The following is a 72,089-nucleotide window of genomic DNA, read 5'->3' as shown; positions in this document are numbered from 1 at the left end:
AACCTTGCCTTTCCATTTCCTGGATAGTCATGGTGTAGTGGGTTTCCCACTTGGTTTTTTTTATCGGTTCTCAGGTTTCCTATGGCTATGGGTTGGAACAAATTCTTTGGAGCCTTGAAACAACTTGGGTTCCATGGAGGTTGTGGGTTGAGTTACTAGTCCCTGGAGCTTGTGGGTTGGGACAAATTCTTTGGAGCCCTGAAACAACTTAGGTTCCCTGGAGGTTCTAGGTTGAGTTACTAGTTCTTCGAGCCCTAGACAATTTAGGTAGAGACCAATTTGGTTTATGTTAGTGATTTCTGGACCATATAGGTGACATAATTTTGTTTTAGGGTTGAGGTGGATTGGCCTCTGGAAGCCCTAGATGGTTATATTTTGGTTTAACCCTTATGATCCCACTTTCATGCTTGGAATATGGTGCAGGGGTGATTGGCTGAAAGAGATATTTTGTTCAACCCAATCTATGGTTAGGTGGTACGTGGAATTCCCTAACTTGGTTGGAATTTTCATATGTTAATATGAGCTATTTTCCTATTATGATATGTGAGCACTTGTACTGGTTATTATGGTGATCTTGTGGCTGATTAGTCATAGTTTCTATTATGGTTATATGATGGTTATATGCATTGTTTTATGATGTGCTATAACTATGACTCTTTTTCATGATTTGATAAGTTACTAGATGGTTGATGAATGCATGGCCTAACAAGTGTTATTGCAGCTAGCATGAGAAGGAATTGAACCTTCTTGGTGATTTTTAGATGAAGTTCAGGAGTTTATGGTCAAATATGCATTCATGACCTATTGCTTATGTGTTTATTATCTATTCTACGAGAATGTCTATCTTGTATTAGGCATGTATTGGTCAAGATCTTGCTCAAGCTTTGATTATTTAGCATTTTTATCATCTTTATCAGGATTCTAGAAAGTTACAGGCAATTCTGGGCAGTGGTCTAGAGGCTATCCTGAAAAAAGTGGCGTAGATCTCGCGATCACATGCTTTGAACTAAGGAATTTGGGTCACAACTGCATGTAGGCAGGCTTATGGGTGCAGTTGGAGCCTCATAATCACATGCATAATGTGTCAAGGGTGTGGTTGGGGTGTAAACCTAGTGAAAAGAGTTCCAACTCGGGGATTGATCACCCAAGGTGGTTGGTAGCCTCTTAAGTGATCTGTTGTCTTTGAGGGATGTTAGTTTACTTCTGGTTTGTAGGCCCCACTTCCATAACTAAAATTTGGAGATTGGGTCATATCATAGTGACACTCCACTCATGTTTACTATGGAGAACTTTTCAAAGTGGGGTAAATGTGGGAAGGAGATTGAGAATTATTTTAGGAGCAAATATCTATCTAAGAGATACTTTGACAACAAGGCGAAGGAGTTCTATGAGCTCAAATTGGGAAAAATGATAGATGATGAGAACACCAACAAATTCTTAGAGTTGTTGAGGTATGTACCCTGCATTAAGGAGGAGAAATCAAAGATTCAAAGGTATGTCAGTGGACTACCACAATATTTCAAGGATAGAATTGAATTGATGAGCCTAAGACATTAGAGGTTGCAATCCTGAATTGAAGCACTGCTATGAGAAATCTAAGTGCAAGTATGAATATAATTCAGAATGGAGATTCAAGGGCAATGCTTCTTCAAAATCAGTTGGTTTTGCTTCAATTAACTTCGTCGTATATGTTTCATATCCTGAGTATCTTTTAGGCTTCGTGCTTTCTTTGAATGTGTCCTTTGTTGCTTTGTGTCCTTTTACTTGTTCAAATGTAGTTCTCAACTAGGATGGTCTCTTCTTTGCTTCGAGAATGGTAGTAAATTGAATAGGTTAACTTCGTCCTTCTTCTTATTGATTTGTAGGTGACTTATCATGTTGATCTTCTTCTTCAAATAGTGGTGCATATTCCTCATCGGATTCAATAACTATATCCTTGGATCTTTTTTAGGCATGATTTTTGTCAAATATGACATCCCTGCTAACTTCAATTCACCTTTCTTCTTTGATGTAGATTTTATAAGCCTTTGATGAAAGGCTACAACCAACAAAGATACCTTTTATACTTGTAGACTCTAACTTCTTTCGCTTGTATTTTGGAACATGAATGTATGCAAGACATCCAAAGATTCAGAGATGATCTACACATGGCTTCTTCCCTGTGAATGCTTCTTCTAGTGTCATATTATAAAGAATTCTATGAGGACTTATATTTTGTATGTATATTGTTTCTATGGTTGCTTCTCCCTATAGGAAATTTGGTATATCTTGATCAAATATCATAGTTCTTATGCATTCCTAAATGGTTCTATTCTTGCTTTCTCCTACTCCATTTTGTTCAAGATTGTAGGGAACTATGAGTTCGCTCTTAATGCTTACTTATTTGCAAGAAGCTATCACTTCCTTAGAAGTATATTCACCCCCATTATCGAATCTAAGAGTTTTTATTCAGGGTCTCAACTTCAGATCTGAATTCTGAATACTTCATATTTTGTCTTAAGAAGATAAATCCATGTATTCCTAGAGTGATCATCAATGAAGGTCACATAGTATAGATGGCCTCCAAGAGATTTATTAGACATGGGCCCACATACATCAGAATGAATGAGGTATAGTATTTCTTTATACCTTATATCACTACTTGTAAAGGGTTTCCTAGTATTCTTTCCTAGGGAACATCTCTTGCATACTCCTTCATGGTCTTCCTTAATGTTCGGGATGCCCTTCACCATTTGAGTTAGAGAGGGTATTATCTTGTAGTTAGTGTGTCCATGTCTTCTATGCCAAAGTTCAATGGGACAAATTTTCATGTGAACATGGGCTTGAGGAGACGATGTTATGACTCTATATAATCTTCCTTCACGAATCCCAATAATCCTTGCTTTATTAAAACTAGAACCCTTTCCACAAATCAAAACTTTACCATTCAAAAAAGTAACCCTATCTCCTTTATTTTATAAACAAGAAGTGGAAAGTAAATTCTTTTTCAAACTTGAAACATAGAGAATGTTGTTGAGATGTAGATTTCCTCCACCTTCTAGCTCCAAAGATGTAGATCCAAAGCCTTTGACTTCATAGTTATTGTTGTCTCCAAGCTCCACTCAATGGGATGATTATCCTCTTGATAATGTATTTAGTTGTCCATTTTCTCCTGTCATGTGTTTTGAGTCTCCACTATTGATAATCCATGCATTTTCATCATCACGTGTACCTGTAAGTGTGTTGACAAGGTTAATCCTCTCTGCGGATAGAGACGATCCCTCTAGCCCAATGAGTGGGTCTAGGAACTGAAGTGACAATCAACTAGACATCTTCCTAGGTTACAATTCAAAAAGTAGAACAAGAGAGATGACCTACCTCACTCTGATGCTATTCCGATTTCCTTTTTTGAGATCCTCAAATCGCTTGTGTCATGGACTTGTTCCTACTTCTTTTAGTGCTTATGTACTTGCAAAAGTGATTAAGAGACAACAAAGCATGCCAAAACCAATAGCAAATCCAATAATAACCTACTTAGCTGATCAAGGAATGGCAGACCAATACATACATGAACATATATATTTTGGGAAGATGAAACAACAGTTGTATTATTATTTAAAGAATAAAGGGAAGCTTAAAACCATAGCCTTGATGTTGAAAGGCTCTCCTTGAGCGGTAATCCAGGTCCAAGCCAAGAAACTCTCCAAACACTCCTCCTAGTATAATGAATAGCCTCTAAGCACAAGCTCAACATAGGGGTGCAAATGGACATAAATCAACCATTTGGGAATGGGAGAGGAGGAATTTATATGCTAGGAGAGGGAGTTAGGACTCCTCCAAAGATAGGATTAGGCCCACATCTCAAGGAGGTAGCTCATAGGGATGAGACCAAGAGGTCAAATTAAGAGGATTCGACCTCATCTATGAGAAATCACCTCCATCTCGCCGCTCTGGAAGCTTCTAGATCTCGAAGCTTCTTATCCTCTTTGGGAAAAATTCCTTTTTGAGACCATCACGGGTATGAAAGGGAACATAGCGATGCCATCACTGGCTTAACACGGTGCAACAGGCGATCATCGCGGTTTTGAGCTTCATAAGGGCGATGACCCTCATTTTAGGGTTTTAAGAGCCATTTCTTTAGGGAAAGCTCTAGATATTTTCCAAGCAAAGTTAAAGGAGGGATCTGAGATGTATACATGGATGAGTATACTGTATAATGATCATGTTTCAGGCACTTCAGGGTATGTCACAGGGAAGTGCAGGAGGCATGACAAAATATTGTGTAATAGATGCCCCCTAAAGCATGAAGGTAGAATGAGGAGTGATGGTTGAGATGCTTTACGAGCTTTTGGCAAGGACGAGGACACGCACTGTCAGGAGACCTAAAAATCAAGGACGCATATACATATACATATCTGAGATCAAGACATGAATCCATGACATGGACGCAACCATCTGGATGATGAAGTCTATATGAAAAGATCCATGGTATGGGCGCAGCCATCCAGAGAACAAGGATCATTATAAATATTAAGTCTCACAGTATGGTCACAACCGTCCGTATAGTAGAAACATGTGTACAATCATGAATAACATATAACTCGATGCAGTTTGAGCCATAATAGACAAGACTCAGGGTCTTGTGCTCTATCCTGACCCGATCAATGTACGAATTCTAACATGTGAATAAAAGTGTTGAAGTCGAACATGCTAGAAATCAACCTGATTACCGAAAATGATGTGGACCATTAATAGGTACGAGGGAAACCACCAATAATGACAATGGCTCTCAAGGTACAACAATACAATTCGTGAATGTGATAATGAAGTTGAGGTCGAACACTCGTGGAATCACCTAATCGAAAGCCAATAATGAAGACCTGTCATCGGATGCGAAGAACCGGCCATTAAGGAATGCCAGCTCTAAGGTACTAAAAGGGAGTTCCTAAGTCATCTTCCTGGATAATGAGTTGAAGTCGACAGAAAGTGACCCATCGAAGGAGGGAAATGATGAATCCCCCATCATTGACATGGAACAAGGAACAAAGTGGAATAATATTCAGGACTATAGTAATGACTCAAATAGTGTATAGGTAAATAACTGCAGATTAGACTTCTCTTGAACATATTGGTGACACGACTCCAGAGTGTGGTAGCATTAGAATCAACATAGGACCAAGGGTCATAATGACGAGGTGGAATAGTCAAATGAGAGGAAAAATGGATCACCCAAACCCAGAAGGACAAGTGACTAAGTGAGGATATCCCAAACCCGACACGAGAAATAGATGAGTGTCATGTTCAAGAGCGACATGCTGCCTATACAAGAGATGTTTCATCTTCATTTCCCCCCGCTATTTTTAACGAGTACCTCTTTATTTTTACACAAGCTTGAAGAGGATACCATTTTCTTGTCGTATAAGTCCATCCTTCAGATGAATCCATCCTAGTAATTTTTACGAGTCCTAGGAAGGAGAAACTCGGTCTCATCAAGGTGATGAGTCTTTCGTCATTTAATTTTTAACGAGTCCGACAGAAGAAAAACTTGGTATCTTTTTCATATTTAGAGAGTTCTAAAAAGAGACAAAAAAGAAAACTCCATCATGTCCATTTTCGTAATTTGTCTCTCGAATACGAAAACATAGAAAACAATATCCGAGAGAACCTCCTAGCCATGTTCGACAAAGGTGTTCCTTTTTCGTACAATAGTATATCTTAGTCCGGAAAAGGGTTAAACATATACTGAGTAGATGTCAATTCATTTACTTTAACAAGTTCGAAATGAAAAACAGTGGTTGATCTTTTCATATTTTTGGAGTCTAAAAAGAGCTAAAAGATGACTCCACCTGGAGGAACGAGTGGTATGAAAGGATAACAACTGGTTTCGGTCGTGAGGGAACTGCTTAAAATAGGTAAAGGTTAAGAGGTTGGCTAATAATACCACTCATCACATATGTTCCTTAGGCAAGGGTAAAACAACCAAGTGAAAGTATATGATCGACCAAAGAAATGGTGACGATGGAATGAAAGAGCCAAGGCTCATCTAGCAAAAACCGACTGATAAAAACAGAAATCACGAGATGTAAAATAGGAATTGTTTCCTTCTTACACAAGATTGAAACATGGGAAACTATGCTTGAGTATACTTCAGGATAGTTTCATTTTTCACAATCTCGAAACATGAGAAAAAACTATGATTGGAATTGGTTTCATTTTTACACAAGCTTGAAACAAAGATAAACTATGCTTGGGTTTGGTTTCATTTTTACACAATCTTGAAACAAATATAAACTATGCTTGAGATAAGTTTGCATGCCCCCAGCATAATGACTCAATTCGAGGTACATGCCCCCAAAGCTTCATTTCATTCACCTAAGTGGATGGAAAGAAGGTTCAGTTACGAGATCAAGTGAAAGACTCGACAGGGATTTTACGAGATCTAATCAGAGTCTCGAATTGGAAGGGGATTTGTCTCATTTTTTAATGAGCTTGACACAAGAGCTTGAGGTTTATACCATCACTAATTAATGCCTTAGAGTGCTAAGTCTGGATTGTTTCTTGGAATCTTTTTAGTTTTTTCCCATATTCCTCGCCCATCACGGGTTTACCCTTTACAATCGCAATGGCATCGTGATTTTTACCTTTACAGTCACGATGAAAAAAAATTTCTTCATTTTTTGGTCGTGTTGAAATCATCACTACTTTTGCTACACAAAGTAGTGATGCCATCACGGGTTTGCCTATGGAAAGTAGTGATAATCGCAAGTTTGGGTATAAAAAATAGCGATGATCCTTGAACGTGAGAATTTTTGAGGTTTCTTCCTAAGAATCCAGTGTGCCTTGGCCCCTAAGGTCTTTGCCTATCTTGTATTCTTGGATTTGTCAATGTTTTGATTGATTGCCTTGATTAATTTGCAAAATTTGTCTCATTGGCTTCGAAGTGAAATCTGACTAGTTCTAGGGTTTCTAGTCAATTGGTCATCACTTGCTTCTTGTTGGTGTCGTTGAGATGCTTGTTTTTTTGATTGATTGAGTGTTGTTTTCTATGGAAATCATTGAAAACATCATTTTGCATTTGTTTTAGCTTGTATTTTGAAATTTACTTTTCGTGAAAATGCATTAGATTAGTTACATTGAAAAGTTATTTTTTGAGATTCATCATTGAAAATAGATCACATTTTTTCGATGATCGAAATCTAAAAATTGTATTAGGTGCATCAAATCATTCAAAATGAAAGGAAAAGCATAATTCATATAAGTGTATCTTTGTAACGTAAAAGCATTTTGCTTTCTAAAAGTTGCATTTATGATAGCGAAAAGTGGAAAACCATTTTTACTTTTGGCATTGCATTTGGAAGACGAAAGTGAAAGTTAGTGGAAGGAATTTTGCATGATGCATTATTGATTTAAATTTCTTCCCTTGATTAGTCTAGCTTTCATTGAAACGAAAAGTTTTCTTTTTCTCATATAGCTGCATCTTAGGTGTTCAGGTAACATCGTTAAGGCCTTGAAACCAAAACATAATTTCAAGATCAAATTTAAAATCTATCAATTAATCTAAGGATCATTTGAAACATTATCGTTCATACTTGGTGGTCTAGGTTAGAGACGTGTTCCAACGTCTTTAAAACTTAGCATTTGTCATTAGCTCTTGCATTATATAGCGCTAGCACGGACTTGTGCTCCCCGTACCATCGAGTATATTAAGGGAGACCCTCATAGGTTGCAAACATTTATCTGTAGGAAGTCAAGTCTGCCATCCTGTAAACGTGATACATCGAGCACAACATTTGGGGAGGTTGTCTGCACGTACGTCAAGTCCTTGGTAAATTTATTTACTGAGGTGTATATTGTAGTTCACGATTACTTGGTACTCCTTTTGCCTAGAGTTACCTGAGTAGTCATTTTGATCTTTTCTGACTCTTTAAATTTGAAAAGATCATCGAGCACTTGTCCTTTCAAGCTCGCTAAACCAGCAAAAGTGACTAGAGTCACCTTTTCGTCCTTTTCTCGACTCTTAAAACATGAAAAGGCAAAGTTTTTGTTTCAAATTCTAAAAATTAATTGACCGTAGAACAACATCCTTCCTGTGGAAATACTCCTTAGTAGATCTTAGGTTGATACCAATGGAAACATTTCTTGAGTCTACCAGTCAAGGAAACCCCTCTGACGGGAATCCTAGTCCTTTTCCCTCTTTCAGAAATATTGGTGCTCCCTATATGGCAACGTTATCCCTTCCTGGTTTGACCATTGGTCTGCTAGTTTGGTTGTTTTCGATCTTGGAGATTTCGAGTGTCAAAACTATTTTTCAACTGACTTCTCCTCCACCTGAACAACATCAACCTCAGGTTGATCCTAAAGTTGACCCCTCAGCTTCTTCATCTATTTATTCACCTTGTTCTTCCTCTTTGCCTGGTGAAGGTCTAGATTCTAGTAACCAGGAAGCTAAGAAGAAGAAGAACATGAAGAAGAATAAGAAGAAAAATAAGAAAGGCGGCAACCAAGCAGCCAGTGCTACGGATGCAACTAATGAAGAAAAATATTCCAACCAACCCCAAAAAGTGAATTTCCCTTGCATGTTATGTAAGAGTGACCACCTTCTTTGAAATTGTCCTAGTATTCCCAAGGTCTTAAAAGTGTGTTCTACAGGTTCACATTGACCTTTGTCATCACCCTCCGGTAATCATGCTGGTGATAAACCTTCAACTAGTGGCAGTAAAGCTCATGGGAAAAAGGGAAAAGTCAAATTTCCTTGTAAGTTGTGTGAAGGTAATCATCCCATTCACCTTTTTCCTCTTATGGATGAAGCTTCCAAAGAGTTGGAAAACCTTACAGCTTCTCAACCTCATCTTCCGACTAGGTATCGAAAGCTTTCCCCTGATCCTTCACTAGTTGATCCAGTGATTGATCAAAAGTCATCTTTGGTCAACCCCGCTCTCTTTGAAAGTGAGTCTCGTGAGTCTGTTCTCGACTAACCATTGGTTGATAAACTGGTAGCCTTGACTCCACCTTTAGTTAACCGTACCTTTTCGGTAGAGAGTGAACCCCATACTGCTTAGGTTCTTCTAGTTTCATCAGTTTCAAATGAACTAGAGGGAAATCCTCTTGTTCCTGAGGTGCATGAGAGCATTTCTCCTGTTCCCATAGAGAAGGAGGACAAATATCCCGTTCCTACAACACCCCCTCCGAGTAGTTTAATCACTTCTTTTGCTTGGAGTCGACCGGAAGGATATCGCCTTCCGTCTTATGTGCCTTTCCAGATTACAATACATGCTTACCATATGGCCGTACCTAGCATAGTCATAGATGAGGGCGCATATGTTAGCATCCTGTCCTCAACTGCTTGGAAATATCTAGGTTCTCCTCAGCTTGTCCCTGTCACCCAGAATCTGTTAGCTTTTAATAGAGGAACCAGTCAACCTTTAGGGATCCTTCCTATGTTACCTATTACTTTAGGAGGAAATATTGTCTATATAGACATGATGGTTGTCCAAGGCCCTTTAGATTTTAATCTACTCCTTGGGCGTGACTATGTTTACATCATGAGAGCTCTTGTTTCTTCCCTCTTTCGAGTGATGTGTTTCTCACATGAAGGAAACATTGTGATCATTGATCAACTTACATTCATTGGTCCTGAATCAACTCCCCATCAACCATCGTCCCTAAGTGGTTCTTATTTGCAAGCGGTATCACCCCCGCCACAGGTTAATTACGTGGCCACTTGTTCCATGCCTGCATCTACTGATGATCTAGTAGGTGATGTGGTACACCATGTAATGGGGCATTAGAGCCTGATTTTTCATTTGGATCCCTGGACATGTATCCCTTCCAGAGTGTTGTTCTCCCATCTAGTGAGAAAATCTTGGAAGCCATGGCCTCTTTTGATCTATGAACAAGGGTTGGAGCAGAGTTCCTTGTCTTGTGTCAAGCTCGTTAAAAAACGAAACAAGGGATGGAGCAGATTTCCTTGTCTTGTGTCAAGCCCCTTAAAAAATGAAACAAGGGATATAGAGGATAGTTCTTTTACTATGTCAACGTCGTTAAAAAATGAAATAGGTCCCCATGAGGATAGTTCTTTTACTATGTCAACCTCGTTAAAAAATGAAATAGGTCTTCATGATCATGGTTCTTTTCTTGTTTCAAGCTCATTAAAAAATGAGACAAATCACCTTCCAATTCGAGACTTTGATTAGATCTCGTAAAATCCCATTCGAGTCTTTCAGTTGATCTCATAAGTGAACCTTCTTTCCATCCACTTAGGCGAATGAAATGAAGCTTGGGGGGCATGTACCTCGAATTGAGTCATTATGCTGGGGGCATGCAGACTTATCTCAAGCATAGTTTATCTTTGTTTCAAGCTCGTGTAAAAATGAAACCAAACCCAAGCATAATTTATCTTTGTTTCAAGCTTGTGTAAAAATGAAACCAATTCCAAGCATAGTTTTTTCTCATGTTTTGAGCTTGTGAAAAATGAAACCATCCTCAAGTATACTAAAGCCTAGTTTCCCATGTTTCAAGCTTGTGTAAAAATGAAACCATTCCTATTTTACATCTCGTGATTGTTGTTTTTATCAGTCGATTTTTGCTAGATGTGCCTTGGTTCTTTCATTCCATCGTCAATCTCTTTGGCTGATCATATACTTTCAATTGGTTGTTTTACCCTTGCTTGAGGAACATTTGCGATGAGTGGTCTTATTAGCCAACCTCTTAACCTTTACATGTTTTGAGCAGTTCCCTCATTTTAGGGTTTTAAGAGCCATTTCTTCAGGGAAAGCTCCAAAGATTTTCCAAGCAAAGTTAAAGGAGGGATCTAAGTTGTATACATGGATGAGTATACTATATAATGATCATGTTTTGGGCACTTCAGGGTATGTCACATAGAAGTGTAGGAGGCGTGAAAATATACTGTGTAACAAATTGCAACCAAGAATCCTCCACTCTTGACTCTCCTAGATAGATTGTAGATGATCTTTCCAACAAAGCTTCCTATAATTTTCAAGTAATTGAGTCCCATATTTAAATAGATTGTCAATGAGAGAGTGATATTTTCTTCTAATATTGTTTTTTCTTCCTTCAAATGATAGCCAAAAAAGTGATCTTCAAATAATCCTTCCTTCAGCTTATCTCTGATACCATGTTGAGAAATAAATGGATGTATATATCAAGGTTTGATTCATCTTTTCTTGATAATTACTTGTGATGTGCGTTGGATTCTTTTACTTCTTAATTATATTATATTTCATCAATAAATTACCAAATCAAAAATCTATGAATATCACAAGAACAAGAAACACGAGATATAGACACTCAATCAGGGCAAAACCCCTCTTCTACGGGAAAACCTAGTCAAACTCTTCCACTAGTAGATTCAAATCAAAATGAGACAATCCATGACCCTTTTAACCTACATAAATATCTCCTCCAATCATCAAGTCAACTCTTCCTTCAAGTATATGAACTTTTCCAAAGTCTCCAAGTGTCAACTTCTCAATTGCAGCTTCAATCCAGAATTTTGGCCCCCCAGCTATAGAATTTTGGACCTACAGCTACTTGAAAATTTTTGGCCCCTACAAGTTAGCCAGAAACCCTAGAAAACTTTGTACGTGTGAGAGAGATATGTCCAAGAAATATGATTTGGTCTTCCTAAGCTTCTATACTCATTCTCCTTAACTTCGCTCTCCTTTTTCTTGCTCTTGAATTACAAATCGAACTTGTGAATGAGATGATGCCAAATAGGTCGAGCTCCACTTCTATTTATACTGCTTTTGTTGGGTCAAATAGCCCCAATATGGGTCGACTTCATCAAGATATGGTTGACTTGGTGAGAAGGTGATAAATGACATTTTCGACTCAAAAATACTTTTCTTTACCTAATACAAAAGCCCAAGAAGAGTCTAATGAATGTGAGAATGACTCTTATGACTCAAGACAAAACCTAGAAGAATTTAATGTAGGCTATGACCTAGAAAATAAATAAAGGAGCATGAAACCCATGCTTCAAAATATTTTTTTATTTTACAATATAATTTTCTTTTTACATCATGACTCAACTACACTTATGAAGACTGACACTAGTTACATTCTTCAATAGGTATTGACCCATGGTATTCACGTGGAATATGGCCTATTTAAAGCGGGAAATTAAACCATCCTAGATCCATCTAAACTCTGGATCTACCAAGCACCAAGAAGGATCAAATATCTTTTCACTCTAAAAGAGTTTTTCACCTCAAGAGATTTGATCCCTCTCAGCGGTTGGTAGCTCTAGAGTTAAGATGGATCTATGTTGGTTTTATTATTATTGAAATATTTATAATTATTTATTTTTCATTTCCTCGTTTATTTTTAATCAAGGTGTGTCACATATGTTCAACATCATTAAAAATAAATTAATATGTTTTTAAACATGTGTATCTAATACATGCACTAACATTTAATTAATTTCACGACATAATAAGGGAAGAGCCACGAATACATGGGCACATGAAAAACAACCATGTATTTATTTGTTTGCAACAACTGGTCTAGTAATACAAAAGTTGATCGAAGTAAAACAATCATAACGTCGACAAGAAAAAGATGAACACTGTGGATTATCCGAATTCTATCTCTCAAAAACCACTCCACAGAAACTTGCAATCCAAAAAAATCATAAGTTGATCGATCTATTGGTTGTCCTCATCCTCTGAGCCCTTCCTTCCCATCCTTCAAACCCACCTCATCCTCGCTTTATAAAGACATAATAATAAAAACATGATTTAAGTTAATTACATAATTCTAACATTTGCAACTATATAAGTAGTGGATATAATAATTTAAAATATGTAAATAGACTATGATTACTTAAAAATGTCCTCATTGTCAACGTGGAAGAACATGATAAAATAACAATTTAATCAATTAAATAACTCAACTAGTAATATATAATTAACAATTTATCGAGCCTCAGGGATTAGCTTAATCAATTGTTGTTGATGTTGTTGGGCATTTGACTTGTTTTATGTCAATAGTTATCTAGTTTAAATATCCTTAGGCAAGGTGCACTAATCTATGTTGATGGGTTTGTTATCAACCAAGTCTAACAAAGTGGCACCTTTGTCTTATGTCTCTATTGTATCATGAAGGCCTTAAGGTCACTTAGCAAGTGATCACTTCCCCCTTTGAAGATCCTTCCATAAGAGAGATGAATTTATCTTTCTTAGTCTAAAATATATATCTATCAATGTAAATAGAATTATGGCCCCCATAGCATAGATACCAACCTTCAATAACCAATAAGCATAAAATGTAGGCCCTTGAAGACATGGTTACATTCTCCTCTCCATGGGATGCTTAATCTCTCTTGTCTATTGTGGTGTGAGCCAATGGATGAGTGAGCAAACAAAACAATATAGAAACACCCAAATAAGATGGAAAGTGAACCTTGGTTAGGCCTATCAACTCCAACATCATGTGACATAGCCCCATGGCTAGGTACCCTCAAAAATACAATTTCTAAGTGAATTTCAACTTATGATGCCTTTCTTTTAAATCAAGAAAACAAAAATTTGATGCATGACATTAAAGAACCTGTGTAAATAACCCCGAAACACTACATACATGGAATTCAAATGCTCATAAGCATATCCATCATTAAAAGATAAATAATCATTAAAACAACATCGTAGAAAAGTAAATTTGGACCTCCTTCCAGACCTAAGATGTTCACTACAAAGCAGTAAAGAGCCAATTGTAGTGGAAGAATCAGACTCCCCCAAGACTGAATGATGGTTTATGTTTACTTTTATCTTATTCATTTTCTATGTTGGTTTTTATTTTTATTTTTAGTTTATAGTTGTAGTAGTATGTTATATGCCTCAAAACATACTTACTATAGTTTTTATGTCTTTAGACTCTCTTGATTTTTGGATGCTGAAAAAACTTTTGTTTTTTCACTAGTTTGGTTTCCCTAGTGGCAGACCAAGACAAACCAACATATGTTTTTATGGTTAGATTTAAGAAATGAAATAACCTTTACTTACAGGATATATATATATATATATATATATATATATATATATACGTTTAATAAGATTTCACCAATTGACTTCTAATGTCGGACATCTGCCCAACCATAAGCTCTGTCACACATATAATCTCTACAAATTAAGGCTATGATTCCACAAGGATGGGTGCTTACACCAAATCCATCACTCATAGATATTTAACTCATATTTTTTTCACACAATAAAAAAAACAATCATAATTGTCACAATTACTCAACAAATCCCATGGTAATATCAACTTCCATCTCTCTTTCCTCTTAAAATTATACAACATAAGGAAAGGAATCCCTTTCTCTATAATGCAGTCCTTTGAGATATTCCATTTTCCTCGAGGGATCTAGTGCTACTAGTAAAAATATATTGATCCAGGTGGATATCGATGGCCACCCACATCTTCCACAGACTCAATAATTCTTTATCTCCTTGGTATTTTTTCTATGGTTTTATGGGTCCCAAAATTTTGGGGCCATTTTAGAGCCCTAAATGAACTTTTAGGGCAATTTGGAGGGGTTAGGATTACCCTAGTCAAAATTTGTAATACTTGAATAGTTATTTCCAACGAACTATTATGCACCCGAAATGAAGATTGTATGCAAAAGTTGCATCCATGGGAAGTTGAGGTACCAACTAACCACCTTGGGGACCAAAAACCTTTTGGTGTTTCATCTTTTAGGGTTATGGTTTTAGACCTCTATGGATTTTTCTTTAAGTTTAAATACCATTCTTTCAACATCTTGTAATAGCTTTTTGCAAATGAATATAGTCAGCAACTCTCTCTCTTTAGAGATAATCTACCACCATTCTCGCCAATTTGTTTTATACAATATTGTTATTTTATTTATTAATAAATGTTGGTTTTTCACTATATTAATATGATATCTATTATATTTCTCTATTTGTGCTTAATTTCCTTTCTTACCTTTCATTTTGTTCCTAGTATAGCCAAAATCAATCTCATTGCTAGAATCTCTAGAGGCTCTTAACCATATATAGTTTCACTAGAAATGCTAATGCACACATGCACTTAAGAACATTCTCATGTTGGAATAACAAGTATTAACTCACCAACAATGGCTCTCGGTAATATAATTCTTCTCTCTCAGAAGCAAGAACCAAAAGTGAAAGAGAATAATGAATTAGGAACTCCCAAACCACCAAAAATATAAGGTTAAATATGCAAGCTCTCATAATACCACATGGCTTCCTCAAGAATCTCACATGTCCACCTTTTTCTCAATTAGTTCAAAATATGGATGTAATAAAATATAAATAAAAAGGTTTAGCCTCTCAAGCTACCCTCCTCTTGTGGTGTGATAGCCACCTATACTATTGTCCTTGTTCATCTATAGTTGGTGATGTATTTTATTAATAATAATTGGAAACATCTATATATTTGGGCTCTTCGGCTTCATCATGTACAAATACACATTATCAAACCAGGGATCAAAACCCAAGGTACTGCAAATCACATAATAATTCTCACTTCTCTAATTCATTTTACGCCAAATTTTTAAAAGGATATCTAAGGCTAGTACATTAACGACCATAACTACTTGTAGTAGACAAGGGTAATTTCATTTAGTTGGTATGATTCTATCTAATTCTCAATAATGGATGAGTCAATTAGACTTGTGGCATGCTAGTTTGAACAATACAATATTGGTTGGTTTAGGGGTTGGTTGATCAATATTATTACCATTATTGTGTACATGTAGAATCATCATTAACAAATACACATGTGATCTAAAATATGATGGAATCAAATCATTGAATAGAGCATTTACTAAAATCATTTGTGTGGACTTGATCATTTTTCCACCCAAATCAAGTCCTCCTTCATGTATGATCAAAGAAAAGAAGAACTATAGACTCAATGGCTATCAATCAATCAATTAATATTGGGCATGGAATCCCCCCCTTGACTATTTATGCCTTCTTCCACAGGCTACCATTATGGGCATCACTTCACACATATCATAAAATCCACTCACTTACTCCCTATCCTCTCATGCTAGTGAAACCTTTCTCATTGTCAAATTCAATTATGACTAATTGAGGTTCTCGAAGGGGTCGATACTACTTCGATGGATAAAGGGAGGGAGAGAGGTAGGAAATCGCTAGTTTATCTTGGTTTTGATCAATCAACCAACATGAGTTCACTTCATACTTACTCGGATTTCAATGCATTACACATTATCTTACTTACTAGCTTTAGAGACAATACACTTTATATGTACCAATACATTACCCCTTATTTGTCTAATACGTTAGTTGCTTTTGTCCTGACTCTTAATATACCTATGTCATGCTTTAGCTCTACCAATACATTACATTTTATCTCTAGAAATATGTTATTCCTAGCATGTCTAATACAATAGCCACTCTTGGCTTTCAATATACCTATGTTATGCTTTATCTGTAGCAATACATTACACCTTGTCATAGTACCTTGTTGACTTTCCCGACTTGTACTAGGTGAATCAATATCAACCTGGTGATAGCACATTCCTACCTATATTAGATGGGATGGAATGGGGGCCCTTGGTAGAGAATTAGAAACTTGCATGGGTGATTCTACTCTAAGGAAAAGTGTAAACTGGTGTTTTGTTTTTTTCTATAATGATCAATTGATCTTCCATACTAGAAGTTGGTTGGATTTTCCTTTTACAGTGTTTCATGAAATGGTTAGAGGGGCCATGATTCAATATCATATTGCACCTAAGGTCAAGACCTGACTTCATCTATATAGGTTAGGTTTTCTATTTACTCTTCAAACTATTGAATTTCTATGGCAATCAACTTATTATGGACCTATACTTTATGTGGTTGCAAACTTGTATCATTTATTTTGGTCACTAGTTAGGGCCAAGAATATAAGTAGTGCATAGTGGTGGTAGGTGTGGGGCGATTTATCACCACAGAGGGATAATAAAGACAACCTTCTCTCAGAGTCTCAGACAAGCCTACAACAACCAATTAGAGGCTTACACCTTTATCCAAGGAATCTCTATAGCACTCTCATTTCATATGGTTAATCTAATTATAATAGGGGACTCCCAAAATGCCATAAGGCATCTACATTATGGCAGTCCCTCCCTTGATCCTCAACTCCAGTCAACATTCCAACATATATGATTGGGATTGGAATCCCTCTTGAAGGTAAGTTGTTTTCATGTTCTCTAATCCACAACAAATCAATTACCTACCCAAGTAGTGAGGCACCCCATTGGAACCATTTTTTTTGTAAAGTATATGAATTCTTCCTTTGGATAAAAAAGTACATGAGAAGCATACAAAGTTTGTTCTAGTCTTCCACTAGGGAAACCAAACCACATACATAATTTCAATTGTTTTAGAACCCCAAAAGCCATATATCTAACTAAATTCATGATAATAAAAAAGTTAACCTTGACGATTGGGCCTCTAGGGCCATTTCTAAACATAAAACTATTAAACTATAACACAAAGAAGAGAAAACTAAAAGTATACAAGAACATTAGGTATACTTTCAAAATTTGTGGCTTAATCAGAATGGGCTCCTTGTTGTTGTCTATAGAACAAACAAGATCAATGGGGATGCACAATTACTTGTAAATGCGCTTAAGCCTTCAATCAATTACTATCGCATGCCTTTGCATCTAGCTTAGGTTCAAAAGCATATCTTCCTCAATATCATTTATATCAATAAGAACTACACCAAGAAGAAATTTCATGTGATAATAAAGCTCCATTGTGTACATGTATCAGTTGTAACGACCTCTAATGTGCCCTGCATCTAGAAACCCAGTTTGCCACCTTCGCTAGGATTTTAGTATCTATTAGAATGTGTCTTTCATTTGATAATGTGTGCTCTTCATGAGTGATTTGATATTGAACTATCTAAGGGGTGAGGTCCTTGTATAACTTGAACTCTCAGCCTAAACTTGCGCTTTGAAGTGAATAAGTTCCTAGTAATATGAAGTGCCTCATCGTGCCTGAACTTATTGGAAAGGCATGTTGCTTGTTAGCTGAGAGAGTGGGTTGGAAATTGATCTGAATTGTATCATTATATTTTTTATCATCCATATTGATGCATTTGGAGTGGAAAAAGTGGAGGAATCAACTTACGGGACCATTTTAACTGACGAGACCTAGTTTGGCGAAAGGGGGTCTGAAACCTTCCAGGATCTTTTTGAGGCATCAAACGACATTTTTTGGGGGTATAATTTTTTGCTCTAGTGTGCACATATCGATGTTGTTCTACACACAAAGATATTTCTAACTGTTCAAGGAGCGCATCAATCGAAGTCCATATGCAAAAGTTATGCCACTCAGAAGTTGACCTTCCTGTTTTCACACCTATAGTTTGGGAGGATGCCGCGTCAACCCCCATTATTTATGGAAAAGGTGGTAGCCACATGTTTGTGATGTAAAATACTCTAGAAGAGTCTATATTATAACTCTAGTTAAGAGTTGATGTAGTCAAAATTAACCACTAGTAGGCTATTGGGTTGTGTTATAACCGGGCCACTAGGAGGAAGAGGCATTCCATTATTTCAAGAGAATTTTGTTCCATAGCTGAACAAAGATAGCCAGGAGAGATAGGACGCAGAGCACATAGAGAGGATTTGTGCATTGTAGCAGCCCACAAGCCATAATCATTACTTATTTGTATGTGCAGCGATATTTCCAGACAGAGAAGGAGAGCAAAGCGACATCACCTTCCAGTTGGGTTTTCTCCTGAAAGTGTTTCCCAGAGAGAATATCTTGTGTCTTATGTCTGTGTGAGATTATTTTTTTGTTCTCTACTTTTATACATAATTTTCTTTCACATGCATGCACTAATTATAGTAAAATATACAGATTTAGAATTTTAATAAAACTATAATAGTGTAAAAATACAATATTTTAATATATTATTATCAGATATGTTGTGACAAACTGTCCAATGGAATATCCATGACAATTTATGGATCATTTGGTATTAGAGCAGGTTTCTTTGGGTATTTGTGGATATTTTTAGGGGATCTAGGTCGGCAGGGTCGAAAATTGTAAAACCCTAATCATGGACGATGAATATGTAAACGAAACTCGTGATCTTATAAAGGTGGGGTTTTTGAAGCTCAGACAACAAGTCACAAATATACACTGCAATGTAATCCTCCTCATAGTGTCCCTAAGCAATAAGATAGGGATATTTGGAGAAGATGGGGGTTTGAATGCAGAGGACAAATCAGAAGGGGGATTGGGAGATTAGGAAGACACTGAAAACCATCCGAAGAAAGAACTGGGAAAAGATCAACCCATTTCGAGTTCTGTGAATCAATCCTTGTTCAAAATGGAAGAAAAAGTTGATATCAAGCCATACCATGGCGAGATCGACACTTTGAAGCTGAACCACTAGTTACAACAACTAGAAGTTTATTTCAGCATCCATCATATCGAGGAAGGGAAAAAAATCTCATTCTCGCAACTGAATTTAGAGGGCCATGCACTGACTTGGTGGGAAATCCACATGGAAACCATGAGGTTGGAGGGAGAAACTCCAGTGATTAAGTGGGAGGATTTCAAAACCATCATTAAGTCACAGTTTTATCCCATTGGGTACATGGAGGACCAGTGAATCTGGTGGCATTATTTCAGGAAAAATTCGGGCCAAAGTGTGCAGGAGTACCCCACAAAATTAAGAAAGATGGCTATAATGTTAGGTATCTCTCTAAAGAACCCAGAGTGTACTCCTCAAGTGTTTGGGGGGTCAGCACTCCCATATGTGTGAGCAATTGATGTTGTTCAAGCCCAAATCAATGGACGAGGCTTGTGTATAGGCACAATACCTAGAGAACATAGGCCTAAAAAGAGCGCAATCAAGTGGATCAAAGCAAAAGGAGAAACGAGAAGCTTCTACGGAGGGGAAGAAGAAGAAAAAAGGGGGAAAAGATAAAAATATGACAACCACAACACACCAGTGCAAAGATCCTAGCAACCACTCTAACCACTGCAACATTGATGGCCATACAAAGGATAAGTGTTGGAAGTTGCATCCAGAGCTAAACTCGATGAACAAGAAGAAAGATAATAAGAAGAAGAATCTCATGGTCGCTAATTCAAAAAACCAAGTTTAAATCAACTTGGACGTGGATGAGAAGATCGTATGTACATCAGTGCACAAGGAGGTGGAGTAGCCTTCAACAACATGAAGAGAAAGAAATGACCAAACTCTTCCATATAAAGATACATGCCAAGAAGACAAATATTGATTCTCTATTTGACTCAGGATCATAGGTGAATCTCATTGCAGTAGAGTTGGTCAAGAAGTTGGTGCTCGAAGTTCGTGATTATCCAAATCCGTATCCACTAGGATGGGTAAATAAGGATGAAGAGTTAAAGGTAACAAAACGATGCAAAATTAGATTTGCTATCAATGCTAATTTTATTGGTGAAGAACCAAGTCTGACTAGAGCTGGACATGTACTTTGATGAATTGATGCGTGTAGCCACCAACGTAGACTTGGAGATCAATGCAGACACTATGCATCAATATGTCGTTGGTCTGAATGCACTCAAGACTATGATGCACATGTTATCAAACGAGTTGGAAAGAGTTTCCAAATTAGTGTGCCCGGATGCAACAAAGGCGAGAGTTTGCTTTTAGCAGGATGTCACCATTGAGCATGTAGACACCATAATGGACTACCAAGCTTGGCATCAGTTCGCCACCATCGATCATCACAAGGATGTCAAAGAGTTGGTCTTCCCATAGCTATCCGAGTCTTAGTAATGCCTTGCATGGTTTACTCAATCCTATTTTGTCTCACATGGGTACATGTGCAGATTGTAGTAACATCTTGTAAAAGTGAAAGACCAAGTGTCGATAGTAGAGTGTAACAATCATGTAGTAGTGGAAGAGTCATGAGGGTAGGTGAAGAGTCACAAATGGGAATGTCAAGGGTCAACCCACCCTTTTCTATTTATAGAACCTCATAACTCATTGTACAGGATTTTGGGAGCCAAGATTCCTATAGGTGTATCTTAGAGAAAGCTTGGAGTGTATTGTAACGAGCCTTGGCTTCTCCACAGTGCAGAGCTAGTACATCTCTTTGGAGGAGCAGGTGGAAATGATTGTAATGTTCCATTGTCAAGACTAGTGGTTGGTCATAGTTGTATGTATGATTGGATATTTCACTTTCTTAATATAACAGAGCCAACACATTTCATGCATATGTTGTTATTGTATTTCAACTAGCTTTGTTACTCTAATGATATATGTAGTTGTTTACGCATGTATGTATGGACTTTCCTATATAGGTTTGTATGAATCTTATCGAGATGTGTTATTGGTTTAACCATCACTTTGGATCGATGGATAATCTTCTTTCCAGCTTGTGATGTATCTCTCTCATGTGTTCCCTTTCAAGCTGCGTGTTGTCACAAGTTTCTAAGGGGCGCACTCATACCCACCGTTATGTGTTAGAGCCTCTCATTCACCTTCCTTGACTTGCTGCATATGTCACACACTTGCTACCAACAAGGGCATCTTACTCACCTCTATGCACAACCGTGGTCAAGGCGATATCGTACTACCCACTGCTGGGACTCCTACACCAAACGGTCTGAGGTCTAGTTGGGACTTCTTACCGGGGAGATCCCCTGACATGTTGGCGGGTCCAGCACCGTCAACAGGATGATAAGAGAACTCACGGAAGGAAATAAATGCTAAGGGGGAAACGTTAGTGCAAGAGTGGGAGCACACTGAGGAGTGTTGGGTTAAGGAAAGGCATAAGAAGTAAAGGTGGAAACATTGTGTGTTCTAGAGGCCCGTAGGGTTGAGTAGGTAGAAACATTGTGTACTCTATATTCATACTCAGCAGAGTGGAGACGTTGTGTGTGTTTGAATATTTGCAACAATTAGTGGGTTGAGAAGTTGTGAGCTTTGGAGCCATGCGTGATCTAGTTGACGGGTAATGATGTGAAATCCCTTGAGCACTTAACTCCTTAGACTCTAAATACAGCTCAAGGGTGGTCAGTTGTAAGAAATATAGTTGTGCAACTAGATTATGGTTGGGTGGAGAGTTGAATGTCGTCCCTTAGTTGCTAGTCATTCAAGTTATAAAGATAAGCATATATATATATATACACACACACACACACATAGATATGTATATTGCATTATGTAGAAATAATAATGTTGTTATGTGTTAGAACAAGGACTGTATCTGCACTGTTCATGGAGGAATGTGTTATTTCTAGTGTCCATAATGAAATGGTTATATGAATTTCTCGTGCTTTGAAGGACTTACAAATCCTTATGGTATCTTTTGAATATGTTCTTGAGTTACAGAGCTATTTGCAGGGTCTTGTATGAATGCTTAATATGCTCAATTAAGCTATTAATGTGTGTGATTTCCATTATTAATCCAAATTAGATCACTATATTTTTTTTTCATCCATCTTGATGCTTTTGGAGTGGAAAAAGTGGAGGAATTAGCTTACGGCACTGTTTTTACCGGCGGGACCCGATTTGGCAAAACGGGGTCTGAAACCTTCTGAGAGTGTTTTGAGGCATTAAACGACGTTTTTTGGGGGTAAAAATTTGTCACTTTTGCATAACATAATTCCATGCTATTTTACACAGATATATTTCCAACGGTGTAAGAAGGGTGTCAATTAGAGTTTGTATGCAAAAGTTATGCCACTCAAAAGTTGACCTTCCTATTTTCACACCTATAGCTCAGGAGGATGTTGCATCAGCCCCCATTATTCATGGAAAAGGGGATATCCATGTGATTATGATGTAAAATACTCTAGAAGAGTCTATATTGTAACTCTAGTTAAGAGTTGATGTAGTCAAAATCAACCACTAGTAGCCTATCGGGTTGTGTTATAATCATGCCACTAGGAGGAAGAGACATTCCATTCTTTCAAGAGAATTTTGTTCCATTCTTGAGCAAAGATAGCTAAGAGAGATAGGAGGTAGAGCACATAGAGAGGATTTGTGCACTGTAGCCGCCCACGGGCCACATGCGTTACTTCTTTGTACCTACAACCATATTTCTAGACAAAGAAAGAGAGCGAAGCGGCCTCACCTTCCAGTTGGGTTTTCTCCCAAAAGGGTTTCCCAGAGCATATCTTGTGTTTTGTGTGTGTGTGTGAGTTTATTTTGTCGTTCTCTACATTTATGTATAATTTCCATACGCATGCATACACTAATTGCAGCTAAATTTACAGATCTTAAAGATTAATAAAACTGTAATAGTGTAGAACCTCAGATTTTTAATATAATATTATCATATATGTTGTGACGAACTATCCAGTGGAATATCCACGACAGTTTACGGATCAATTATTGTCATGTTGTGGATCTCATGGATACTTATCTGATTAAGGTTTTTGATTATCAATATATTATAATGTGTGTTTTACCAGTGGATTCAACAATAGTGCGTGGGATCCACTTTATGGCACAATATGTTGTTGCTAGGCCTAAATTTATAAAGCAATGTTAGCCATGGTTTGGTTTGTCTTCTTTGTGCTAGATGGTAGGCATATCGTTAGCTCTGTTGTTGTATTGTACGAACAATCTTCATAATGATACAATTGGAATGAAGGGTTTGCTCCTGTAGAAGTTAGCATTCAAAGTGACACTCGACCTTCAGGGATACATGGGCATAATCCATGTAATCTTTAATTTTATGAGTTTAAGTGTCATCAAAAGTCAAGTGTGTATTCGAGGCTGGATAAGTCTTTGGTAGACTTAACACAAGAATTTGAATTTTAGTGAAGACAAGAGGATTAGCCTTAATTGTGTTTTAATTACATGATTTGACCTCTAATGATAGTACTTAGTAGTAATTATCATCGTGTGGGACATGCCAAGTGTTATGTGCAACATCTATGGAGGATGGCACTATTGATAGGAAGTGTGGGGTCACATCGGGAAATTGTTCCTGTCAGTAAACAATAAGCTGTGCATTATGGGGGACAAAGATATATCTCCGTGGGACAAGAATAGTTCGACGTTAACAAATAGTTGCATGTCCCAGGGGATAGAAAAAGGTACATATGGGGAATGGAGAAATGAATGTCACGGGGAACAAAGGTTTGTCTCTATGATAACGAAAAACCTTAATGATTGAAAACAACGATATGTTTATCCTGAGAGATGTAGAAATGTTTATCCTGAGGAACAAAGACAAAATGTTTCATGATGGGAAAGTTACACTTAGACCTAAAATTGATTATAACATCGAAACGTTGAATTATATGAAGGGGAATAACCCTATGGGACCCCCTGATTTAGGTTGAGGTGACAGGTGCCACGTAGGACAACTAAGGCTACGTGGATGCCATGTGGTATTTTTGGAGGATGTGGACATGTGACGTGGCAAAGCTACTAACATAGCATGCTAATGATGCAATATGTGGCAGCAAAAATGGCCCTTTAGAGGATCAAGTGGCTAGTTTTTGAGTGACACATGGCATCACTAATGCCACATGGTAGGGTGACATTACCCCGATGTCATAGTGACATCAATGAGATGTAGTGGATGTGGGTGACATGGAGGATTATGCTGACGTGCTACCTAGGCGACACATGGTGATGGTTTTTCAATAACACTTGGCTCAAAAGCGCCACATGGTGATGACATGGAGTTGATGTGTCCAAGAGCCACATCACCGTGGAGCTCGGGTCCTTGGAGATGTTTTTAGCATCTTTCATAATGGGCCACGGTGTTGATAGAAGTCACAGTTGATGGGAGCCGCAGTACGGGAGCATCCCTGTCACTTGACATGAATATTCATCTCAAACCATGGATGATTGGAACGTAATGTTCCTAGAAGTATGGCATGATGGAGCAATGACGCATGGTGCGATGATGTAACGGGTGATACGTTAGACCACAAGTGAGATAAAAATGTCATGTGGGTACCACATGGCAGTATCATGCTGATGTGGCACAAGTTAATTGGCTAACTTCAAATGGACATAAATTTCAATCTAGAGGTTGAATTGATGTAGAATTTATAAGCTCTTGACGAGTTGGATGCAAAGGTGTTATCGAAAGTGATTTTCGCAGACTTTCAGTGAGAGGAAATTTTTGTAACCCCATTTCCATAAGGTGACCTTGGAAGTTGGGTTAATTGAAAAATAACACCTCCCATTCATCATAGATTAAACTAAGAGGGTGAAAGGGAGCATTACACAGAGAGAAAAAAAAGGAAAAGTCACTAATTTTAATTATTGAGTAAAGAAAATTTATATACTTTGAAATATAAAAAGAAAAACACACTTCTATAAATGTTAAGGAGAACTAAATTTATGGAGGTGAAAATATTTTGGAAGAAGCAAAAATTGAAAAAAATTTACACACTCATGTCATTGCTGAATAAAATTAGAATTAAGATGAATCTATCTTATATATATATATTACCTTTCAACTTAATTACAACTAAATTTATTTTATTTATAAAATTTGATTTATATGGTTAAAAATATATGTATAATAGATAATTAACTTGAATGAGTATCATCCATGTATTTGATTAGTTGTGTGCCAATACACCCTTAAATTTACTAAGGACCGATATTTGGAGAAATGTCTCTTGTGTATTTCGTTATTTCCACGCTAATGGCACATGTTTACTCATGTGAAAGAGCATATCCTGAATTCCCAATGGAGTTTTTCATTAGATATATATCCAAAGAGAGAAAAAATCGAACCATGTTCTGATGGAGTTTTTCATTGGATAATGCTTATTGTTTCATGAATACATACATTATTATAACATAATAAAACATTATGAAAAGATTTAAAATTGTCCGCAATAGGGATATTATTCAATAATAAATAATGTTGTTTTGTATTATAGGTATGTTATGGGTTAACTAGTGTGATATGTGGAGTAATAGTATAATCATTTAAATTAAATGATTCGTAAAAATAGATAGGCATTAATCACATTAATCTATAATAAATATAAAAAAACATACACTTTATCATATATATTTTATATTTTTAAAATTTTAAAAATAATAATAATTAATTAAATTATTATTGTATTTTAAATTATCTTATTATTATTATTTATAAAAAATTACTACATAAGTTAAATATATAATCATGAAGATTTATAATTTATAAATAGACTTTATTACAATGCTATAGATCAATACCATGGTTTATTAATACCATCTGCTTAAAAAACCATAATTTATTTCTTATAACACTTGTCCATATGACATTCTTTTTTAACTAATTAATTAAATTAAAAAGACAAAGATGAGATAGCTACTTTTAGGATAAATATCAACCATTGATCTATTATTGCTGCTAATAATATTATAAAATATTTCATGGAAGTTAAATCCCTACCATCAATCTAATAATTATTAATAATTAAATTAAAATTTTAAAAACTTATTCCAAAATAAATTAAATTTATTTTTACGCTAATATATCATGAAAAAAATAAAATTAAAAAAAAACTAAAAGTAATATGAAATCCATAAAATTTTGATAAAAAACTTATAATTATATAAAAAATCATAAACTAACACATTTAGATCCCTGATCTTATTGTTATAATGTACCGCAAATTACGTTGTGCCTTACATTGGAATACATCATCAAAGAATTATTCTAGTATAAATAATGCTCTTTCTTAAAGGGTGCCTTACATTGGAATACATCATCAAAGAATTATTCTAGTATAAATAATGCTCTTTCTTAAAGGAAATTTATCTTCGAAAATTTATTTAATTAAAAACAAAATAAAAAGCTACAAATATATGGGACACATTTTTTATCGCCACATTTTACTAATTTGTATAGTGATAACCAATTAGAAAAAATTAATATATATACTTAGAAATTTATCTTCGAAAATTTCTTTAATTAAAAACAAAATAAAAAGCTATAAATATATGGGACACATTTTTTTATCACCACATTTTACTAATTTGTATAGTGATAACCAATTAGAAATATATATACTTAGAGAATCATACTCTAGTAAGACTCACTATTTTTCCACCTCGCCCTACTAACCAACCAAAACACATAAAAATAGTAAATAGTTTATGACAAATGAATTTTTGTTTCTTTCTTCACTAATATCAAGGACATTGTCATGGAATACCTATAAAGGGATTCAGCGTAACCTTAACATTTTATCATAATGTAAGACAATTAAGTTAAATGAATTATTATTTTAATCTCAAATTCAATTGATATAAAAGTGATTGTTGGGAACATTGATCTATCGTCTAGGGTTATCTCAAAATAACCTTTATACAAAAAGTTTTCAAAGTCATTTTTTCTTGACTTTTTAAAAGTTTCCAATGTATTTTTGTGCTATTTATGTTCCCAGTTTTGGAGCCAATTCATTTTGCTATTTTTTCAAAAAAAAACTTTAGAAAAATACAAATAGTAATATTTAAGCAAAAAAATTATGATCTCAACAAAAAGGCTTCCGTTTTCTTAAACAATTCAAATTCTTTTAATTTTTCTAATCCACTTTTTTAGCTAAACCTTGAGCGTTAGAATTTTTTCATTTTTTCATTTTAGGGTTTTACTTCAGTCATATTGACATTATACAAAAAAAATTTTAATCCACTATTTTTGCTAAACCCCGAGTATTAGAAATTTTGTATTTTAGGGTTTTTACTTCAGTTATATTGACATTATATAAAATAAATTTCAACTTTTTAATTTGAACTTTTAGTAAATAAGCATCATCATATATTTTATCATAAATAAGTTATTAATTATTTTGTATTGCTATTTTGTTTGTAAATTAATTCATAAATCTAAAACAAAATACAATATTAAGAGGAATGTTATGGAGACCAAACCTATTTTAATGTATAAGTTTTCACATCTTAAATCGTCAATTTAATCAGAGCTTTTGGTATCATCTTTTCAATTCAAGTATATATATATTTTTAATAAAAAGGTCATTGTTTATTTTTCACAACCATTATTAAAAGTTAATAATAATCAAATACATGTATTAAATATGTTAATAATAAAATAATGATATGTAAATAGAAATTTTACAAATTATCTTCTTGTAATAAAATTAAATTATAATTAGAGTTACTATCTAGTTTTATATATCTACGAGTTCAGATGCTATTTGTAAGCATATAATTCCCTCATTTTATTAGTGTTGATGATGATTTACTAAGGATATTGATTTACTTGAAAATATTATCTAAGATTAATATTATTACTTTTGAAATTATTTATATAAGATAAATCATTTATCTTAAAAATGACATTTCATATATTAAATTGCTAAAATCTTCTAATAATTAATAATCAATAAACATCAAATTTAAACAAACATATACTATAAATGCTTTATTTAAAATTACAAACAAAATCTTATTAGTCCCTGCTTGGGACTCTTAGTGATCGATTGTGCGTTGACGGCCTATTAATCTCTTGTTTGACCAAAAAATATTGTTGTACATCACAACTTTAACCAAAGTTTTCATATTACAAAATAATATAAAATTTATTATGTAATTTTTGATTGGACAACAAAGTTGGGGGTCTTATTGCGCACTTCGCAGTTTTCAAGACATTATGTTCGGGGTAAAAATAAGATACCCAAAGTTTTCAGAGATGAAAAGTTTTTGTTACCCAAAGTTTTCAGAAGTGAAAAGTTTTTGTTATCCAAAGTTTTCAGAGATAAACATACATTATACATTAGTGAAAGAAAAAATGTTTTCCATGAAAATCATATACGGGTACAGACTTATTGAGGCAATGTACATCAGAGCCGGAATACCCGGTGGAATGTGAAAATTGGAGTCTGGGTCGGGGAAATTTGACGTTTTGTGGAACAATTTTTTATTCTCAAACGTATTTGAGGGTGAACAAAAATTACTTTAAATTTGAGGTCCAATTATTTAGGGTGCGCGTCATAAATGAGTAGTTTACCAATAAGTAATTTATAGATAAAGATTGAGTAATTTATATAAGTAGTTTGCTAATAAGTAATTTATAGACGAAGATAATGGAAATTATATAAACGTAAGAAAATTCGTAGTGTCAGGTTCTAGTTTTACATTGTTGTTATATATTTGTTAAACTATGTCTTTAATAATTATAAAATTTTGAAAATGTGTTTTATTCATTTTTATTAAAAATGAGAATTTATTGAATATAAGTATATTTGATGATAATAGTTGAATTTTTCTTATTCATTATTTCTTTAGTAATAAACTTTCCCATTAGTAAGCAAAAGAAGTATGGTTGATGGTAGATTGCATTCTTAAGGTTTAGAATTTTTTTTCTTATTTAATATTGATGTGTATATGTGAAATAAACAATTATAAATAACCAAACATGCTTTAAATGGCATGTAAAGATACAAAAATTAAATTCTATAATAATTACATATATTTTAAGATAGTGTGATTTAACATATACGCCATGTTATTCTATAGTGTTTAATTGCAAATCAAGTCTTGAAGTAAATTAAAATACCATTTATTATTATTTTATTTTTAGGTGTTGTCCTTCTCTAATTGACATAACTTTATGTTTGGAGCATCACTTTTATAAATTGTGGTGATTTTCAAGAATCACTTAAATCTCAATATATTTATTTTTGGTGCTATAGGATCAACTAAAAAATTATTATGCTTTCTTTTTTAAAAAATTACTTCTTTTAATATATCTCTCAATTATTATGCAAAATGAGAATTTATTGTATATGTATACATTTGATAATAATAGTTGATATTTTTCTATCCATTATTTTTACCATTAGTAAGCGGAAGAAATATGGTTGATCCTTAAGGTTTAGGAAATTTATTTCCTATTTTAACATCAATGTGAATATGTGAAATAAATAATTATAAATAACCAAGCATATTTTAAATGGCATACAAGGATGCAAAAATTAAATTTCATAATTACATATATTTATATTGTAAGATAGCCTAGTTTAACATATATGTCATGTTATTATATAATGTTTCATTGCAAATCAAGTCTTAAAATAAATTAAAATATCATTCATTATTAGTTTGTCCTAAGTTTTTGCTACCTATTCTCCGTGTCATGCATGCAGTGTCCTGCATCCTGCCAGCTGTTTGCATATGCAGAGGCGTCCATGGTGGTCTACAAATGCCTTGTCAGGAGTGCGGAGTAAGTTCAGAGCAGAGAGTGTCGAGCATCGAGCAGCTAATTCTCCGGAGTAAGTTCAGAGCAGAGAGTGTGGAGCAGCTAGTTTGAGGAGCAGAGGAGCAGAGAGCAGAGCTTCACCTTTACAACTTGAGGAGCAGAGGAGCAGAGAGCGTCGAGCGGAGCTTCACCTTTACAACTTGCAAGTTCCCAGACCGAACGAAGCATTCCCCATCTAATGTAATATTCACCATAAAAAATTGTGGAATTTCTACAAACGTTTAACATGGTTATTTGATGGCATGTAACTCTTTGCACTGTTCCCTTAGTCTATTCATGGTAATAGTTTTGCTTCTATCACTCAAGCTTTCACTATATAAAGTGTTTTCTTAATTCATCAGGAATTAATTTCACTCTCATTTCATTATTATTTCTTTGCTATATGCTTCGGAGGTGGTTTTTCCGATTTCATATTTAAGGTTTGTCCATATGCTTCTGTTTCTAACCTTCTATCATAGCAGACAATGTGTCAAACATTCCAAAATCCCGAGCCTTTTGCGGTAAATAGTATCATCTTTCTATTTTGAAAAGAGTTATTATTGAAAATATGCATTATTAACCTTTGCAAGCCTGACTATGAATGGAAAATCTCTTTTATTCTGAAATTTGGTGGTTTTATTTGAAGTTTTATGTCTTTCCAAGTATTTTTTAGTGTCATAATCTGCATTGTTGAATCCAGATTTAATTTTCCACTCTAGGATTGCAGACCTAAGTGCATGATTTGGAATGAGGAACTTATTGTCTAGGGTCTGGTTATTAGTCATTGGGGACGTATTGATCTTGTTTTCAAGCCAAGTGTTAATGGTGCTGTACTCATATGTGAAACCATCAGCCGCGATATGGGGATCGTCCATGCAAGGGGACGTATTGATCTTGTTTTCAAGCCAAGTGTTGATGGTGCTGTACTCATATGTGAAACCATCAGCCGCGATATGGGGATCGTCCATGCAAGTGGCCGCATACTCCCACACGACAAGCAGAGCCCGACCTTTCCTTTGGAGGATAGTTTGACATGGCCAGTATTTAAAAGGCAGAGACTGGTCCGAATGGCCAAATAACCATTCAAAATATTTCATCTCCAACCACGTCTGACCGCAGGTAGAATTCACTTGAATCTGTAATTTTCATATTTTTATCATGAAAAAATACTGAAATGCTTTTGTTAAAATTTTTAGTATTGATTAAAATATTTTATAAAACATGAAATTTGGAAGAGTAACTTACTCGTACGCATGTGTACATGAGCACTCATTCTGGTTTTTCCCCTGCGAAAGTTCTGCACTTTGCAAGTAATTCTTCAGATTATGGTCTTACTGTAATAGAACTATTTAACTTGCAATTTCCACTCATTTACCAAGAAAATGTACTTTCAATATTTTAAATTCCATTGCTACTTCAAACCAATTTTTACAAATTTATTTCAGTTTTCTACCTTGTTCACGTTCAAATAGATACATGTATTTATGTTTTCAGTGTTTTACCTCGTTCACGTTGAAGAGGAAATATTTATTTATGCATTTCAATGTTTAACTTGCTTCACCTTGAAGCTGAAATATTTATTTATTATTGATATTTTTTATTTTCCTAAATATCACATATTAATGTATTTTTAATATATTAAGCTGAAATGTTTATGGAAATTGAATTTATATTAGTTATTAAGCTGAAATATTTATTTATTATTGTTATATATTAATGTATTATTAATATATTAAGCTGAAATGTTTATGGAAATTGAAATTTCTATTGTCGCTTCAAATTTTAGTCATAATGAGCTTGTTGTAAGCCATCTTGTTTTGTTAGTTTTTGTTTTTTGGATAATGTGGGTAAGGGTTCAGGAAAGAAGGCTGGAAAGTCTTTATCATATAAAACCTATGGTTCAAGATTGTAATCTCCATCTTTCGAAGTGAAAATCTCCATCTTTCAAATTCACTTCGGGTTAAAACATTGAAATTCCCTACCTCAGTGAAAATGGGATAGAGCTTATGGTGCCGGGTGTTGTATATATAACTGTGCCAATGGGGCAAGTATATATAATATAATATATGCAAGTATATAATAATATCATGAGAGTTCTGTCTCAAGTTGGCAACGCAATTATGTTACTGATTACTTATTAGTTAGTTTGTCTTAAAGTAAGTGTCATAGGTATATAAAGTTATAAAGTTAATGAATGAATAGAAAAGTAGATGAGAAAAGTAAGACCATGTTTTAGTATTTTCACTTTAGTAATATTTGTTGTTTGGATTGGAGTGAAAATGTCTATTTAATTCTACCACATAATTGTCTTAACCAGTTTATTTTTATTATTATAAATTTTTAATAAATTTTATTATTTTTTTATGAATTAATTAAATTTCCAAGTGAAAATGTGTATTTAATTTTACCAAATAATTGTCTTAACTAGTTTATTTTTATTTTTTTATTATAAATTGTCAATAAATTTTAGTATTTATGTTTTTTTTTTTTTCAATGTGGTTCACGGGCACTCAATGAGTGGCCGCTACGTCCACGTAGAGAAGCGGGGCAGTTCCACCCGAAGGGATCTGGCGGTCGGCCATATCAGGCCTAACCCCGAGGGCATCGAGGAGATTTGACCCCGTGACCTCCCAGCTGGGAAAGTGCTTAGCAACGGGAACTCGACCATTTGAGCTATCCCTTGGGGCTTATTTTAGTATTTATGTTATGCATCATTACATAATTATATTTGAAATTTGATATTACTTATCTATATATATATATATATATATATATATATATATATATATATATATATATTCAATTATTCTACTAATATGTTATAAGAAATAATAATGTAACACTTAAAGTCTACACTACTTGTGGATGCTATGTTACATCTTTTTTTTTTCAACATTTACAATAAAAGAATTTTTAGTTTTTTACATGGCTTGAACTGTTTCTGTTTCTGTCCTGTATTTAATTTAATTCAGAATAAATTAATATTGGATGATTGGAAGATGATAGCAATCAGTTTTAGCAAAATATTTTTACATTTTAACATGTTCTTTGTGTTTTTTTACATTGCATATTACTGTAATACAACAATTTACATGACAATAGACAAACAATTTACATGACAATAGGTTTGTATTGTATTTGGTATTATTTTACCTATGTTTTCGTCTTTTCAATAAGCAACCCTACGCTAACACCATGTAAATAAGTTAATGGAAATACAATCTGTGACTGCAAAAGCAAAAGGAAAAGGAAAAATTGCACCCTTCATAAGCTCTGTTTCAGCTAATCAGTAGGTCTAACTAAAACAAAATCCATAGGTTTCGAATAAAACCCAATTGCATATCAAATTCCGCACATCACCGTGGATTTGACAGCTCTAGGTGAACTATTTCAGTTCCATTTCAAATCCCATTTCAAATCAGATAGTATACAATCCATTTGTGTTGTCCTTGCAGACCTCGGCAGGGACTACCGCCACCACAGTGGCTCCTTGTTTATTTAAATGAATCATTTTTTAAAATGTTAAATAAATAAAATCTAATCAAATAAAAAAATTAATTATTTAAAAAAAATCAAATCAATAATATCATGTTTAAAAAATGAGTTTTTAAATCAAATTAATATATATTTATCTTAGACAGGGATCTAATATGAGCCAAGAGTAATTCAATTTCTTCATGTGTAAATTTTTTTATGAGCTGATATTATTTAAATGTTTTGTATAGTTATTTAATTTTTAAATTTTTAAAACTTTTTAAAATTTTTATTTGGGCGGAGGTTAGCAAAATTTAAATTTTGATAATGGACCGACAATGTTACACATCATATTGTGCTGTATAATGGGCCAAAATTTGATTTTAAATTTTGATAATGGACGGACAATGTTATACATCATACTGTTTGTATAATGAGCCAAATTTTGATAACGGATGGACAATGTTACACATTATATTGTGCTGTATAATGAGCCTCTAGGCTTAATGAATTTTTTTAAGAATTTCAAACAAACAATATCACATGGAAGAAATATCACATAGGAGAATTGATTCTTGAGAATTTTTCATTCATACAATTAAAATATATTTCTTTTGAAATATTTATGTAATATAATACTCAAATACTAAATTAAAAACTCTATAATTTAATTTAAAATGTTAAATATTAGATTCATTTTAAATATATATGTATTTTAATATAAAAGTAGTCCTGAGGGTTATCTAAATTGATTGAGGTCCCGTTGCTAAAGCACCTTGCCATCAGGAGGTCACAGGTTCAATTCTCATTGACATGATTAGACTTGAATTAGTATGGTCGGGAGGTGAGGTGTCCCATGAAACATCAAAATGAAACTAGGCATGGTTAATGCTTTGTTTCTATAATCAATGAAAATATAGCGTGAGTGAGAAAGCAATGATAAATATATTTCACTCTTTAATTATTAGTCTCTCACCAAAATTCTAGTAATCGATTTGTCTGTTGACCACTATTAGTTTTGCATTGACCATAGAAAATTATAATGTTTAACTTTATAAATAATTAAGTTATTTTTTATTTTAATTAAAAAATAATAGTTTGTTAGCATATCTTTGCCTTAAAAATTTGTGTGTCTTATTTCAGGGTTTCTAATAGGTGTCCCATGTTGCCCATGAAATTTGTTCACCTGAGAACTACTAGTTATCACCAATTTTCATAGGGATCTTGTAATATGATTAAACAAATTGATGGAAGCTAATACATATACGAGTGTCTATTATTAACCTGATAGTTACAATTTTCTCGATTTTTGAACCAAATTGTACCAAAAGTCGTTACTTCGTTCATGTCGCTGAAAGTCAATTTCTTTCATGTCAATCATGAGGCCAAGGGCTTTAATCGACACTCTGAGGTATCAAATAACGTGGAAATGGTGGAATTATGGATTCAGAGTTTCTATGTGTTTAGAACGCCTCCAAAGAAAAAAGAACGATCATGAATAACAATACTAGTTTGATATTTGTCCCTGAAAAACAACTAACTAAGCCAAGATGTATTCTTTATTTTCCAAATGCTTTGAATTTGTATTACAACTTTATTTTCAAATCATCCAATGCAATGTGTCATCTTTACTTTAATTTTCCTTCCGTTCTTTTTCTAATAGATAATTTTGGCTAATTTTGTACCTTTTTTTTATGAATGCAACTGTCATACAATATCTTTCACGGATAAAACCAGAGATGATGCAAAAGGAGCTTTCATCGATCAGACTTTCAGAGGAAAAAAAGGTTGGCTTTTCTCCTATCAATCGTAAGGAAGAGGACTTTGATGGACAATTTGAGGCATCGAGTCACAAGAAAATAGAAAATAAAATAACTTGCCTTTTTCTATCATCCAAATTGATCCAGATTTGAGGTATTATCATGTCCAGATATTTGTCATTTTATTTTTTTGGAATTCTTCCTAGTTGTTCGAGCTTTCTTTTTTCTGATTTGTTTTGCAGATCTATTCCAGCAAAAGGTCAGGAGCAACAGTGCATAACTCCATTCACTCTTTTTTATAATGGAGTGATGAATGATTATGATGTATTGGATGAGAAGGTGTTATTCGATTCTAGTAATAAATTTAATGCATTAACAACAAATTTATGTAAATTTGCACAAAATGTTTGAATCTTTAGTCCTTTTTGCTTTATTTTATTTCTCAGGGAGTACTTTTTCCATTTTTCTTGCCAGGATCAAGGCATTATGAGGCTTGCTAACGCTAATAGCTTGAGGAACACAAGAACATCTACAATGTCCAGCAGAAAAAATGAACAAATATCGAAAACACTACCTTCCAAACCTACATCGAACATTATTAATGAAAATCAATCTCCAACACCTCCAGTAGGTAAGACATGTAAGGCCTATCTTTTTGGAAATCTGAGATGGCAAGCAACGATGCTAAGATCCTAATTGAGTTGGATGTGGTCAAGGGTCTGAATGGAGACCATGTCCTCTCTCCTCAAACCATATTTTCATTGCACCAGATGGGAATTTGACATTTACTTGACTTGAAGAATTGGCTCCCCAAGGAATGCCCTTTTCCTTCTTGGCCTCATTCTTGGGAATTGGGACTTAATTCCGAGCTTGAATTTGAATGGGAGCCATATAGACACAAAATCATTAAGACAGGGGTTGTATTAAATGACAGGCCCGATTCTTTTGCATGGGGAGGTGGAGTTGCAGGAGGCAACATTGCTGTCAAATAAATCTATTCTTACATTTCTTGTTCTCCAATTCCTAGTCCTTTTGACGAATGGATTGTGCCCATGTGGATGGGAAGCCCCCTTGAGGTTGTATTAAATGACAGGCCCGATTCTTTTGCATGGGGAGGTGGAGTTGCAGGAGGCAACATTACTGCCAAATAAATCTATTCTTACATTTCTTGTTCTCCAATTCCTAGTGCTTTTGATGAATGGATTGTGCCCATGTGGATGGGAAGCCCCCTTGAAGATTAAATACTTCACCTGGCTGGCCCTTTTTAACCGTATCCTAACTTGGGATAATTTGATGAAAAGGGTCTTCAAGGCCTGAGTTGATGCCATTTTTGTCATTCTGCTTTTGAAGATATTGGTCTCTTGTTCCTAGCTTGTCCTTTCGCTAAGGGCATCTAGGACTATTTGGCAGATTTGTTGAATATCAGGATTGATAGGGATCGGTCCTCCATCTTAGAGTGCCTATTGTATTGGTCCTCGAATCAAAGACTCTATAGAACATTCACCTTATATGTTCTATGGGGATCCAGCGTTCGAAGAACGCCTCTGTCTTTGACAACTAGACCCCTGATTTCCTTTCTACCAGTGTCAAAATTGTTGGTTATTTCCTTGAGATTAGCCCCTGGACCCCTACTCCTCGACATTTTGTTGACTTTCAGGATTTGGGGTCACATTTTCCTTTTGACTTCTTTGATGAAGCCTCTGCTTATGGTCACTGGAGTTGCGGAGCTCTTATAACTCGATCCAAGCAGGGAAATTTGCTTCTATTGGAATATAGGAGGTGGCACAAATTGTCAAGTAGAGAGCATGACACTATGGGGTTTACTTCATAACATTGTCTAGCTTGCGATCGATTCCATTAGGATTGTCAGAGATTCCAAAATTGTCATTGATGGGTTGTAGGGGCGGAACTTTTTTGAGGTTCCTTTGCTTAACCAATGAATGGAAAGGTTCCTTTGCTCTCCACTCTTCCTTCATTGACATATCTTTCATCCATGTGTACAGAGAACAAAATATAAAAGTGGATGCTCTGTCCAAATGTCAGATTCTTTTTTTCCTTGTAGAATGTTTTTTGAACTCCTGATTAATGGGTCTATTCATAATTCAAGCTCCTTTGAGCTTTGAATGCCCTAGTGATTTTCCTCTAGACACTTTGGGTTCACGGATATTTTTACTTGAGCCTCAGAAAGAGATTGCCCATGTTTTTGTTTTTTCATTCCTATGATGTACTTCGGTGTTTCTCTGTTCCACTAAGTTTCTTTCTGTTCTATTTTGGTTTGTCTCAATTTCGATCCCCTTTTATAAGCAACATCCGACTTGTTTCTAAAATATGTAACTTCTCATGTATTAAAGAAAAATGTATGTTTTTTTCTTCTTAAAAAAAGAAGACGACGACATGTAAAGTGCATTATTTTACACTGAAAAATAAGGACTCGAGAGAATGTGAAAAGATAGAAAGGCTTTTAAAATATAAAATTGTTTCTAACAAGGTTTTTCGTTTTCCACATGTAGGCCTGCAAATAGCTAAGAAATTATCTCTGCAAAGCTTCCTCCGAAAGTGAAATGAGAGGTACCAAAACATTTCTCTAAAGCATCAACAATTTATTGGGCCTGTATTTAGAATTCAAATAGTTTATCAAACTAGTAAAAAATTTACCAATAAATTTAAATGATTGAATAAAGAAACGTGTATTAACTTGGTTTTTGTTGTGAATACAAATTCAACAGCGTGGCTCCTTACACCACGAAGAAGCGGACGACATTGCCTTGCAGGATTGGAATTTCAAAATAAATTCACTCATCAAATTTGTCGGTTTTCACACTTTTCTCACTTATTTTCACAATTTCAATAAAGATTGACTGTATTTAACAAGAAATCATCCCGCCACAAATAATTTGCCCATCAAATTCCATCCCTATTACCATATAAAACAGAAAAAAAATAAGACAACGAAATTATCTTCTCTTTGGCTTCTTAATCACAAAATTAAGAAAGGTCTATCAAAGCAGTTATCTTTTAAATCTATGCTGCATCACACCATAATTCTTTTACATCTAACCAGATTCTTTTTATCGACTTCCTTTCTCAAAGACGAAACCCATGCGTTTTCTATGTCACCGATTCCCATCACACGCGCTTAGCTCAACTAATGGTCAGCAGTTTTGTCTCTAATAAACAAGACGTGATGAGATTGCGAACGAACTTTTTAAAACAATATGGTTATCATTTATGCTTATAAGACACAAAGTGACCTCATGAGATTGATTGTAATAAACAAGAGTAAGCATAAATGAGATTGGTTGTAATAAACAAGAGTAAGCATAAACAATATTTAGTATATTAGACACAAAGTGACTTCATGAGATTGGTAATAAATAAGAGTAAGCATAAATTATATTCTTTAAGGTATAGTTAGTATATTATTAGTTTTTATTTAGGTAGGATTTTAGCAATTGATTTGTGTATGTGTAGTGATTATTATTAATTTTGTATTGATTATGACAAGTTATAATGTTTAATTTTGTAATAAAAATATGGTTTTTTCCTTATACACCATGATAGGTAAAGTTCGTGGGTTGTAGTAGAAACTATTTTTTGAATTTGGACTGGTAGTTTTGTCTCCATCGTCACATGATTGGGTATAGTTAGTATATTATTAGTTTTTGTTTAGATAGGATTTTAGCAATTGATTTGTATAATGACTATTATTAGTTTTGTATTGATTATGGCAAGTTATAATGTTTAACTTTGTAATAAAAATATGTTTCTTTTCCCTATAGACCATGACAAGTAAAGCTCGTGGGTTGCACTAGAAACTACTTCTTAAACTTGGACTGGTTTTTTGTCTTAAGATTTAAGTTAATAATTAAGCAATTATTTTTACATATTTATGTGGTAGAGACTACCCTACCATACAACACTTGTTTTAATCTTTAATTATTAAAATAAAATAATAATTTATAACAAACAAAAACTTAAATTTTAAATCTTAATTACTTAAAATCTCATTATTCATTAATATAAATTATTATAAATCACGTAATTTATTAATACATAATTTTACCAAATCTTTTTTTTTTTTTTTTTATTTAATCTCTCTAAAAAATAAGGTAAAACAATTTGTGTATAGCCATAGCTTTTGTTAGATATATCTGTTTATTTCTAATACCCCTGCTATATTGTTGTTTAGCTTAGACATTTTTTTTTTCGCTTTATACTCCTATCTTTTTTACTATATTTGTTTCTTCGATAATACTCATAAATATTATCTTTATTTTCTATGATATAATAATTATATATTATTTGATTTTTATTTGGAATAACAAAATATTTTTTTCCTTAGTGAAAAAGGAAGGTGTACTCTATTCCACCCTATACAAAAGCCAAGAAAGTAGAGTCGAATACATAGGTGAAATCAAAGGGGAAGGGGCCCATTTAGATGTCATTGTGTGAATAAGCCATTGGACAAAGGGATGGGGTGACAAAAAAGTCAATGACGGTTGTGAGGTAAGAGGGCCTTAAGAGGGCCCGAGGGGACAAGGAACTCATTTTGACTACATGCTATTAGAAGAGGGTTCTACGAATTGAACACAAGAACGTTCCATGAAGTCTAAGATACTCCGGAGTCCAAGGTGTATACATAAAAATATATTTTTTATTTTGTTAGGTTTATTTTATTATTATAGTGTGATTTTTAAATCGGGTAATTGTAGTGTAATAAATAATTTTTAAATTGGGTAATTGTAGTGTAATAAATAATGGATATTATGTTTTTTTAATTAGTGTCATAAACATAGTAACTACGCTATAGTTTTTTTTTTAATATTTTACGTATATTTTATTTATATATATAGTTATTCTTTCATTTTTAATGAAATTATTATTTGAGTTATATAGAGTAAGGAGGATGGTTTTGGAGGAAAGTAAAAAGGAAAGAAGAGATATATTTAATTTTCATGAGTAATTTAATGTTGAAATTGATATTTTTAAAGAATTTACACATATGGAGATATTTTCAAAGAATTTACTTAGTTTGACGCGCACAATATCTTGTTAGAAAGATCTATCTAAGGAATACAACTTCTGACTAGCCAACACTAGCCCACATCCCTCGTTGGCCCCAGTTTTCCCAAAAAATGTCGTTTAGGGCCTCAAAACGGCTCTAGAAGTCCAGGACCCAAAAAACTACCAAAAATAGTAAATTATGCTACAATTAAGGAAACTGAAAAAAATTAAAGAGACAGTGGTGGGGGTCAAAGTGGAATAGGCGGGTGGCCACCAACACCCACCTAGATCAGGTGGTGTCTTTAGCCGCATAGTGCGGAAATGGAATCCAATATAGCTGGGCTAGATATTTATGTAAGGAATTCCTGGACGACTGCCGTGAGGTCTAGGAGAAAGGTACAACTTTTCACTACGCCTAGTTAATCTTGATCATTGCTATGTTGGCATGGAAAGAGCCAGAGGATACACATATTCCTCTCATAGAAGAAAATGTATGTGAGGTTGCGAGGTATGCTTTGATGTGACATACCACTCAACCATCGCGAGCGTAGGAGAATAGGATACTTTTTATATTATATCAAATGGATCTACACATGTTAGTAAACCAAAATCTGTGCCTTTTGCTAATTTTGAACAAAAAATACAACCATGTGGCGAGGTTCAAGGCAGATTTTCATAAAATGTATATACTGGCGCGTAAAGACACGAAGAAGGAATGGCATGCATTATCATATATGGTTAAAGAGGATGATTGGTAGAAGTAATACATACATGTCCCACATAATGAATGAATATGTTGTAGGAAGCAAGAGACAACACAACAAAAGAAGAAAATTTGGACACTTCGCACCATGGCGAAGCCAGTGGAAAATACAAGGAGAAGCAAGCAGAGGAAGAGGAAGAGGAAGAAGAACACCACAGAGAAGAAAACCATGAGGAGGATCCTCTAGGAGGCGAGGATATGACTAAGGAGGTAGAAAAGGCAGAAACAGAGAAAATTGTTGCGGAGAAAAAAAGAGCCAACGCGAAGCTACCATTAAAAGTAGAAAGAAGCATAAGGCAAAAAAAACAAAAGAAATCACACCAATTATTCTCACTAAAGGAGACCTGGATCAAATCAGAGAAAAGGTTCAGGAGATAACCATGGAATCCCGGAATAGGGTAGAATATCACTATGGTGAACTTATCACAGGTATGTAGCAGAGTATTGCAAAGATGAAGATTTGGGCACAAACATCCAAACCACCAGCGCAGATAGGCCAAGGTCTCCATCGAGGAATACTAATATAAAAAACATTTGGGAAGAGGATAATGCAGATACCTTCCAGAGCTCTACAGTTCGACTCCACGGAAGTCAAGCAATAGGAAAAAGGTTGGGACCATGTCAATATGAACATGGCAACACTTCCCACTCCAATCCTACATGAATTGCACCAAGGTATCTCGAATGAGATCAAGGAGCGAGAATAGTGCACTTCACACTTAAACATTCAAATAGAACAAGAGCGTGATGCACTGAAGAAACAACTCGACCAGGCCATCAAGGACAAGGAATAGGTAGAACTACAACAGAAGATACTAAAGGAGGTGGTCGAAGCCACTTGCAAGGAAATTCTAGACATGGATGTCCGCGAGGATGAATCAACAGAAGATAAGGTCATGTAGCTCGACCTTGCAATCAAGGAACAGAAGGATAAAATTGCCATAGTGAAATTTAAGTATGAGATGCAGATCAGTGAGCTACAAATGAAGTTGTAGCTAGCCACACCACTAGAAGTACGCGAGCAGAGGGAGATTAACTTAAAGAGTGGGATGGCTAACATCTCCGCAACATTGGCAGACTGTGGAAAATTGTTGGACGAGAGCATGCAAATTTGGACTTCGCTACAGGAATATCCAAATGTTCAGAAATTACAAGAGGAGATGTAGTAAAAGAAGCATCAGTTGGAAGAGAGTCAGACAACTACGAAGACTTTTCCAATCTCACAAAGGCTCGAAAAAATTAATGAGTCAAAGGAGCTACAAAATAAAATCGAAGAGTTGAAGAAGGAGGAGAAAAGCTCGATGGAAAGGACTAACCCTTGGCAGGACGAGGCCCTCCAGCTATCAAAGGTTGTGGATGAGAAGCTTTAACATCTTTGAAAAAGGGAGACCGATCTGACAAAGAAGGTTGTAGAACACGTCACAACAACACTATTAGAAGAAGTGTGTAATGAGAAAAAAGTAGCTGGTAGAGATTCTGCAACAATTCAATAAGGAATACAAAAACATTGTAGACAAGATTAGGGGCAAAGAAGTTGATTGACTCAGGATGAATCGCATGTGACTGTTGGGGTCCTATTGGGCGCAACCCAACTTGGCCATATTTTGGGCAAGGATTCCAAATTTTGTGGAGCGTGCAGTAGAAAGGATGTCATGAAGTGAAAATTGGACTATGAAGCAGAGCAACGGAGCACAACGAAGACCATGCAACAAGATCATTGCGAGTATAGGGTCTTCGTAGCGAATCCCCTCACTTTTTTTAAAAGCATATAATCTTGTAAAAATTGAATGGTTTTGGACCATAGTCCCTTGTATTTTTGAAATCATGGTATTGGGTCCATGGTAATGCAGCAATGTAATCCCTCCATGTAATAGTATATATAGGGATGAATGATAAAGAAGTAAGGTATCTATCTATGTATTGATCTAGATCTGTGTTGTATGGTTGTATCTTTGTGATCTGTACTTCGGAGAAAGGGTGAGGCTCCACAGCTGAGTGCGTGGAGGCCTAGGTCTGTAGCTTAGTGTGTAGACCATATGTAGCTTAGTGCGTAGACAACTTGCAACTGTGTACGCAGGTGAAGAACCGTTTGTATCGAATTCTCTATTATAAGCAACAGTTCTTGTGGATGTAGTCCCACATTGGGATGAACCACGGTAAAATATGTGTCTTCATGTGTTTTTCTTATTATCTGCACTTTATTTCAGTACTATGAAGTTTACGTCTATGATATGTTTAAGTGATGAATGTATTTCTACGAAGTAATTTATGAATGTGAAGTAGTTTATTAGTGTTAAAGCATAATAAAATACGAATTTTCCACATCACAGTATCCCTCAAGGTTGCAGAACCCTAGTTTTTCAATCTCCCATAGTCGCTTCGGGTGAGACTGTGACTTGCGTGCAGGTTGTTGCCGAAAGGGCCAGTGATTGAGAGTTTTGTTGGTGCGTAGCAAACTCTGAACCTAGGTCAGCCCAACCTAAGCCAACACATTGTTAGAAACGTACATTGGTGGGTCGTGTGAATGAGATAGAAGACACCAGATCTAGTTTCATCCATCCAGGTTACAATTTCAGGAGTTATACAAAGATCAAAAATGTATGATGGATGTGATCATATAGATAATATTCTAGTCATGGATCCACCAGTTGCATCTGTGGATGCATCATTTGATCATTGTACATGTTATGTTAGATTATGAGTTGAGTATGGGTATGCCTCCCTCAGAAAACAAAGATGTCATGTTGTAAATGTATTGTAACAGATGAAGCTCATCGGTTGTCCTTGATCCCAACTTGTCACAAGGTAAAGCACTTTAGTCATCAGTCATCACCTCTGACTTTTCACTTTAGGGGGCATTCTGTTATAGGCCATTTTGTCACATTCGATCAGTGAGCCTCCTAATGGGATCAATCAACATCTTATTCCCCCTTATCACCATCTTACACAAATCCCTAAGCATGTTCCCTTCATCCCCCAAAATTTTAGCCCTAAACTGCATCATCTGAGCTAGTTTGAGGACCAACGCTCCCTGTAAGCCTACTGTGGTGCATTCACCTATAGGTTGCTCCACTGTGGCCTGCGTTCTTCACCATCAGGTTTCTCCCCTTTGCACCTGCATTGGTTCTAGGAATCCGTGAGAATGATCAGGATTCTAGAAGCTTCCCCTTCTAGGAGTTTCCAGAAGTTTTTTTAACTACTTACCTTAGATAAAACATTCAAATCCTATACTTCCCTACTTTGGATTTTTCACCACTTATCCTTTGATCCTATCCCTCCATCAAAGGTGGATCTATTATCCTAGATTGGTAATTGGATAAGAACTCCCAACTTACCCTACTTCTCTATATATTCCCAACCTTCTATGTGGTTGGGAGTTGGCTTTTGGAGAGTGATTCTTCCATTATGTTATTGTAGTGAGTGGTCATCATCTCATGCATTTAGGGTGATTGGAGGTACATATTGTGACAAGGAAAGGACAAGTCAACAACTTCGAGGAGCTCTTCTACAAGATCAACTGCTATTTATGGTTGTAATCTCCTTTCATTTATATTAATGCAAAGAATTAATTGTTTTCCTATATGTGATGTTGTTATTTCACTTATTTCAATACCATGTTAATCTATTGAATGAAGTGCTTAAATGATACTGCATAGATCTCGTAGTTTCTTGGCTTGTGTTATCTGACTGTGCAGGTTCTAATTTTGGCATTCAGAGATGGAATTGGAGATTCCAAGCTAAAGAAGGAGCGAACTGTGCGAAGGATTATAGGTAGGCCTCACTCCATCATCTATTTACTTTAAGGAAAATAATTGTGTTCCTTGTCTCTCTTTTGTTCTAGGTTAGCCACTGACCTAGGGGATATAATTTTGTCTGCAAAGCGTAAATCTCGTATAGCACTTGCATATAAAGCTAGACCACAGTTTTCAAATTCCATGGTCTTCTTTTTCCATACCTTAGATGTTGTTTCCTTTTGTTCATTCTGAGGTGTTGGTCACATTTTTCTCATGCATTTAGATTCTTTATGCCCAAAGTTATTGCAAAAGGAACATTTAGTTTCATATTGAAGAGGTGAGAAAGTATTGTAAGATAATTTATTTTCCCCATTCTCATTCGTTTGCTTTCTTGCTTCTCTAGTCATGATAGTTTTGTAAGCAACACACTGAGCAACCTTATGACCAAAATTATGACAAGTGAAGCATTAACCATTAAAGTAGAATTTTCTGGGAGTATAGTACCTTCTTGTGTATTTTTCCCTTTGATTGTAGTAAGGGAGATTTACCTGAGAAGTATTTGATCCTTTATTCTTTTGCTGATAGCTGGAGTTTCGTTGATTGCTTCCTTTTACTGCATTGAGATAACTTCCTGTACCTGTTTCAAAAGGCTTTACAGTCTTTGATGATTCTCCACTGTATCCAAGACCTATTTTTATGAGAGGAGAGCATTTCACTTTGATGATTTCATATAAGGTTACAGATCCTTTAGAAAACCTGATATTTAGACCTTTTGGTTTCTCAAGTTCCTTCCTTAGACTTACTATTTCCAGTTCTAACTTTTCTTTATGCTTCTCCTTTTCTAGGATTTGTTTCTTTAGAGCTTCTTATGCTAATTTAGCTTCTTCCAAACGAATTTTCAGTTGAGTTATTTCTTCAATGAAATTATCCTTTTCTTCTGGGAATCCATAAAAACATCATCAGACTCATCAGTACATTTATCTTAAAATGCCACAAGTAATTGATATTATTGATCAGACTCACTTCTTCGCCATTTGAAATACCATCACTATCTTCGTGTGTAGAAAATTCTTTTGTTTTCGATATTTCAATTCTTTTGTTGAACTCTTCCCTTTCTCATGATTTTCTCTATAAGGACATTTAGTAGCATAGTGACCAACTCTTCTACAAGAAAAACATTTGAAGGGAAGCTTGCCTCTGAATCTGCCAGTACCTACTTGAAGTTTCTTCATGAAGTTTGCCTCTTCTTCATTTGATACATAACCTGGTTCCTTAAGTTCCTCCTTTTCTTTTCCTTTAGAAGTAGCCTTGAATGCAACTTCTCTGATATCTGAGGGAACCCCTTTTCTCATTTCATAGGCTATTAGAATCCCATGACGTTGTTTAATAGTAAGGTTCTTCAAATTCTACATTTCTTAAATGGAAAATACTTTTGAATTGAATTTTGGGGTTAGAGATCTTAAGATTTTCTCAATTAGAGGTGATTCTTTTACTTTGTCACCAAGATTTATCATTGAATTAACAATCTCATCTACTCTAAGAAAGAAACTTGCAATGTTTTCGTCATTATGCATTCTGAGATTTTCATATTGAATTATAAATGTTTGAAGTTTGGCACTCTTTACCTTGGTGTCACCTTCATAACTTTGGATAGTCTTATCCCATACAGCCTTTGCGGTATTAAGTTGTATGACTTTGACAAATTTTGATTCTGCCAAGCTTCCTAATAGAGCATTGACAACTTTTGCATTGGTATAATACTTTTTCTTTTCTGCTTCATCTATGGGAATGACAGATGGATACTGATAGCCTCCTTCAATGATTCCCCAAACATCAGCTCCAAGTGATTGTAGGTAAGCTCTTATTCTGACCTTCCAGAAAACCAAATTGGATCCATTAAACAATGATGGTTAGATGGATGTTTCTCCCACTTGGTTTCTCATCTTGATGAATCTTCCTTCAAGTGATCAAGCTTCTTTTGAAGGGCCTGCTATGAAACCAATTGTTAGGAAAAATACTGAGAGGGGGGGGGGGTGAATAGTATTTTAAAAACTTACTCGACGTTCTCATTTTCTATTCAGATGTACGTGACTTTAATGAAGTAATTTTTCGTATGTACGCTACTATTATGCAGACAACAAGTGTATATCTAGTTAACTATCTTTTTAATTAATTATTCATTATTTTAACTTAAACTAGTGTATCAATCTGTCATTTGGAATTAATTAAACAATAATCAAGTGCAGTAGGAATAGAATAAATCATCACACATAGTCAACACATATGAACACCAATATTTTAGGTGGAAACCCAATGTGGGAAAAAACCACCGTTGTTGTCCGTAGTGTCTTCTTCTTAAAAATATATTATTTACAATCTTTTACTAGCACAGACTCATACCAGTACGCGAGAACCCTACCTGCAGAAGGCTACAACATTCTCTCGTTCTCCAACACCTACTGGAAGGGAGCTACAACCCCCTTATCTTCAATTCCTTGTGGATCACTTTTCAAAATGTTTCAAACTGGATCCACCTGATCAAAACATTACAACCTGTAGGCCACCTTTCATCAAATTTTCATACTAGACCCACTACCATCATCAAATCACTAAATCAACTAAAACAAATCAATCACTGAATCTCATTGCAACCAATCAAACTAAACCAGAACAGATCATGTGAATGTACTATTAATCATCAAGCCATACACTGTTATCTATCATTGAAACCAACTGCTACCACTGCAAACCCTGATCAACAATATGTCAAAATGTATACACTATTGTTATGAATAATACCCTCGTGTACACACATTTTTCCTTAATTGAACTAGCGTACAAATCTCAAAAACACTGATCCCTTAGACTTAATTACTGCATTGGTGAAATCAATCACAGACACATATATCCTGCATCACATATCTCTGAGCTACATATAGATCATTACATACTAGCATCAATACAATTCAGTATTTCATTCACAAACCATTCAACTCCACCAGAACTGACATACAGATTATTATGAAGAAGACATCATCAAGAGACAACAAAAATCGTAGCAAGACTGATCATACATCATTAACTTCTCATACTTTAGAAACCATAGCATATGTATGCAACCCTTACAAAATACTTATGTGTGTGTACACACCTTTCAAGAAGCATACCCGTGTACAGATCTGTCCATACTGCAGAATCGACACGTGACTAGCTAGAGGCAAACCCACGTATGTATGCACTTTTTTTGAGACAAACTTGCATAGAGATCTGTAATTATTGACTCTTTCCTTCACTACACAACAAAACTTCATTCAAATCCAAATCTCGACAAACCGAGTAACAAACATACGTTAGAACATTATTATCACAAATCAACCCATAAGAAAATCATGTAGTCATTTCAGATCTAAAATATCTAATCCCACATCACATTCCTTGTGCAACCTTATTTTAGATCAAACAATTCATCAATAGCCCATTACTTGCACACAAAACACTTTGATATTCATCTCCTTATATAGCTTAGGCCTTATCCAATACCACGGGTCGAATCCTTAGTAATGTCGATGGTATTCCTGGATGAGATCAATTATCCATTGTCACACTCATTACTATGGGCCAATACCATGGTAAAGGTCCCTAGTATTTATGATACCATGGTGTGGAAACTATATGCACTTTCTCTTCTCCATACCCGTGTGTGTACGGGGATTTGCTTCACAAAACCCACATGTATTTCTCAAAACATCACTTCATCAATTTTCTATCTCTGAAGTGTTATGCCTTTATCCAAACTCTCTCTCTCACATGTGTACTAGCTTTTAAAATCATCTTATTATCATCATGTTGACAATCTTCATCAAGTAGGTTTCCATCAAGGACAACACATTTTTCATAATGCCAACACCCTTCTCTTTGCCCCAGTAGCCAACTGTACCAACTAGGGATTTTTAAATTTATAAGTTTGTAAACGAAACATTTCTGTTAGCTTGGGACTAACATAACTTAACCTTGCCCCTGGATCAATCAAAATAGATACAACATGGTTAAATAATTTACCTTCAAACTCGATCATAGTATGTTGGTATTCTGCTTGGTGATCCTCCAGGGTAGCATTGATTTTAGGTATGCTCCTAGCCACCTCGCCAACTATAGAAACTTCCTGAATATTGGCAGTTTTCTCTACTCTGGTGCGATGGGGACAATTTTTGTAGTAATGGGGCTCTCCACAACCCCAACATTGCAATGGGGGTCGTTGTGATTGACTAGCCTCTAGTTTAATTGACACTTCTACTTGCTTAGGTGCACTATGTAATTTGAATTTTTGCTAATTTTTCTGAGGTAATCTATTTCGCTGATTTTTGTGTGGATTTCTAGTGTTTCCATTTTTTCACTTTTAGTGTTCTGGGAATTTTTCGTTCCCTTCTTACTTAACCATCCCTTACTTCCTTCTCCCTTTTGCTTCATCCGTTGATTGTATATTTGTGCCTTCTAGATGGCCTCATACATGGTCTTGGGATTATGAAATTCCAAATGTTCCTTCATAAATGCTAGTAAACTGCTCATAAAACGCTGCACCTTGGTGTTTTTCTCACATGTATAAGCAATGTACCTTAGAAGGGATGTAAATTTAGTCATTTATTCATCCATAGAAAGTTTCCCTAATCGTAGATCGTGAAATTCCTTCGCCTTCTCATCGTAGAAGCATTCAGTCAAGTACTTCTCTTTGAAATATTTATGGAAATCTCCCCAAGTCACCCCTTGCTCATCAACTGCATGAACAACCTTGACCTCTTCCCACCATAGGGTGGCTTTTCCTTGAAGTTGATAGAGAGCTAGTCCTGCCTTCATAGATATGGAAATACTTGTTCGCATTAATTAGACAAGCTTTAACATATTCCTCTATTTCTCCATCAAATGTCAAGGGTTTAATTTTCTTGAAATCACCTTGCAATTTGGTTTTCTACTTCTTGTTTTTCTTATGGTCAAAGGAATTACTATATTCCTCTCCATTTTCTCCTATATCAACATATATTCTATGAGTATTTCTCCATGTTGGCATGTCTTCACCTCCCTGTCTTTGCACCTCATCCTTGTCTTCCCGACCAGTTCTTGGTATGGAGTTCCTATGGCTTTTCCAATCAGAGAGGCTTTTCAAAATTCATTCTTGGTCTCACATCAACCTCTCATTGTCAGCTCGTAAATGAGTCATCTCAACTCTTAGCTGTTGAACTATTTCCAAGAGCATAATGGTAGGATTTTGGCATTCTCCCCCCAATTGGACCCAAATTTCTGGATTAGCTCCTGAAATTGGTGTAGATCCAGATTCCACAATTAGACTTAATGGTGGTGTACTTCCAACTGCTCTCTTCATTTTGCTTCCTCTATGAACATACATGTACATAAGTTATTCAGTTTCTCAATAGACCACAATTTTGCAACCTAGGCTCTGATACCACCTGTCACATGCTCCACAACTACAATAAAAAAAAGACACAATCACATAATTTTATAGCCCCATTATTAAGTTAATTTCTTTGCAAATTTTATTTTAAATTTCCAAATTGTTTGAACTTATGACTTTGCGTGAACGTGATTACTTGTTATAATAATCCAACATCCCTAATGTATGTCATAAGTTATAAAATATACCAAGGGATTTCAATATAATGTCTCTTTCAGAGGTAGGCATACATTATATTCCCTAAGAGATAGAACTATAGAACTTAATTAAATTACTGAGGGTTATTTAGAAGTCTCTCAATCTATCATAGTACTTGCTTCATTAATTTCTCACCAGTCAATTCAGGCACTTGGCTTTGGATCTGCCCTTCATTCTCCCACTGCTTGATCCTACATCCCATAATTCAATGAAGTGATTAAGGAACTAACCCTTTCTTCGCCGAGCTACCCGACCACCCATTCTGTTATGACTCGAAGGGTTTTGGGGTTTTGCAACTGGGCTAAGGATGCTAGGGTTTGAATTTACCTTTCCTCCATCAGAGACTACAGGTATTCACCCTTCTCATTTTATTTAGAAACTTCTCACATTCTACAGTTTCGTTATCTCATACATGTTTAGTGATTCTACAAGTAGCGACAAGGTTTCTCCTCTCTTCTCGTTCGCTGAGACAAGGAATGACGACCATGCCAAGGTAAAAGAACTCTTTTATTAACTTGAGTACCTCTATTTTCTCAATAGGTCTACCTAATTACTGATGGGAATAACGTTTTGTTCCCAACATGTTGGTGGCGAGTACACTCTGATTTTATCAGGTATTAACCCTCTACACTAACTCTTTTTTTTTCTTTCTTTCTTGTTTTCTTTGTGTAAGGAATAACTAACTTACGTTTTTGTTGGCTCATTGCAGGTTAAGAAATTCTATCCATACTTTTTTGGCTTCTTCTTCTTGAACTTTTGGTTACACTTAAACAACCCTTTCGTTCCTCCAGGTTCTATCTACAACCTATCTAGCTTCGGCACAAGGTTTCAAGAATTATGTGCACATTTCTAGCCAAGATTCTTAGTCTAAGACTGTTGTTCTGTACTAGGGTTTTTGTGGTAGTATGTTGTTAAAAGAGTGATATGCTTGACTTATGCCAAGTCAAGGGTTTTATGTTCATTTTATTTCTATATGTAGTAAAAATGGCCAAGATTCCCTTGTAAACTTGAACATGGTTCTATACAGTATATTCCTGAATTTTGATGATAATTTCTGGTCGGTTACCTCCTTAATTATGGCATTAAAAAATTATATTGATTCTTTTTAAGTGGCATATTTATTTTTGTTCTCTTGTGGTTATTGCTCCTATTTATGATGTATTTTCTTGGAAGGAAGGATCAAAAGGCTCTCTCTTTTCCGCCTCCTGTTATTGGTCACTGTTATATACACATAGTTTTAAATAAATTTAGATCTTGTTACAAATATTTAAATATTTGGTTCTTTTAAGCATGTTTGTTCTATGTTATTAAGTTTTGGGTTCTATAGTCACATGATTCACTTATAGGTTGTGTTCTTTATAAGCTTATAGTATTATCACCCATTATGTGAGATAATTTTGCACAAAATTCTTTTTCTTTTCCTTTTGTAATATATCTATGGTGCTCGACAGGAAGTGGGACATGAGGTCCTCGGGGCCTACTTCTTGCCCATGCAGTACCGTTTCATGTCCTTTTAAGGTTTTGGAAATACTTCACGAACGAATCTTGTTCATATGGGGTTCAACTAGTTCCCTATTCTAGTTATTAGTAGATATATTTTCTTATTGTTATTTACTGGTTGCTAAGTGCCCTAAGTCTCATCATATTATTGATGTTTAAGAAATATTCTTGTATTTCAAAGATAAAACAAAAAAAAGAGAGAAAATAATAATAAAGATATATTGGAACCCATAGGGCACACCTCTCCTTAAAAAACAGTTTATAACTAGGAAGACTATCTCAATAAGAAAAATTGACCTTTATAGGAATCCCTGCTTTCCACAGTTAACAATATCCATTTCAAAAAGAGAAATATTTAACCTATAACATTCATTTATCTAAAATGACTTCTACAAAATTAATGCATTTATCTACAAATAGTTCAACCAGTCAAGGAATTAATATGGAAAGAGGACTCCACCACTCAACCAAAGGGATTTGGAAATTGTGTCCAAGTCTCCCCTTGAGCCTCCTTAATTTCCAGAGTAGTTGAAAAACAATAGTCAGGTTCATGGGCCTCAAGACTCCTAGTCCAACCAAGAACTTCCAGACTTCAAGGCTTCCACTGGCTCTTGTTCAGCTCAAGAATACCTGCATCAACGTCCTCCTTTACCTTGGAATCATAATGCTCAAGGTTATTTTTCCTCCTTTCACTTGCCTCAGGCATCTTCTTTTTACTCTTGCCTCTCTCTCTCTCTAGGCTTCCCCTCTCAAATTGAGATGTTTTAATCTCTGAGGGAGGAGGAAGAAGCAACTCTCTCAACTACTTAGAAATGAAAGATTTTCTTTTTGGAATCCTTTCCCCATAATTCCTTAACTTGCTACACATTTTAAAGAAATAAAAATAAAAATAAAATTTTAATCATCTAAAATTCCTTACTTAGACTTTCACTAGTCTAGGATTTATCGAGTCATGCATTATAAAAGTAAATAACAAATATTTACATAGCCAGGGGGTGTTACATGGAGATTTTGATCTAGGCATACAAATAAATACTGTAGAGAGGAATGAAAAGTTCAAACGGTTAAAATCCAATGGTAATTTAATAATCAAATATCTTATGAAATTTCTATAACGTCTAACAACTAGTTAAATATTAAATAAAATTGTTTTTAATTAAGAAACAATTTTAAGTGTAATGCCCCTCAATGAATAGTAATATTCTAATTTACTAAGTTACCTGGAAAACAATAGACCATGCCTGGGTATGAATAAGACAAACATAAATGTTTATATTTTTAAATTTAGTTAATAAATATTAACTATGGTCAGCTATAAAATTATGGAGAAAGTAATGCTATAGTGAGTTTCATATTCCATAACAATTGAAGACAGTTATAGGCAGAGGTCGTTGTCTGCCCAAACTCCTCTCCCTAGAGATAAAATATCTCAGATGGGAAAAGGAAGCTAAGAGGCGAACTAATTATCTAAGACAATCTGGGAGGAGTGAGACTGTAACAAAAATGAACCTTTGACAGGATGTTGTAGAGGAAGGTAGGACATTTCCAAACATAGAGTTCTTGAGTTGGTAGGCTAGTGGAACTCTATTTGAAACCCTAGACTGGAGTTGGTTTGGATCAAATGTTCTTGGGTGAACCTTTGAAGGTTCTCAATATGAAATTGTTCTAGATTTGAAGTTGACTTGGGGGGAGTTTCAGTGGTGTTACTAGTTCTCATATGTTGGGAGGATAATTCCTTTCCCTTATGGTTTTATAGTTGGATGGAAGAAGGAACAAATAAGTATTGAGGAAACATGTTTTCTATAATAGTTTATTGTTTTCATAAAATAAAGTTGATGTTTGTTTGTGAGAAATGAAAACTGTGAGATGTGTTTGAATGGATGATTTACCGTAACAAGAAATTTGTCATACACTAAAATCTTGGTGAAACTACTGTGTCTTTATGTAAAGAAGAGTTTTAAATTTGAACTAAGGTATAATATGTAAAAAAATCCTAAAGAAAAACCACAATAATAGTGACAGATAAGGGCAATAGGAAACCTGAGGCCAAAATTGTACCCTATGAGGAAATCTGGGTTAGTTCCTGGGCCCAGCTAAAGTCATTAGCAACCTAGGAACAATCCCTAGTTCTAAGGGGTATGAATTGTAACAATACTTATATAAATAAATTGTAAATGAAAAGATAGTAATGGTGCCTTGTAAATAAGTATTGATGTGTCCAAGATAAAGAAAGGAAACTGGCATAGGAATCATTACCGAGTTTTTCTAAAATAAATTTACAGACTATGGAAAAACTGTACAAGTCATAACACATTCTAAGTTCCTACATGTTTTCAAATCAATGAAATACATGTTTTATAATAGTGAATGAAAACTATTCAGGAGTTTATATAGTGTTAGTCCAAAATAGCTAACATAATTTATACATAAAGTGAAAGGTGTAAACACAGTTCTTTACTTTGGAAGCCAAAAAGAAAAGAGCAATACAAACACCTTGCACCACCAAGAAACATATCACATAGTCGACTATTGGACCCAGGAAATCAACGAACGATAAGACCAAAAGTGAAAACGAGTGCACAAAAATACAAGCAAAATTTCTCAGAATTAGCCATTTCAGAACAAAACTTTCCAACCATTGTGAAACAAGGATAAACAATAATTATTGATTTTAAATCAAATCTTAAAATTAATGATCCTTTGAGTACAATAAAAGTCAATCATTGTCTCTGTAGTAATTCCAAAAAAATGGTAAGAACAAACCCTAGCATGAGGGCTAGTCATATCCTATAAAAAGTAGTAGAGAGTCGGTCCTTTAAAATTCATTATTCGAAATTAGAGACTATCTATATGCTTCCTGGGTGCTTGAGTGAACATAAAGCCTAGATGGAGGTTTCGCCATGACACCTAGAGAAAAGGACGAGGAGTTAACGTTAAAAAGGAACCTGGATAGCAATCTCACGTGGTTGACATAATTGTGGATGGTCGCGACAACGATATTTCACTACAAAAAAAAGGGGCAAGATGTCACAACAAGAAGTTTAGGATAAATCCTTAAGGGTTACATCTAGGCAAAATTTATACGATGTGACAATTAAAGGAAGGAGAGTTACTTGTGCAGGTGCCCTTTTGAACGCAATATCCAACAACACCTTAAGGAAAGTAAACCCAACTCCACATATATATTATAAGAAGAATATGAAACGAAACTCTATAATGTTACATGTAGAAGATTAAATTGAAAGTTTGAGTCTCACCAATATCAGAATGATTAACTCCGACATCCTTGCATTCCCATATCCAAGCAACTCCATGTAAATTGGTGTAGAAAGTACGATCAACATCCTTGGATTCCAAGCCCAAGGGCTTCCACAAGACAGGGAAATTGTTTAAACATCCTATAATGGAGAAACTTAGCAAAAAAATTAAACTATAAGGGAAAGGACTTTGGCCTTCCAACCCTACAATTACCTGATAGAGTGAACAATGGAAGTACTAGATAGACATTCCAGGGTGATATAATTGTTTCCTCATCGAAAGTTGCACAACTAAATGGACTGAGGTGCAACACAACTGAGTGGAATGATGCACGGGTGGGATGGGTGGTTACCCTCTAACCACCACTCCTCCAATCCACCGTTGACAGAAACCCTATCGTACAAGAGTCGTAGATCGAAACCCTCACGTCCATCGAAGCATTGATTCTTTCAAGGAAGGACAGTTGGACAGGTTTCGAGATTGTTCGATGTCCAATCCCCACATACATTAATCCCATATAAAAATTGAACTATGTGGAACATTACAATTATCATATGCCATTCAAAAACATAATATCACCAAAGATTAGGTTAATACCAAGTTGTAAGTGTTATCAATTCCAAACTTAAACCAATAACATATAATAAATTGGACAAAATTACTTGTGTTTGAAGTATCAACTCTAACAAGAAAGTCCCATGGTGTAAATAAACAATGCACATTTAAAAATAATAAATGTGGTATGTTACATTAAGAGGAGAAAGTTTAGGGAGACTATTGAGATTGAGAAAAGATCTAGTACTTTAAACAAAAAGTTAAATGAGGTATGTCACATTAAGAGGAGAAAGTTTAGGGAGACTATTGAGATTGAGAAAAGATCAAGTACTTTAAACAAAGAGGATGGATGGAAAATGAAAAGGAAGTGTGGAAAATGATTTGTGCCCTTTCTTAAGGGTATTCTTTTTCCTTCCCTCTTCTCCTTGGTTTTTCTTTTCTTCTCATTTTTTGTTTAGGTTGCTTTTGCTTTATCCTTCATATTTATTTTGTTCCATTTTTCTCTTATCCTCTTAATTTAAATGGTCCATCCTTTATTCTTGGGTTATATAATTATTTGTGTATATTAATCCCGTTTTTCTTTCTTCTTCTTCATTTTTTTGATATTATACGTATTCAAAGTATATGTTCTTATTTTCTCGTTAATTTATCATTTGTTAGTTTCTATTTTTTTTTTTATTCATTTCCCTTTTAATTTTTGTTTTGTTTTTTTTGTAATTTTATTTCCTTCTTCATTCATTCATATATATATATATATTCTAATTTGACTTTTTAGATTTTATGAATAATTTTTTTATTTCTTTAATGAATTTTCAAATTTTGATCATATGTTTTGATATTAATTTATTTTTATACATTTATGATATTCTTTGTTCGATTTTTTTAGTACTTAATTTTTATTTATTTTTATTGGAATATATATTTTTAATTGTTTCTTAATTAAAAAAAAATATTTAATAATTAACAAAGTATTAGAAATAAGAAATGCTTTTTTGACTTTAATTCATTTGTATTAGTTTTATTTATTTCCTTATAAAACAATTGTTATATATATATTATATATATATATTTTTATGTATATTCTAATTTTTATGTCTTTTTTTATATCAATTTATTTTTACTTATTTATGATATTTCTGGTTTGACTTTTCTTGAATTCTAATTTTTATATTTTTTATCATTTCTTTGGTTTCTTATAATGTATTCTCTTTTTAATTTTTTCCTAATCAATTTTTTATTATTTAATAATTAACAAAATATTAAACATAAGAGACTCTTTTTTATTTTAAATTATTTGTATTAGTTTTATTCATTTCCTTAAAATTTATATATATATATATATATATATATATATATATATAATTAATTAATTAATGAAATAATTTTTTATTCAAATTGGTTTTATAATTAATTTTCTGTAATTATAACTCTTTTATTTTTTGGAATGAATTTTCAAAAAAATTGATCTTATTTTTTTGGGTTAATTTTTATATTAATTTATTTTTAAGATCTTAAAAATAGCTCTTTTATTTTTTGGAATGAATTTTCAAAAAAATTGATCTTATTTTTTTGGTTAATTTTGACTTTTCTTGGTTCTTAATTTTTATATATATTTTTAAGATCTTTTTCTTTTTTCATGCAATATTTTCTCTTTTAAATTGTTTCTTAATTAAAAAAAGTTTATTAATAATTAACAAGGTATTTGACATAAAAGATGTTGGTTTTTAAGTTATTTGTATTAGTTTTATACATTTCTTCAAAAACATTGTTTTTATTTATTTATTGTCTCTCATATATATATATATTAGCTTTTTGTTTATTAATAATTGTTACTATTTTATATTTATAAATAAAAGTTATTTTTTTATTTGATTTTTTAATTTTTAAATAGATTTTAGGATTAATTTTCCATAATTATAACTTTTTCATTTCTTTGAATAAATTATCATTTTTTTTATATATTAATTTATTTTTACACATTTATGATGATACTCCCTGTTTGACTTCCTTTGGTTTTTAAATTTTAACTTTTGATTCTTTATTTTTTTCTTGCAATATTTTCTTTTTTTTAAATTGTTTCTTATTAAAAACTTTTTATTTAGTATTTAAGAGAAGTTATAAAAAATTTAATAAATATTGATATTTATTATTAAATTACGGTTGGGTTTTAACTATTGGATATTAATTATTTGAATTTTTATTTCCTCTTTATGGTGTTTATTTGCATGACTAGATCTGAATCTCCATCCCACTCTTGATGATAACCACAATTGAGAGTTCAAAATTGGTTGAGGAAGTTCTTTTGTATATGATCTTACCAAAAATCTTTCTTGAAAAAATATTTAAAATGTTAAAAATCAACTCCATATTAAAAGTTAAATGAATTACAAATCTTTTTAACAAAAATAAAATCATTTAGCATTTTAATATTAAAATACTAATACATCTCCTAATTATATTTAGAATAGAAAATATATATTAATAAGACTCCATATATATAATTATTTATGATTCATATTCTACACATTTAAATATTAATACATACCCTAACTATATTTAATAAATAATTAAAATATTAATAGATACTCTAATTATATTTAATATATAATCTCATTAGATAATTGTAGATTGATATTTGTATTTTATTTCTATAGCTCTAGCTCATCCCTATTTATACTTTCACCTTTGCTAATTCTCTTCACCATCTCTATTTATACTTTCACCTCAGCTAATTCTCTTCGCCATCTCATCTCATTCCTGCTTTATTTCTAGATTTTTTTTGATCGATATCAATGGTTGCTTCGAAGCTTGTATTAGTGATGGGTATCTGCATGTTCCCCTTTTCTTGCTTTCTCATGTAACAACTATAGACAATGATGGTAACATACCATTGACTCACTTAGAGCTCTTTTGTTTTTCTCAAGCTGCAACATGCGAAGAAGTCTTTTGGTTAAGCAATATTCAAAAGCTTGGAATTGCTTGCTTATGTCAATAGTGTTGTGTAATCTTAATTTCTTCCTAATCAATTTTTAATTATTCATTATTTTATGTTATAATTTATATTATAAAATAATCTTAATATATTTTAAACGTTGTTAGGTAATATTACTTAATCATTTAGAGTTCTTTTGTTTTTTTTAACAAAATCCACTCACTATTTAAAAAAAATTAATAAATAAAACTTGTAAGGTTAGTTTAATAGTTTGTTACTTGTAAAATAGTTATAGTTAGTAATAATTTGTTATTAATTGTAAAAATAGTTTGATGTATGGGTATTATATCTTCACACAATTTTGCATAATTCATGTTTATTTAGATTCAGGGGTATCTAGTGGAAGAATGCTAAGTGATATTAAAAAAGAGATATAGATGTCATGATTTCAAAAATCTTATTTTTGGTTTGCAATTGTTAGATATTGAAACATTTGTTATATATTTGGTACAATTATATTTGTTTGAAATATTTGTTTAGTGGCCTTAATTTTGACATGCTTTGCTTACTTTGATCACAGGATTGTTAAATGTTTTAGTATTTAATTTTATGTCATTATGTCAACTTGGCCATTTTGATGACTAGTTTATTAAATGTTTCAATGTGTTTGTGTATGTGTGTTCTCTCCAAATAATTCTAAATATTTTATTCTAGTTATTGTTACCTGGTATTCAGTAGAAAGAATGTCAAGTGATATTAGTAAATGATATAAATTCTCATTATATTGAATAGATATATAATTCATAATTTGAAAATTCTTATTTTTTATTTGCAATTATTTGATGTTGAAATATTTGTTATCTATATATATATATATATAACTTAATATTTTTTAAATTTGATGTGTTGATTCAATATTAAGAAACATATAAATTATAATTGTACAACATATTAAGAATTAGAAAATAAAATTTTCTTCTCTATAAAAGACATATAATTGATATAAAAGTATTTTTGAATTAAGGCTCATGTGATCCATATCAAGTTTATGAGAAGAGCCTTTAGCGAATTATAATGTGATTTTTGCTGAAGACTCTTCTCATAAAATTATTTTATTTAAGATAAACATTGAATATCTTATTTAGTGCCAACATTGAAATATTTTATTTTTATATTTAAAGATGTATATGAAGTTGATATTGAAATTTCTTAAATAACATAAGTAGTCAAATATTTTATTTTAAAGCCCATATTGAAATATTTTTAAACAATAAAGAAATTATGTATTTGTCTTATAATAAAAAATGAAAATATAAGAAATTTTTTATTTTCAATTGTTTTATTTTCAATTGATATAAAATTATGTTACTATGGACATTGGAATAATATATTTATGGCTAACACATTTTGGTTATTAATATTTCTTTTTTAAATATTAAATGTTAACTCTATGTTTAGCATGGAATGAATTACACATTTCCTTCATACTATGGCATAAGATTGAGCATGTCATCTCCATATTGAGTAGCGGAGGAATTACACATCTCCCTCATACTAAAAATGAGGAAAAAGGAGGAGGAAATTATAGAGGAAATTAGCACTCTAAATTACTTTATGTTTATTTATAAATATGATGTAAAATTAAGGTTGGCATTGAAGCTCCCCAGATGGGGTGGTGGAAAGGGCATAATGTCACCACCTCAACATGCATTAATAGATGGGATGAGGCACTATGCCCCACCAATATTATTTAACATGATCCAACCTTACTATTAGTAGGTGTTGGAGATAGCACACAACAATTTCATTTCAAGGTATTGGGTTAAATACTTGTTTCAAGTGGAGGTAAGGCTCATCCATGGCCTAAAATATTGAGGATCCATGGTTGTTGAATGACCCTATTCTTATTGCATAGTGAATGACCTAATTTCACCTCAGATGATGAATAAGAGAAATTTGGTTTTATGATCTCACATGACACCAGAGAGGCGATCTCCTAACAATCAATACTCCTTGCTTGATCACATTATTATTCTTTATGATGCAAGAGTTCTCTGAAAAGAACGACTATGAGCAGGTATTTTCTCCCATAGTATATTTGGTGTGGTTTCTCAATTTTTTTCACTCACCTATTGTTTGGCTTAGCATGAAGGCTTTGTCTTAGTAGATTTCTCTTTGCTTCTCCTCCTCAAAAGGTTTTATCTCTCCTAGAATTTTCTTCTTATGTTCCCTTTTTCTTCTTACTAATTGAAATATTATAAATGTGCATGCAGGTTCCTTCATTTTCTCAATTTTCCACTCTTACCCCTACATATCATTCACCATCATTTATTGTTCGCCCATCAATTTTCCATCATTATTGTCACGTCACATTTCCCTAATGTTTGGCATCTAGCTTACCTCAACTAGGGAACTTCCATCATCAGTATAACCCATGGGTGTTGATCATAAACTGCCTCCACCACCTTTGAGATTCCATCCACCTACAATTGCTGCATCTATATACCATTAGGTAGCCCCCTCCCCACCCCCCATAGCCTTTTTGACTATCATTGTTCCATCTCAAGTGGTTTATCCAGATAGTCCCCATGTAGTCCCTTGATCATCAACCCACAATGGTAGTTTAGTTGATGCAACAATAGATGTTTCCTTTGAGAAAGTTGTGTAGTCAACTACTCCACTCGTCAATGAATCTCCATCATTCGGCGAGACATTCACGATGAGATCATTCATTGATGATTTATGTTCTTTATAATGAATTGAAGTGATTCTAGGAATTTTTTGTTTAAATTATATGCTCTAACTCTTATAACTGTTGAAGAGTGGTATAGTAAAGCGATTAAGGGCATGGTGGAGGGAAACACCCTCATGATTGATTAGAGCATCTTCGATAAGTTTTATGGGCTTGAATTATAATGTATTATTTTGTAAGTGTGTAATTTATTGTGGAAAAATTCTAATGATATTGTCGATTCTTTGTGTAGTCACGAGAGAGAAGAAGCATGCCCCAAAAAGAAAACAAAAGTTGAGATCCTTCTTCTAGTAAGAGGAGAAAGGTTGGATTCTAAGATGCAAATGACGGTGGTGATGGTGGAAGTGGTCAAGAGACCCATTTTGTATATACAACATCATATACGAAATGACCATGTTTGGGCATGAGATTTTGTTCATATATTATAATCATTTTCTATATAGGTCACCACATGCCATAATTCCATGTTTAGAATGAGGTGTTGTTTTGCATATTGAACACATTATGCCATTTCATTAAATATGTACTTTTGAGACAATTTTGTGTGTGTGTGTGTGTGTGTGTGTATGTATATGTATATGTTTATTTATGTATGTATGAACTGAAGTGGTTTCTTATTTTTTTTTATTTTTCTATTTTTTATGTTGAAGTGTTATAATGTTAGGTTGAATTTGCATCTATGTCGTGATGATGTGATATTACCTATTGTGAAGTGAACACTTTGACATAATGTATTTTTAAAGGTGTTTGGATTGGGTTTTTAATGACATGCTAGTTAGGCATATTCCTAGTGATATAGTAGTTGACGATCCCAAACAAATTGCAACAAGTTTTATCACTTAGGGAACACTTCTCCAAGCGCATACCACATCTAAAAATCACTTTATTACAATAATTTATGTATTAGAAATATATTTTTTTATCTTCAAGTTCTATATTAAATCACTTGAAAATTTCAACCCTATGTTATATCAAATCAACATGAATGACAAATCTTGAAAATTACTTCATCATGAAGATAATTCAAGAATAAAAATCAAATTTGTAATCAAACAATTTTGGATAGCAAGATACTTTATACATATATAGAAGAAATGCAATACATGTGAGCAAATTTATCACAAAATTGGTACAACATCTAGCTCTCCAAACCATAGCATGGTGAAATCAAGGAAACACTAGCTACCACCAAAGATCCACAACAAGCTAGCATCAACAACAAAAATTCCTCCCTTGGCTTCAATAAGATTTTATCACATTTTTTCTTCACACTAACATTATTTTCTTCAAAAAGTAATTGATATTCTTGATCAGACTCACTTCTTCGCCATTTGAAATACCATCACTATCTTCGTGTGTAGAAAATTCTTTTGTTTTCGATATTTCCTCAAAAAAATTATTTTGCTGAATTCTTCCCTTTCTCATGATTTTCTCTATAAGGAAATTTAGTAGCATAGTGACCAACTATTCTACAAGAAAAACATTTGAAGGGAAGCTTGCCTCTGAATCTGCCAAGTACCTACTTGAAGTTTCTTCATGAAGTTTTCCTCTTCTTCATTTGATACATACCCTGTTTCCTTAAGTTCCTCCTTTTCTTTTCCTTTAGAAGTATCCTTGAATGCAACTTCTATGATATCTGAGGGAACCCCTTTTCTCATTTCATAGGCTGTTAGAATCCCATGACGTTGTTCAAGAATAAGGTTCTTCAAATTCTACATTTCTTCAATGGCAAAGACTTTTGAATCGGATTTTGGGGTTAGAGATCTTAAGAGTTTCTCAACTAGAGATGATTATTTTACTTTGTCACCAAGATCTATCATTGAATTAACAATCTCATCTACTCTAAGAAAGAAACTTGCAATGCTTTCGTTATTATGCATTCTGAGATTTTCATATTGAATATAGATGTTTGAAGTTTGGCACTCTTTACCTTGGTGTCACCTTCATAACTTTGGATGATCTTATCCCATATAGCCTTTGCTGTATTAAGTTGTATGAATTTGACAAATTTTGATTATGCTAAGCTTCCTAACAGAGCATTGACAACTTTTGCATTGGTATCATACTTTTTCTTTTCTGCTTCATTTATGGTAATGGTGGATGGATACTGATAGCCTCCTTCAATGATTCCCAAAACATCATCTCCAAGTGACTGTAGGTAAGCTCTTATTCTGACCTTCCAGAAAACCAGATTGGATCCAGTAAAAAATGGTGGTTAGATGGATGTTTCTCCCCCTTGGTTTCTCATCTTGATGAATCTTCCTTCAAGCGATCAAGCTTATTTTGAAGGGCCTGCCCTGAAACCAATTGTTAGGAAAAATACTGAGAGGGGGGAGGGGGGGTTAATCAGTATTTTAAAAACTTACTTGACCTTCTCATTTTCTATTCAGATTTATGTACATGAATTTAATGAAGTAATTTTTCATATGTACGCTACTATTATGCAGACAACAAGTGTATATCCAGTTAACTATCTTTTCAATCAATTATTCATTATTTAATCTTAAACTAGTGTATCAATCTGTCATTAGGAATTAATTAAACAATAATCAAGTGCAGTAGGAATAGAATAAATCAACACACATAGTAAACACATATGAACACCAATATTTTAGGTGGAAACCCAATGTGGGAAAAAACCACCGTTGTTGTCGTTTGTGTCTTCTTCTTAAAAATATATTATTTACAATCTTGTACTAGCACATACTCATACCGATACGCGGGAACCCTACTTACAGAAGGCTACAACCTTCTCTCGTTCTCCAACACCTACTGGAAGGGAGCTACAACCCCCTTATCTTCAATTCATTGTGGATCACTTTTCAAAATGTTTCAAACTAGATCCACCTGATCAAAACATTACAACCTGTAGGCCACCTTTCATCAAATTTTCATACTGGACCCACTACCATCATCAAATCACTGAATCAACTAAAACAAATCAATCATTGAATCTCATTGCAACCAATCAAACTAAACCATAACAGATCATGTGAATGTACTATCAATCATCAAGTCGTACATTATTATCTATCATTGAAACCAACCACTACCACTGTAAACCCTAATCGACAATATGTCAAAATGTATACACTATTGGTATGAATAATACCCACGTATACACGCATTTTTCCTTAATCGAACTGGTGTACAAATCTCAAAAACATTGATCCCTTAGACTGAATTACTGCATTGGTGAAATCAATCACATACACATATATCCTGCATCACATATCTCTGAGCTACTTACAGATCATTACATACTAGCATCAATACAGTTCAATATTTCATTCACAAACCATTCAACTGCACCAGAACTGACATACAGATTATTATGAAGAAGACATCATCAAGAGACAACAAAAATCGTAGCAAGACTGATCAGACATCATTAACTGCTCATACTTCAGAAACCCTAGCATATGTATGCAACCCTTACAAAATACTTATGTGTGCATACGCACCTTTCAAGAAGCATACCCACGTACAGATCTGTCCATATTGCGGAATCGACACGTGACTAGCTAGAGGCAGATCCACGTATGTATGCACTTTTTATGAGACAAACTTGCATTGAGATCTGTAATTATTGACTCATTCCTTCACTGCACAACATAACTTCATTCAAACCCAAATCTCAACAAACCGAGTAACAAACATACGTTAGAACATTATTATCACAAATCAACCCATAAGAAAATCATGTAGTCATTTTAGATCTAAAATATCTGATCCCACATCACATTCCTTGTGCAACCTTATTTTAGATCAAACAATTCATCAATAGCCCATTACTTGCACACAAAACACTTTGATCTTCATCTCCTTATATAGCTTAGGCTTTATCCAATACCATAGGACAAATCCTTAGTAATGTCGATGGTATTCCTGGATGAGATCAAATATCCATTGTCGCACTCATTACTATGGGCCAATACCATGGTAAAGATCCCTAGTATTTATGATACCATGGTGGGAAACTGTACGCACTTTCTCTTCTCCATACCCACGTGTGTATGCGGCTTTGCTTCACAGAACCCACATGGATTTCTCAAAACATCACTTCATCATTCTTCTATCTCTGGACTGTTATGCATTTATCCAAACTCTCTGTCACATGTTTACTAGCTTGTAAAATCATCCTATTATCACCATGTTGACAATCTTCATCAAGTAGGTTTCCATCAAGGACAACACATTTTTCATAATGCCAACACCCATCTCTTTGCCCCAGTAGCCAACTATACCAACTAGGGATTTTTATATTTATAAGTTTGTAAACGAAACATTTCTGTTAGCTTGGGACTAACATAACTTAACCTTTCCCCTGGATCAATCAAAATCGATAAAAAATGGTTAAATAATTTACCTTCAAACTCGATCATAGTATGTTGGTAGTCTACTTGGTGATCCTCCAGGGTAGCATTGATTTTAGGTATGCTCCTAGCCACCTCGCCAACTATAGAAGCTTCCTAAATATTGGCAGTTTTCACTACTCTGGTGCAATGGGGACAATTTTTTGTAGTAATGGGGCTCTCCACAACCCAACACTGCAATGAGGGTCGTTGTGATTGACTAGCCTCTAGTTTACTTTACACTTCTACTTGCTTAGGTAATTTGAATTTTTGCTGATTTTTGTGTGGATTTCTAGTGTTTCCATTTTTTGCACTTTTAGTGTTCTGGGAATTTTTTCGTTCCCTTTTTACTTAACCATCCCTTACTTCCTTCTCCCTTTTGCTTCATCCGTTGATTGCATATTTGTGCCTTCCGAATGGCCTCATCCATGGTCTTGGGATTATGAAATTCCAAATGTTCCTTCATAAATGCTAGTAAACTACTCATAAAACGCTACACCTTGGCATTTTGCTCACATGTAGAAGGAATGTACCTTAGAAGGGATGTAAATTTAGTCATGAATTCATCCATAGAAAGTTTCCCTAATCGTAGATAGTGAAATTCCTTCGCCTTCTCATCGTAGAAGCATTCAATCAGGTACTTCTCTTTTAAATATTTATGGAAATCTCCCCAACTCACCCCTTGCTCATCAGCTACATGAACAAACTTGACCTCTTCCCACCATAGGGTGGCTTTTCCCTGAAGTTGATAGATATCTAGTCATAAGTATGGAAATACTTGTTCATATTAATTAGCCAAGCTTCAACATATTCCTCTATTTTTCCGTCAAATGTCAAGGGTTTAATTTTCTTGAAATCACCTTGCAATTTGGTTTTTTGCTTCTTGTTTTTCCTATGGTCGAAGGAATTACTATATTCCTCTCCATTTTCTCCTATATCAACCTTTATTCTATGAGTATGGCTCCATGTTGGTATGTCTTCACCTCCCTGTCTTTGCACCGCATCCTTGTCTTCCCGACCAGTGCTTGGTATGGAGTTCCTATGGTTTTTCCAATCAGAGAGGATTTTCAAAATCCATTCTTGGTCTCACATCAACCTCTCATTGTCAGCCCATAAATGAGTCATCTCAACTCTTAGCTGTTGAACTATTTCCAATAGCATAGTGGTAGGATTTTGGCGTTCTCCCCCTAGTTGGACCCACATTTCTGGATTAGCCCCTAAAATTGGTGTAGATCCAGATTCCACAATTGGACTTAATGGTGGTGTACTTCCAACTGCTCTCTTCATTGTGCTTCCTCTATGAACATACATGTACATACGTTATTCAGTTTCCCAATAGACCACAATTTTGCAACCTAGGCTCTAATACCACCTGTCACATGCTCCACAACTACAATAAAAAAAACACAATCACATAATTTTATAGCCCCATTATTAAGTTAATTTCTTTGCAAATTTTATGTTATATTTCCAAATTGTTCGAACTTATGACTTGGGTGTGAACGTGATTACTTGTTATAATAATCCAACATCCCTTAATGTATGAAATAAGCTATAAACTATACCAAGGAATTTCAATATAATGTCTCGTTCAGAGGTAGGCATACGTTATATTCCCTAAGAGCTAGAACTATATAACTTAGTTAAATTACTGAGGGTTATTTAGAAGTCTCTCAATCTGTCATAGTACTTGCTTCATTAATTTCTCACCGATCAATTCAAGCACTTGGCTTTGGATCTGCCCTTCGTTCTCCCACCGCTTGATCCTACATCCCATAATTCAACTAAGTGATTAAGGAACTAACCCTCTATTCGCCAAGCTACCCGACCACTCATTCTGTTGTGACTCAAAGGGTTTTGGGGTTTTGCAACTAGGTTGAGGATGCTAGGGTTTGAATTTACCTTTCCTCCATCGGAGACTACAGGTATTCACCCTTCTCAGTTGATTTAGAAACTTCTCAGATTCTGTAGTTTCATTATCTCATGCATGTTTAGTGATTCTACAAGTAGCGACAGGGTTTCTCCTCTCTTCTTGTTAGCTGAGACAAGGAACGACGACCATGCCAAGGTAAAAGAACTCTTCTATTAACTTAAGTACCTCTATTTTCTCAATAGGTCTACCTAATTACTGATGGGAATAATTTTGTTCCCAACATGTTGGTGGAAAGTACACTATGATTTTATCAGGTATTGACCCTCTATGCTAACTCTCTTTTTCTTTTTCTTTCTTGTTTTCTTTGTGTAAGGAATAACTAACTTGCGTTTTTGTTGGCTCATTGCAGGTTAAGTAATTCTAGCCAAACTTTTTTGGCTTCTTCTTCTTGAACTTTTGGTTACACTTACACAACCCTTTCATTCCTCCAGGTTCTATCTACAACCTATCTAGCTTCAGCACAAGGTTTCAAGAATTATGTGCACATTTCCAGCCAAGATTCTTAGTCTAAGACTGTTGTTCTGTACTAGGGTTTTTGTGGTAGTATGTTGTTAAAAGAGTGATATGCTTGACGTATGCCAAGTCAAGGGTTTTATGTTAATTTTATTGCTATATGTAGTAAAAATGGCCAAGATTCCCTTGTAAACTTGAACATGGTTCTATATAGTATATTCTTGAATTTTGATGATAATTTCTGGTTGATTACCTCCTTAATTATGGCATTAAAAAATTATATTGATTCTTTTTAAGTGGCATATTTATTTTTGTTCTCTTGTGGTTATTGTTCCTATTTATGATGTATTTTCTTGGAAGGAAGGATCAGAAGGCTCTCTCTTTTCCACCTCCTGTTATTGGTCACTGTTATATACACAGAGTTTCAGATAAATTTAGATCTTGTTGCAAATATTTAAATATTTGGTTCTTTTAAGCATGTTTTTTCTATGTTATTAAGTTTTGGGTTCTATAGTCACATGATTCACTTATAGGTTGTGTTCTTTATAAGCTTCTAGTATTATCACCCATTATGCGAGATAATTCCACACAAAATTCTTTTTCTTTGCCTTTTGTAATATATCTATGGTGCCCGACAGGAAGTGGGACATGAGGTCCTCGGGGCCTACTTCTTGCCCATGCATTATCGTTTCATGTCCTTTTAAGGTTCTGAAAATACTTCACGAACGAATCTTGTTCATATGGGGTTCAAGTAGTTCCCTATTCTTGTTATTGGTAGATATATTTTCTAATTGTTATTTACTCGTTGCTAAATTCCCTAAGTCTCATCATATTATTGATGTTTAAGAAATATTCTTGTATTTCAAAGATAAAAATAAAAATAAAATAGAAAATAATAATAAAGATATATTGGAACCCATAGGGCACACCTCTCCTTAAAAAACAATTTATAACTAGGAAGACTGTCTCAATAAGAAAAATAGACCTTTGTAGGAATCCCTGCTTTCCACAGTTAACAATATCCATTTCAAAAAGAGAAATATTTAACCTATAACATTCATTTATCTAAAATGACTTCTGCAAAATTAATGCATTTATCTACAAATAGTTCAACCAGTCAAGGAATTAATATGGAAAGAGGACTCCACCACTCAATAAAGCAATTTGGAAATTGTGTCCAAGTCTCTCCTCGAGCCTCCTTAATTTCCAGAGTAGTTGACAAACAATAGTTAGGTTCTTGGGCCTCAAGACTCCTAGTCCAACCAAGAACTTCCAGACTCCAGGGCTTCCACTGACTCTTATTCAACTCAAGAATACCCGCATCAACGTCCTGCTTTACCTTGGAATCATAATGCTCAAGATTATTTTTCCTCCTTTCACTTGCCCCGAGCATCTTCTTTTTACTCTTGCCTCTCTCTCTCTATATGCTTCCCCTCTCAAATTGAGATGTTTTAATCTCGGAGGGAGGAGGAAGAAGTAACTCTCTCAACTACTTAGAAATGAAAGATTTTATTTTTGGAATCCTTTTCCTCGTAATTCCTTAACTTGCTACACATTTTAAAGAAATAAAAATAAAAATAAAATTTTAATCATTTAAAATTCCTTACTTAGACTTTCACCAGTCCAGGATTTATCGAGTCATGCATTATAAAAGTAAATAACAAATATTTACATAGCTAGGGGGTGTTACGTGGATATTTTGATCTAGGCATGCAAATAAATACTGTAGAGAGGAAAGAAAAATTCAAATGGTTAAAATCCAATGGTAATTTAATAATCAAATATCAATATTTATTAAATTTCTATAACGTCTAATAACTAGTTAAATATTAAATAAAAATGTTTTTAATTAAGAATCAATTTTAAGTGTAATACCCCTCAATGAATAGTAAATATTCTAATTTACTAAGTTACCTAGAAAACAGTAGACCATGCCTAGGTATGAATAAGATAAACATAAATGTTTATATTTTTAAATTTAGTTAATAAATATTAACTATGGTCAGCGATAAAATTATGGGGAAAGTAATGCTATAATGAGTTTCATATTCCATAATAGTTGAAGACAATTATAGGCAAAGGTCATTGTCTGCCCAAACTCCTCTCCCTAGAGATAAAATATCTCAGATGGGAAAAGGAAGCCAAGAGGCGAAATAATTGTCTAAGACAACCTGGGAGGAGTGAGACTATAAGAAAATTTAACCTTTGACGGGATGTTGTAGAGGAAGGTAGGACATTTCCAAACATAGAGTTCTTGAGTTGGTAGGCTAGTGGAACTCTATTTGAAACCCTAGACTGGAGCTGGTTGGGATCAAGTGTTCTTGGGTGAACCTTTGAGGGTTCTCAATATGAAATTGTTCTGGATTTGAAGTTGACTTTGGGGGGGGGGGGGGGGGTGTTCCAGTGGTGTTACTGGTTCTCATAGGTTGGGAGGAACATTCCTTTCCCTCATGGTTTTATAGCTGGATGGAAGAAGGAACAAATAAGTATTGAGGAAACATGTTTTCTCTAATAGTTTATTATTTTCATAAAATTAAGTTATTGTTTGTTTGTGAGAAATGAAAATTGTGAGATGTGTTTGAATGGATAATTTACTGTAACAAGAAATTTGTCATAAACTAAAATCTTGGTGAAACTACTATGTCTTTATGTAAAGTAGATTTTTAAATTTGAACTAAGGTATAATCTGTAAAAAAATCCTAAAGAAAAACCACAACAATAGTGACAGATAAGGGCAATAGGAAACCTGAGGCCAAAATTGTACCCTATGAGGAAATCTGGATTAGTTCCTGGGACCATCTAAAGTCATTAGCAACCTAGGAACAATCCCTAGTTCTAAGGGGTATGAATTGTAACAATACTTATATAAATAAATTGTAAACGAAAAGATAGTAATGGTGCCTTGTAAATAAGTATTGATGTGTCCAAGATTAAGAAAGGAAACTGGCATAGGAATCATTACAGAGTTTTTCTAAATAAATTTAAAGACTATTGAAAAACTGTACAAGTCATAACACATTCTAAGTTCCTACATGTTTTCAATTCAATGAAATACATGTTTTATAATAGCGAATGAAAACTATTCAGGAGTTTATATAGTGTTAGTAAAAAATAACTAACATAATTTATACATAAAGTGAAAGGCATAAACACAGTCCTTTACTTTGGAAGCCAAAAAGAAAAGAGCAATACAAACACCTTGCACCACCAAGAAATATATCACATAGTCGATTATTGGACCCAGGAAATCAACGAACGATAAGACCAAAAGTGAAAATGAGTTTAAGCATACCCTAATGCTAGGGATGGTGCACACAAATACAAGCAAAATTTCTCAGAAATAGCCATTTCAGAACAAAAATTTCAAACCATCGTGAAACAAGGATAAACAATAATTATTGATTTTAAATAAGATCTTAAATGGTGTCATAATTATAATGATCCTTTGAGTACAATAAAAGTCAATCATCGTCTTTGTAGTACTTCTAAAAAACTGGTAAGAACAAACCCTAGCATGAGGGCTGGTCGTATCCTATAAAAAACAGTAGAGAGTCGGTCCTTTAAAATTCATTATTTGAAATCAGAGACTATCTATATGCTTCTTGGGTGCTTGAGTGAACATAAACCCTAGATGGAGGTTTCGCCATGACACCTAGAGAAAAGGACGAGGATTTAACGTTAAAAAGGAACCTGGATAGCAACCTCACGTGGTTGACATAATTGTGGATGGTCGCGGTGACAATATCTCACTGCAAAAAAAAGGGGCAAGATCT

This window comes from Pinus tabuliformis, chromosome 1_2 (assembly GCF_031772625.1).
Source record: "Pinus tabuliformis cultivar Carrire ecotype Pingquan chromosome 1_2, CPIR1, whole genome shotgun sequence".
NCBI classification, from domain to species: Eukaryota; Viridiplantae; Streptophyta; class Pinopsida; order Pinales; family Pinaceae; genus Pinus; species Pinus tabuliformis.
The sequence above is the reverse complement of the archived record's forward strand: the minus strand, read 5'-3'. Positions refer to the sequence as shown.